The 70,753-nt window shown below is 41.4% G+C and overlaps 3 protein-coding genes across 7 annotated transcripts; all 3 read left to right on the forward strand.

The window, feature by feature from the left end:
* Positions 1-8,944: 8,944 nt before the first annotated feature.
* TLCD4 (TLC domain containing 4) lies at positions 8,945-30,488 on the forward strand. 4 transcript variants are annotated; one of them, XM_062606123.1, is made up of 7 exons: positions 8,945-9,071; positions 14,307-14,472; positions 18,350-18,439; positions 22,431-22,489; positions 24,292-24,386; positions 26,442-26,515; positions 29,799-30,488. In XM_062606123.1, exons 2-7 carry the CDS (start codon positions 14,318-14,320, stop codon positions 30,112-30,114), a joined length of 789 nt encoding a protein of 262 aa, XP_062462107.1. In that variant the 5' UTR covers positions 8,945-9,071; positions 14,307-14,317; the 3' UTR covers positions 30,115-30,488. The 4 variants fall into 4 exon arrangements, with proteins under 4 accessions (XP_062462107.1, XP_062462108.1, XP_062462109.1 ...); XM_062606124.1 differs by lacking the exon at positions 8,945-9,071 and adding an exon at positions 9,174-9,286; XM_062606125.1 differs by lacking the exon at positions 8,945-9,071 and adding an exon at positions 10,070-10,093.
* Positions 30,489-38,594: 8,106 nt separating this feature from the next.
* On the forward strand, positions 38,595-45,391 carry LOC134157307 (holocytochrome c-type synthase). Its single transcript, XM_062606122.1, has 7 exons — positions 38,595-38,674; positions 39,032-39,229; positions 40,232-40,374; positions 40,952-41,100; positions 42,159-42,278; positions 42,800-42,886; positions 43,128-45,391. Exons 2-7 carry the CDS (start codon positions 39,115-39,117, stop codon positions 43,324-43,326), a joined length of 813 nt encoding a protein of 270 aa, XP_062462106.1. The 5' UTR covers positions 38,595-38,674; positions 39,032-39,114; the 3' UTR covers positions 43,327-45,391.
* A 4,169-nt stretch (positions 45,392-49,560) lies between these two features.
* RWDD3 (RWD domain containing 3) lies at positions 49,561-59,445 on the forward strand. 2 transcript variants are annotated; one of them, XM_062606142.1, is made up of 4 exons: positions 49,561-50,093; positions 57,139-57,623; positions 58,340-58,455; positions 58,555-59,445. In XM_062606142.1, exons 1-4 carry the CDS (start codon positions 50,057-50,059, stop codon positions 58,667-58,669), a joined length of 753 nt encoding a protein of 250 aa, XP_062462126.1. In that variant the 5' UTR covers positions 49,561-50,056; the 3' UTR covers positions 58,670-59,445. The 2 variants fall into 2 exon arrangements, with proteins under 2 accessions (XP_062462126.1, XP_062462125.1); XM_062606141.1 differs by lacking the exon at positions 49,561-50,093 and adding an exon at positions 51,528-51,639.
* Positions 59,446-70,753: the final 11,308 nt, after the last annotated feature.

Below are 70,753 nucleotides of genomic sequence, written 5' to 3' on the forward strand. Positions count from 1 at the left end.
GATCACGAGAAGCCTTCCACAGTGGTGATGGGGGGGATGAAGCGCTGTATTTTCATCCAGATTCACTTTCTTATTGCTGCAGCATGCAGGAATTCTTTGGGAAAGACACTGTGCAAAAGTCAGATGAAAAGACTGTCCCTGTTTTAAGGAGATATATGTAGATTTTAAGGAAAGATAAATTATATGAGGTGCAGAGCATTACCTGCTCCAGCACCTGGCTTCATATATTTATCTGTGGGATAACTTGCACACACGAGTTTGTTTAGATGCCCTGTATAAATAAGCATGTAATTGTCTTAATTCTGAACATGATGGACTAGCTGCGTGGTATGTCTGGCACATCCAGTGAGTCTGAGATGTCTAACACTCCGTGCATATGCCTGGAGTACAGAACACATCTGACTTACGCACTGCAGAACACAGCACTAGGCTAGAACATCTTGCTCTGCAGAGGTGCAGGTACCATTGCCCAAGATATCTTGAATCTGGAAGTTCTCACTTTCAGTGGTGAGATTCCTGTTTCCACTGGGGCATAATATCCATATAGAAAAAGAAGACCTCACCAGAGGAACTCCAGATGTGTAAAAGCCATTATTCAGCAAATCAAATGCACAGCTGTTGAAACACTGGCTCTTTAAGCAGTCCCATTAGAATTATTACAGCAAATGTGTACAACATGTATAAATGTGCAATACTGGGGGGAAGAAAAGCAAACCAAAACACCACAACCAAGACATTGCAATTAGTGTCTGTTACAATGCAGTTTATTCACTTGGACAATATGTTTGGTACAATTCACAAAGAGACACTTCAAACCCTTTGTTAATGTTTGCATGATACATTTTTATGGTGAAACGTTGTATATATCACATATACTATTAGGATTATTTTTGTATTTTCCTTATTTTTAATTATCCTTGGGTCTTATATTCAATATTTTTCTAATATTTGTAGACACTTGCTTAAGTCAATCAGAGCAAGATTTGTTCATCAACAAAAATGTGTATGGTGTTGAATAGTGTCACTGGAAGTGGAAACCTAAATAAATCCCCCACTTGGTCTGAAAGGCAAACTTTATTTCCGTGGTTTAGCACTGATGTATTTAAATGTACTGTTTATTCTGGTTTTGTATCTTTCTTAGCAGGACTGCTGTCTTGAATCATAGGTTTGGAAGTTACAGTACAGAGCACAGTTTCCTTCATCTGGCTGGACTTGCACAGAGGGGCGAAGTCTGTATCAAATAACAAGCAGATCAAGGCTTTAGAGAGAGGGGGAATCACTACACATGCTGTTGTCAATGGAGACTAAAACTCTACGTAAGATTCTATAATAGTGGCAACTCAAAATGTGCAAAAAATGACAATATTAACAAGTATCACTGCTAAGAGCAGGGTCCTTGCTGGAAGACATTACTAGCAATAAAAGAAAATGAATAGTACATTCTGGGGCTACTAAAATGACAAAATTAGGACTTTGTAAGTTCCTAAGACTTACTTCATAATAGTATTCCTTTTAAAATAATGTATTACACCACATTACTATTTACTGCAAAATATGAAATAAAGAAGCTTTAAGGGACATGAATTTTAAAATCCTCTTGTTCTCTGAAGAAATATATAATTATGACAAGTATTATTGAGCACTGTATTTGAGAACTATGTGAAAAACAGTTCCTTGTTTTCTTAGTCAGGTTTTCTTGATGGATTTCAACAGCATTTGGAGATGCATGATGTGAGTGTGCACCAGGTTTCACTGTTTCCTTGTGCCGCTAAGTCATTTTCCTGCTTTGTTTAATCAGGGCTTTCACAGATCAACAGAAGATGGAAAAAGCACTAAAACTGATAGAGAAATTCTTGCAAAACCTGAAAAAAATGACAGAGGAAACTATATTTTCAAGAAACTCCTTCACCTTTTCAGGCCTGTATGGCTGTCATTAAAACATCTTCATAAACCATTCTTTCCACCCTGTGGTGCATGCTGAAAGAGGCAAAGTTAAATGCTGTGCAGCTGCTATGGCCTGTGCCAAGGTTTAGACAGATCTAAGCAAGGCTTAGAAGCTATCTTTAGCATACAGATGAGTTATACTACCCCAAGCATGTGCACTGTCTTTTTACCTGGTGTGCTGCTCCTTAAAATAAGATGCTATCACATAAAATGGATTAGCACAAAATAGCAAATATCAAGGAGCACTGTTTTGGTCTCTACTTGAATTATGGTGATTTTAATTAACAGTATGAACATTTAAAAAAAAACCATTGCTTTCTGACCCTTTGCTTGTTGAATTGTTGGGAAATACTTTGTTGTTAGCACTGCTTGGCACCAATTTCATGCTTTTCAATTGTATGCCATTACAAAGTACATCTTCTTCCATTTTCTGCTGTTCTGACATCATCAAATTCTAGTCACTGCCCTGCTCCACACTGATCTTGTTGCTAAGAGCCTTGACTCTGACAAAGCAAAAGGAAATGTGCGTGTGAAGAAAAGAATCTGGTATTATTTCATCAAGCTTCTTCCTGCTGTTTCTGGTACGCTCCATCTTGGAGATTAGGGAACTGAGAAGTCATGTTAACCTCAGAGCTCTCTGGTTTAAGCCTTTGGCAATGGAATGCTTTCTAGACCCTCAATTTGCTGGTCCCAAAGATACACCCAGGTGGAGCTTTGTTTACTAAAGAGCCAAGGACACATTTAACAAAGCTGCAGCCCTGCCTCTGTTATAGTCCTTTGTGAAAGCACTTCGACAGGAAAGAAAATGCATGGAGGAATGTCAGGTGGACAATGAAGGAAGTCACGGGAGGAAGAAAAGTGACAGGAAATGAAGAGGTGGTAAGAAAATAGACAATAAATGGGAAAGGGGTAAAACGGGAGACAGAATGACCTGGGAAAGAAAAACAGAGATGGAGTTCCTGCGAGTTCCATGGATCATATTCAGCACATCTGTCTTAATGCGGTTTGATGTCTTGTCATAACACTGACATAGTGCATCAGCATAGAAGTTTGTAATAAACTCACAGTGTGCTGTTTTACAGGTCCTCAATAGCTGCTGGACAATTACAATCAGGCCTATAAAACCAATAGAGGGTGATGATGCAGGTGAGATGTAACTAGATGAAAGAGACAGCGTGTGATAAGAGATAACTAGAGAAGACAGCAAAACTGGAAGGAAACTGAAGAAGGGAGACGGAGGTACAGGAAGGGTTAGTGACTAGATAGCTTCCCAGAAGCAAGCCTTTTTTCCATCAGTGAGAGTAGGTGCTGCTGGCAGAAATGCTATTTCAAATGGGGAGGTGACAGGAGCTAGGAAAACTAAACTCACTGACCTAAGATGACAAAAGGAGGGTGTGTTTAGAGGAAGTAAGCTACAGCAGGGCAAAGTGAAGGAATTGCTTAGTACACTGCTACCTAAAGATGGGACAGAATACATTACAGTGACCTATGCTGGAAAGGTAATGCTCACATTCTGCAGCTCTCAATCTGAGCCGGTTTTACACAATATGCATCAACACACAAAATGTGTCTGCTGTTTGGCAAATGAAGCTAGCACTTTTCATTCAGAGAAGCATACAGCTCAGCAGCTGTTGAACACCCTGCATGTACCCAGTTAAACAAAAAAGCAAGCAGAGTCACTCTGTTTTTTCTATAGATATTTTTGGGTGAGGGAGGATGTTATAGAAATTGATTCTTTTTTCCCCTTTTCCATTCACCATTTTCCTGCTATTTTTCAGCTTCCTTTTTTTGGCTAAGCCCAAATTTAGATCCTTTCTTTTCAGTCTCCTCTCTTCAGTCTTTGGCTTTCTGAATTAAAAGCATGATATTAGCTGCCCACAGTTACTGTGATTGGACTCCTTGTGTGGCCTGAGTAATTTCAGTCAATGGAGCTGGTTCTTTTCTCACTCACGCCAGTGTAACTCCTTGGCTTCAGTGGAGTTACTCTCGATTCTCGGTGCTGTGAAAGGACAATTGTGCTTGCTCTTTCATATGTTCTTTCTTTCTGTGATATTTTTGCTTACATGTATAATTGATTTTTCTGGGAATATCTCCTGATGCTGACAGGCAGAGCTCGGAACTTCTTGAGACAGAAATAAATCCAAGCATTTTTTAGGTCACTGAGTTCAATCTACTGCTGCTACACCACCACGTTATGTAATTTCTTTCATAAACTCATCAGGCTTTCACCATTCATTAAAACTCTACTCTTACTGCCGTTGGTAAATTCAGACAGACAGGTTAGTTGCATCCTGTGTAAGCTCAAAACCACAGCTGAAATAACTTTCAAATGCTCTAAAAGTATTTTAGTGTCTCACTTTTGAGCACAGCAGTCATGAGAAAGGCTTCATTCTTGGCAGAAGTAGGCTCAGCTCTGAGAAAGCATGGTTCTGAAATTACAGCTGTACTTAGGAAAGGGTGCTGTGTAGTTTTCTATTCATGGTCACATCCCTCTCACAGATTTTAGGGGGAGTTACAAGCAGTCATCTGACAACAAATTTCTACCATACCTAAAGTGCCACCCTGCAAGTAATTACAGAAGGAGAAGGGTATGGAGCAGGAGTGTACAGCTTGGCTGAGGGTGGATTACTACGGACTTCAAGTAATTTATGTTGAGCTACCTTCTCTTTTACACCCGTCTTAGCAGACCCCATCCATTTCAGCAGAGTTTGTCCTTCCTTTATGGAATTCCTGGGCCTAATTAGCAGGAAGCTGAAAATCATCAATAGAACCAAGATGTTTAATTGTAATTAAAGCATATATGAAGAGCAGAGCCCAGTTTTTCTTTTACATAATGTAAATAAGATGATTCAGCTGAAGTCAACAGAATTATGCTCTTACCTGTGAATGCTACTGTGACACTTCCATGTCTTCTCTACCTTCCCTATGGTCTTTCAGCACATAATCAGAGGGCTGGATCACCTCTCCCATGGAGACAGGCTGAGAAAGCCGGGCTTGTTCAGCCAGAAGACTCCAGGTAGACCTTAAAGTAGCTTCCAGCAAGAAACCTGGACAGGGACTTTTGACAAGGACATGTAGTGATAGGACAACAGGGGTGGCTTTAAACTGCAAGAGGGGAGACTGAGATGAGCTCTCAGGCAGAAGTTCTTCCCTGGCACAGGGTGCCCAGAGAAGCTGTGGCTGCCCATCCCTGGCAGTGTTCAAGGCCAGGCTGGACACAGGGGCTTGGAGCAACCTGCTCTAGTGGAAGGTGTCCCTGCCCCTGGCGGGGGTTGGAACTGGATGAGCTTTAAGGTCCCTTCCAACCCAAAACATTCTGTGGTTCTGTGATTCTATGATATGTGCCATCTGTCAACATGGAATATAATTTTATGTTTTGCCCTGTGTTCCTAAATCTCTGTTCCACACCTCACCTCAGCAAGCCCATTGCCTGTACTTCCCTGCCCTGATGAAGCTTGGCTTCAGAAATAGTGTTTGTTGTGAGGAAGTTCTTGACAGTTATCCTTTAGTGGTGGCAACTTTGTTTTGCAGCTGCTGGAAAAAAAGATGGCTGCAAATCGGAAGGGAGAGAGGAAAAGGTGTATTAGTTATGAAAGCCAAACTGTGGTCACTGTACAGCAACCAGCTGGCTGTGATAACTGCTCTGGTGACTGTTTATCCTCCCCTCTAGCTACTGTATTTCTGGTGCAGAAATACGTGCACAGCTTGCATCATGTAAGTACAGTAAGTCTTACACTTTCATGACTTACTGGAAATGCTCAAAGTAATGGTGTGATAAAGTTCAAACAACACTTTGTAGGAGTTGTTTATTGGAATTGCTTTGCACATGCAATACAGGCATGTATTTGCTCTGAATGTTTGCTCTGAGGATCTCATTGGGATTGCTGGACATGGGACATCCAAGGTGAGGTTGTTGCATATAAGCAGTAACAGCCAATCTAAGAAGATTATTAGATATCTGTGTATAGCAGATATACAAGCCATTCTCAAAATCTTTCTGGAGAGCATTTCTGATTGCAAAAGAGGACAGATAACCAGTCTAAAGCAACCTGGACTTATGGTAGCCATATCTAACCATGTCTACAGGCTTCCCTTCTACTGCAAGGCCTTCATACCCCCACAGGCAGCAAATTCCCCAAAATCTTGAGAAATATCCTGACATATGCTCACATGGAGAGCAGCTGCCAGGCAGGAGTCCTCAGTGCATCACCATTCTCAGCTCTACAGTCAACAGCGCTCAACCCATTGTGTGTGGTGGGGGCTGTTGAGAGATGGCATTGCCTCTGGTCAAGATCTGTTGCTGCGTGCTCAACAACATGCTGGGCATGGGCCAAGGAGAGAGCAGTGAGGCAGGTCAGACTGGTTTGTTTCACCCACGCAGCACACCAGGATGAAGGAATTCTTTGGTAGGATTGTGTGCTACACAGGCCTGTTAGGGAGGTTTGAAGGAAGTCTGTTTTGTCTTCTAGATGCTTCCTAACCAGAAAGTGCATAATGGTGATGGGTTATTTTGAGGCTTACGGCTCTGATAGGTGGTCTCTAGCAAAGTTATATGCTCAGTTTAAGACATTACTACTCTTAAGTGTCTGCTTTACCCTGCTGCTAGGTATTACCACACTCTTATGGTGGAGACTCCAAGTGACAGGCTGGCATATTAAAAATTACCTGCTTTCACTGTTGTGCTCTACTAGAGTGATCGTGACCTCAGGCAGTTGGAAGAAACAACATCTTAAAACACAGCAGCTAAATCTGCCAGAGCTTGTTGTTCAGAGCTTTTTGTTCTTAACCATGAGTGGAAAGAGTTCTTGCCTGTACCGGTGGGACTGAGAACAATCATTCCTGCCCTCATGGCCACTGCAGGTCCTCTGGCACCCTACAGGTCCACTGCTGGTCCATATGGAAGACCATTGTCATAGCTGTTACAGCTGAAGAGGGCAAGGAATATGCATAAGGAAACTGCAAAGTCAGTGATATTGGATTAAGCAAAAAGTGAGGACTGTTCTTTGGAAGGTGAATTACTAAAGAAAAAATTCTCATGGAATATTTAGTTTGTGTCATCCTGAAAGTGGTTTGTGATCCCCCCATGCAGTTCTCGGGTTTTAGTGGCTGTTTTGTTTCACTAAATCTGCAGACATAGAAAATAGGTTGAAATCTTCTTTTATATGAGGAATAAACTGATACGACAAAGATGAGGCTTTTATCCCAATTTCAGTAGCAAATTGTGTTGATATTTTTCCCTTTATTTGACCATCTGTTTCTGGAATGGAAGAAGACTGGAAGAAGAATGCGACCTCTTCCTTCACTCAGCTGAGAATGTCCTGTGGAATTTTGCTGATCAGTTTACAACCTGATCAGCTATAAGACACAAGCCTGTAGGAAATCAAACTTGAGTAGCTCAAATATTCACGTGAATGCCTACCCAGGAGTCAATTTGTGTTCAGTAATAGACTGAGCCAAGATGAAGCCAAGACTCAGTTACACGTGCTGGTGGTGTGCCCTGCCACCTCCCACAGGATCCTCTTCCTGCAGCAGGAATGGCTCAATGCTGCAGTAATCAGCACTGGAGTTTCTGCATTTCACAGGCGGGCACTTCGACACAAGCCAACATCAGTTTCTGTTCAGCCTTAAGCCACGGTGTTCCTGTCATGGGAGGCATCCTGCAAGAGGGATTGGTGTACATAGCTGGGGTAGGTGAGCTCTCTGTTGGCTGCAGCTTAATCCAGTGTGGGATATACATGAACACCTTCAACGTTATGTTGAGAGAGGAGAATTCCTAAATTATCAGAAAGATCAGGACACCTTAATGGAAAATTGAGGTGGTTTAGGACACGTATGGTAGTAGAAGCATGCCAAGAGGAATGGTGATCCAGAGCAGCCCTAAGGAGGACTTGGGGGTCTTGGTGGATGAGAAACTGAACATGAGCTGCTTCAGTGTGTGCTTGAACCCAGAATCCCCCCATGTGCTGGGCTGCATCAACAGGAGCATGAGCAGCAGGTTGGGAGAGGTGATCCTGCCCCTGTGCTCTGCTCTCATTAGACGCCACTTGCAGCACCATGTGCAGTTCTGGTGTCCTCAACATCAGAAGGACATGGAACTGTTGGAACAAGTCCAGAGGAGGCCATGAGGATGATCAGGGGCTGGAGCACCTCCTGTATGGAGACAGGCTGAGAACATTGGGGCTGTTGAGCCTGGAGAAGAGAAGCTGCGTGGAGACCTCAGAGCAGCTTCCAGTGTCTGAAGGGGGCTACAAGGATGCTGGAGAAGGACTCTTCATCAGGGACTATAGTGATAGGACAAGGGGTGATGGGTTAACACTGAAACAGGGGAAGTTCAGGTTAGATCTAAGGCAGAAGCTCTTCCCTGTGAGGGTGCTGAGGCTCTGGCACAGGGTGCCCAGAGAAGCTGTCGCTGCCCCATCCCTGGCAGTGTTCAAAGCCAGGTTGGACACAGGGGCTTGGAGGAACCTGCTCTAGTGGAAGGTGTCCTTGCCAATGGCAGGGGGTTGGAACTGGATGATCTTAAAGTCCTTTCCAACCCAAACCGTTACATGATTCTGTAATTATGCTTTCTAGTTAGAAAACTGTTTACCATGACCACATTTAATTTTGCCAACAGCTCAAAACCATAAAATGAGAAACAATCGGACGAAACTCACAGCACTTCATTTAGCACCAGCGAACATCCGCATTACCTGTTCTCCGCATGACCGGTGCTACCCTCTGCTCCGCAGCGCTGCCAGGGAGCGCACGCACGGCTCCCCGGGGCACGGCCGGCCGCCTCAGCGCCCTTCTCGTCACACACTGCAGACAATGGGCCCCCTGTACAGGAGAACGCTGCCGGATGGTGCCGTTCCGCGCCGCAAGCGCTTCGCCCCGGCCGTGGTGGACCCGCCGCGCTGAGGGGCGGCGGGAACTGCTGTGGAGAGAGCGCGGGCGGGGCAGCGGCAGCGAGCGGAGCCCGGCGGCAGGTGGCGGCGGCGGCGGCTCGGCCCCTTTAAGGCGACGCCCGCCGTAACCCGATCGCCGCAGTCGGAGCATCCTGCGCCCGGGGAAGGGCTGTACCGTGCCCGCCGCCGCGGGGAGGCATGGCGGAGGCGGCGCTGCGGAGCCGGTAGCCCCGCTCCCAGGTGAGGCGGGCGGCCAGGGGGCCGCTGAGGGGCCGGGGCGGTGCAGCCCCTTCACTGTCTCCTTCCCTCAGCGAGGGGCCGCCCCCGGCTCGGCGCCGCCCCCCGCGGTCCGCTGGCCACAGCCCGGTCTGAGCGCACGAAGTGCAGCGGCCGCGGTGGGTCCGAGCGCTGTCTGCTGCTGCCTGGCAGCCGCCGGGGCTGACGGGGGAAGCTCGGTAATGTCCGCTGCGGGGGAGCGCTGCGCTTCTCGGGAGCCGGCCTGGGGAGGGTACCCCCGCGGCTCGCTGCCCCCTCAGGGGTTGAGGGGGTGATTTCTCCTTCTCCCTGTTGCGTTCCGACTGCAAACTTCTTGCGGGGTTGAGGAGATGGATGTAGGTAAATGCCAGCGCAGCGCACAGCTCTGCCTGTTTACCCGGTCCGTGTTGAAAGCGTGCCTAACCCGCTGGTTGCTTTGGCGTTTTAAGAGCAGGAGAAGTGGAGTTTGGGGTGTGGGGAGCCTTGGCTAGAAACGGGAGCGGGTTAAGCTGTGAATAGCTTGGGTTTTGCTGCGTTTCTCCTTAACGCTGCTTACTGAGCTAAGCCATTGAATGCAGTATGTCTGATCTGTTCGGAGCAATAGAAGCGCAGCAAAACTCAGGCACTGCAGATGTTTTATTACTAGGCTTATTATAAACTGTGCAAACAGTCAGTGGTCCCACGCATTTCCCTGCAGATTAGTGTGGCGAGTTTCACAGGGTTTGGATTTGGCTCTCAGTTTTAAACCTATCAGGAGAGCATAGGGCTGGATGGGATGCCTTGGTATCACTGGCAGCTTTACAGTGTAATCTTGTTTGGACATTGATCCAACTCATCTTGAAATCCAGCCTTGAAAGGAGTAAAGGCTGCAGGCCTCATGCCATCTTCTGCACCTCCCTACTATGTTGTGTGGCTGTGCAGCTGCAGTTCTTGTTTTTGTGAAGATTGATGTGGAAGCAGTGGAATGAGGACATAACTGCTAAATGCCACTGATGGTACAATGCTAGGTAACTCTTCTGCTCCTTTGTCCTCTTTCAGTAAGTTCTGACTTGTTTCTGTTGGAATTTCATGATGGTTTCATATTGGGGGTGAATGAATGTTGGGACTTGATATTGTTGGGCTTTTTCTTCTAAATTTCAAGTAGAAATGGAATTGTAGGAAGACCACAGCATGTTGATAGCTGAATGTATTTCCAGCGCTTACTCTGATTGAAAGCTGTGTTAGTAGCTTGTTCAGAATTACTGGGGTCAATAGAATAACGTGGTACTGCACTAGACACGTGTAAGCAATACCTTGCTGAAAATTGTTAAAGTATTCACTGGTACTTATTTACCTAAAGGCTACATTGAAAAGCTGCAGGAGTGAAGTTCCCATCACTTGTAATCACAGTTCAGCTGCATGGTTGAGACAGTGATTTAGGGTAAGTCAGGAAAAGGCCACTGCTAACAAACTAATGGTGAAGAACCAACCTGGGCATAGTACTTTCTTCCCTGATTACAATGTACTTATGCTACACCTCCCTCCCCACCCAGCCTTCCACTAGCTCAAAAACCGTATCAGCAGACTGAATGGTAATCAATGATCATACAGTTTGGGCAATAGAGTATCTGCTCATATCTAATCCATGAAGTTCTCTATCTTGATCAGACTTTGCAGGACAGCCGTAAGAAGATGGAGGGGTAGAAAAACAGCGTAGTTGAAGCTGCTTTTGGCATGCTAACTTCGGCCGTTGTTCCCAGGGCAAAGAAATCATGTAATCAGAAATTTATTATGTTTCTTTTAAGTGATAAGCTTTTGTTCACCAACAGGAATGATTTTTCTTTGAAATAAAATCTGGTAAACAACAGTTAATTTTCATGTTAAATGTGATATAGTTGAAAATGAGATAATGAGAAAGCATTTACAGCTGAGCTGTTCTTCCATCTCACTTGAAGTAGTGTGTTTACACCTGGTCCTTGTATTGAATGAAAACACAGCACTCTAAATTTGCCTAGGTAAAGCATGACATTCTTGGACTTGGTATGTAATGTATTTAAGCGTCATCCTGATAAACATGTATGAAATCACCTTCTGAAATCAGTCTTGCAAAAGTGCTTATGAGTATCTGTGAGACCAGCCACAGAGGCCACGTGACTAGTTTCTTCTCTGCTACCATCATACCTTTCTCCTCTGTGGGCATCACAGTTCTGTACTTGCTGCTGAGACTTCTGAGAGGTACAGGAGTATGATACTTCTGGAAGACAGATCGAGCAATGTCCACACAAGTGCTTTTCCTTAAAATGAATTCCCTGTACACGCTCCCGAGTAAAAAGATGAGGTTTTCTAATGCATTTCTTGCAAGGGGTGATTGGGTGGTTTTCTGTTTAATTCCATAATCTGCTGTACTAAAATGAAAACCTGTCACACCCTGACACATTACTTATCTAATAAAATCTTCAGGTACTAAGGAGACAAAACAAAACATAGGGCTCTTTTGTTCAAGAGATTAAGTCAGTGGCTTTGAAGCTCAGAGGTACCAGTATAGTCACTGCAGGTGAATAGAATGGGTAGCATCATGAGAATTGCTGTGTTCTAGTCAAAAGGATGAAGCAGGTGTGGTTGATGTTTTGCTGTGTTTCTGAAGAGAATTGTCTTCCACATTTGTTTTGGTTTCCTCCTTTAGGAATGAAACCAGCTGGGTTTTTTTTTAACTTGCACAGTCCAAGAGAGGACTTGCTTACTACAGATGAGATGATGTAACAATGAAGTGTTGTCCCTAGGAGCAGATTCTGGAATGGACACCCCACAGTGTTTTATCAGTAGGTTTAAACTGGGAGATTAAGAGTTTTAATTAATTGTTTTATTCCTTCAGATAGAAAAGTTGTAGAAAATCAACTTTAACACCCATTGTCTCCAGTACTTTAGACTGTGTCAAAAAGGGCATCAAATTTGAGTTGTATTTTGTATCTTCTTGATCAGTGGAGGCAAATGGAAAAGTATGCAGAGAAAAGTAAAAAGTACTTGAGAGAACAGTGGATGTATAGTATACATTCAGTATGGTGTTTGAAATTGTCTTGGTTTTGGCTGGGGTAGAGTTGGCTGGGCTTAAACCATGACGGACTGGAAGTTTTAATAGGCTAGCATTAAAGAGTGTGCTATAGGATGTATGCTGCTGAACTAGAACAGGCCATCAGATAAACAACTGGAATGAGCGCAAGTTTGTTGCAATGCATTGCAGCATGTATACATTAAACTTTGAGTTTGGAGTAAGTAAAATGCACTTGGGAACTGAATCTTGTGATCCCACCCTGCTTACGGCCCTTCAGTCTATGATGCATAGCTGTCCCAGATCATGCCAGCTGGGTGCCTTTTGGGTTATACTGAGCAGGAATAGCACATTAAATACAGTCTAACCACTGCAGAGTCCTTAGAACAGGATTAAAGCTGGTCTGAAGCAAACACTTGAAATCCCTGATCTGGATGCAGGTTTCACTCAGCAAATCTGCTCTTATTTGCCCTGCATTCTGCTTATGTAGCTGTAGCTTTTACTGTGGGTACCAGTCAGAGTCAGGTAATTCACTTTCTGGTTTTACTCTTCAGTTTTGGGGGGAGAAAAGAAAGAGGAGGAGGGGAAGAAAAGTTTGAGATCAATGAACCTTCTGCTTCTAGATCTTTGAAGACAAAACTACGTTGTTCCCTGGCCTGTGTGTAATACACATTTCATTAAAGTTCTAAGTTTAAATGGAACCTGTGTTTCAATATACTCACCATTTACACCAACAAGTGAGAATACCGTAATTAATGCTTTGAAAAGTTATTATTCCAAGTGGTGGGCTTCTCTTTCTGCTCTGCCCTCCCCAACCTAAAGTTTCTTTCTATCTGCAATGCAGATATAACTTCAAAACTCTAAGGCGTGTTCCCTCAGTCTCTAATGCATGGGAACTGTAAGTGCATTGTGTAATTGTATCAGTTTTTGCTGACCATTAGGTTGTTGTAGTACCATCAAATTATGCCAGCATAAGTCTTCATGTTATTTTTAGGTATTTTCTTTGGTATAACTACTACAAGTGACAGCATAAGAGCTATTAAAATCATTATTTAAGTATTTTAAATGAAGCCATTTGCCTTTTTCCCCCTTTTCTGTTCAGCTTCATACAAATTGACTTTTTATGAGTTTGTAATCTTTGTCAGTCTGGGAATATAAAACACTCCACGACACCATCCAACTACATATATATGTCAAGGCTAGGCTGGGCAGAGCCTTGGGTGATGTGGTCAAGGGTGAGGCATCCCTGCCCATGGCAGGGGGGTGGAACTGGATGATCTTAAGGTCCTTTCCAGCCCAAGCCAGCCTGGGATTTTATGATTTTTATGGCAGAAATTTGTGGCTTATGTGTTGCAAAATGTTGGTGACTTGGGAGGAATGACTGAAGTATTTAGAGGCTTGACATTTACCTTTGGAGTTGATTCGCTATTGTTTTAGACCTCATGGAAGGTCTAAACACCCACCACCTGAGAAGTGTGTTACCTCTGATCATAGGAAACTTCTTGGTGTGCTCTGAAATAGTGTGAAGTTCAGACTTTCACATGAAGAAAAAAGAAGTTCAAATGCAATAGCCTATGTGCTGATCTGTGAACAGAGTGCAAATTGAGAACTGCTGTCTCCCTAAAGTGTACAAACATAAAGCTGCAGTAAGGCTGTTGCTTCCTGAGGCTGACCTGAGAATCTCTCTACTACAGCAGTTACCCAATTTCATTGTTGCCTTTAACACCCTATTGGCAGCAGTCAGTCTGGTTAAGAACAAGATTAGTTTTAACTCTGGAGCATCTTGGGACAGGAGTGGAAGCTTTTGAGCTAGTGGCTGCACTGGTCAGTGGTTCTCCTGCCCTTTCTGTGTAGATAAAATGCACACAACCATAAGCAATGAAAATGTGTAGTACGTGTAAGTTTGGGGATACCTTAAACTACTAAGGCTTAAGTGGAAATGTTGAGCAAGATGAAACTTTTAGTGAGCAGTATTTCTGTTGAGAAGTTAGCTGTCAAAACCACTTTCTGTGGCTGCTTAAAATAGTTCAATGCAGAATGCACTTAAATGGCTAGGTTGGACACGGCTTTGGGCAACATGGCCTAGGGTGAGGTGTCCCTGCCTGTGGTAGGGGGGTTGGAACTGGATGATCTTAAGGTCCTTTCCAACCCAAACCAGTCTGTGGTTCTAAATTGCCACCTTCTTCTCTTCACAGGCTGAAGAAAAATGGCTTCCTTCAGCAACCTGATTATTGGCATTATTGTTGCCAGTTTTACTGTATTTCAGTTCCTGTTCCATGTTTTAAGTTCTTGGGTGTCAACACGAATAACACCTGGTTTTAACAATCTCAGCCAGAAAAGGAAGATCGAATGGAATTCAAGGTAAGAGTGTTCAAAACAAAATCCAGCTAATGACCTGCCTGGAATTGTCAACATCTGAATCCCCTATGTATGTTTAACCCTGTGATTCGGGGTGCTTTCCTGCCTTTTTGAGCCATAAAGGAAATATAGTAAAATGAGTTTTATTTGTAATATATTTGAAAGGGTATGTAGTGGTGGTTGGAAAGAACCTTATGATCATCTAGTTCCAACCCTAACCATTCTGTGATTCTGTATAGTATACAAGCTTCATTGGATGAAATGAATTGATAGAGTATAACTTTATGCTTGAGTAGCCTATTGTAACTCTAAAATATTTTGCAGGTTTTTCTCCAGTTTGAAGCTCAAAACTGTGCTATGTGATTGTTGCTGCACTCAAAATGCATTTGTTGCAGCACTGTTCCTCCTCAGCGCTATTTAAAGGCAGCATCAGGTGGATGCTTCTAAAGTTGTTTCCATTGTGCTAGGCAGCATTAGCAACTCAAATAGTCTTGCCTTTCCATTTGGCAAATGTCCACCTGCAGTGTTCTTAAAGGCACCACCTTAATTTCAGTTTGATCTATGACTACCTATCTGCCAGAACAACGCTGTAGGATGCCAGTTCATATCAGTGCAGGTTAGGTTTATCTCTATGTTACAACTGACAATGGAGGCAGACAGGGAAGCTAAACTAAACTGTTATCATGCTGGAGCTGAACTTTTGTCTCTAAGCCACATCAAGTGACCATAGAATTACATAATAGGCTTTCTGAGAACTTATTCCATGCCTCGTAGCTGTTGTAACAGCTTTGCATAATAACATGTGAATTGTCTCACATATAGCAGGTTTGCTGGAAATAACCTGCTCTGTAATCTCTGGGCTATTTTGTAGTGAGCTGTTCAAGTTGATACAGCACCTTTTTTTACTTCTTTCCAAGTTTTTTCTTAGGGTTGATAGCAGGATGTAGATGTTAGCACATAAATGAGTTGCGGTCCAGTGCTGCATCCAGTTCTGGAGTTAGAAGGCATGACACACAACGTATCATTCATCAGCAGCTTGTGGATGTTACACCTGAGGAAAGTGAAAGAAAGGCTAACTGTGCTTGCCTTTCTACGTAAGACTGACTCTTAACTCTGCTAACCAATGTTCTGTCAAACTGCCTCAACGCTGCAGTGTTTCACCAAAACAAAGGGGCATCCCAAGGGGTATCTTACAAATTCAGCGGATGTAGATGGCCGTATATGCATTCTGCAGACAGCTGTGCAGGTAGAGAAAGTTACTATCTCCCAGTAAAGTGAGTTGGGTTAGCTTAAATGATTTAAAAGCAGATGGTTGTTATTTTGTCCTATATTGAACTGGTGTAGGGAGCACTCACACAAATGGTTCTGTTGGCAGGCCTGAAGGAAACTGCCAACAGAACTGACACAGAGGATGGTTATGCATTTTTATCAGCTCAGCTGCCTGAAATGAGCCGCAGCATTGAAAATGCATTGTTACAGTTTGGAGGGTTTTGTAATCAAACATTGGAACTGCAGCTCTGGACTGTGTTTTCCATGCTGCCAATTTGTTCATTCTGACCTTCCAAGAATTAAGAACCAATAATGTAATTGCTTCTGGAATATTAAGTATGCAGATGCTCAAATTGAGTAAAAAAATGGACTTTGACACAAATGTAATAGAACTCTTTATTTTATTGTGCATAAATTCCTGTCACTTATTCTGCTAATACATGATTGTACTGCTATTAAGCAGTTGGTAAGTATGTGTAGCTTCAGTAACAAAGGAATAAGTATGCAACTTACCAGTGCAATTTGTTTCTTTGCAGTTTAATGAGGAGTTAAAGGATACAAGCTTTGGCAGATTCTCAAAGAACTGTGTGGAGCTTGACAGACTGACCTAGATTCCATATTAAAATGAAGTGTTGCACTATTTCCCTCCTTCTGCCCCTTCTTCTATAGCAATTTCGAAGTCCAGAGTTGGAGGCAATCTGCTTCTTTCTTCCTTTTGATTTTTTTTTTTTTTTTTTTAATCCTCTCCCCCTCCGTGTGCTGTGCTTGTGTATAGCTTGCATTCCAAACACTAAGGTTTGGACAAAGAGCCACTCCTGAGACAAATTGCAACTGATCTATATATTCTAAGACAAATTTTACTTCTTTCACCATTATCTTCTCCTCAGGTTCAAAACAACCAGGCATTTCTCAAATGCTAATACTATGTGCCATGCTTTGTTTTAAAGACAAAGCAAAGTTCCTAGCTCTCTGCTAACTCTGTGTTGTAAGAGCAGATGTCTTAATCCTGATAACTTAAATTTTCTCTGTTTATTAAATAGATAAAAAGATTTAACCCAAAAGCAGCCTGTGGCTAGTGGTTAGTAAATGTTCTCCTCCAGCTTGTTACATTTGACTATTCAGCTTGCATAAATCTGCATTAATTTTTTTGGAACACTGTTGAAAAAGTGCTGAGAATAACATGATGATACTCTTTAAACAAATCATAAATAGAGACTTCTCTTATGAACGCACAGCATTCACAACTAACTAAACTTCATGTTAAGCACATTAAGGAGAACATCACCCTTATTTGCAACCTACTTTGTCTTTGCAAAGTCTTCCAGAGGGAGTAAGATGGTTTTCTCAAATCTTGCATGGTGGAGTTGAAACTCCTGAGAGTGATCTATGCACATTTAAAATATGAATGACTTCCAAATACATGTATTTAATATGTACAAAGACAAAACTAATAACTAACAGCATCTCTGTATTTGTGTGCCTATTTTTCGTGCTGTGAATACGGTGCAAAGATGTTTCTGATGACACAGCATCAAACTTGGAGTTCTCATCTTTAAAGGCTATCCATGATTCAGTAGAGCTATTTTAGCACATTTTTTTTTCCTTCCTAGTCACACTTGAGAACTGGGAGAGCAAACAGCAGCTACACAGGATTAAATGCAGTTTCTAGCAGTGTTAAACCCATGGCTAGAGGAACAAGGTGACATGTTTTGAACCCATGCCCATTGCATTGTTCTGCCTTCCAAGAATACATGTGGACTCCAAAGGGCAGGAATGACCGTGTCCTGTGTGCTGGCAGAAACCCTGTCAGGGCCTCTGTAAATAGGTAGCTCTTTTTAAGTGCTTGTTAACATTCAGAGTTTATCTACAGTGTGCATGCACCCTGTATACTTGAGACTGGTGTCATTTGGATGGGGAGGGGGAAGTGTGTAGTACCCAAGGCAACTCTGATTATTGTGACTTTATATAGGACAAGAGGAGTGTAAATAAAGCAAAGCTTTAAGAGGAGTGTAAATAAAGCAAAGTGAGCTGCTCCTTCATATGAACTTGTAGCTGTTACACCTCAGATACTCAGCTACAACCTTTTGTTATGCAAGTTTTCTCTTTGACAGCCAGAATCTACTCAAAATGCACTTGAAATTCCGATGCTTACCTTGATAAGTTTTTCATTGAATGCCCCTCTTTTCAAAACCTTCACTTGGCAGATTTGTTGTGGGTCATCTTATTAATTTGGTGCCTGAAAGGAGAAATTTGCTGCAGGACTCGTGGGCCAGTGTCAGTGTGGATTGCATACAGATTTGCCAGCAAAATGGGACAACACAGCAAGTATTTGTTAGAGAACTGGATGTCTTTAAGGATTCATTCGTATAGGGGAAAATGAAGATCTGTTACTTTAAGACCTTGTGTTTTGTTTAAGAGGCCCCTTGCTCCAGTCTAATAGGTTCCTTCTTTTTGACTGTTTTTCCCACCTCTCATTGTATTGCAGTTGGATGTACCGTAAAGAAGAGGTGATTGACTTTCACAGAGGTATATGGATGCAGCTGAGAGCTTAAGCACAGTATAGACAGTTGTGAGTGGCAGTACCTTCTTGTGACTGTAATCTCTTTTTTAGGACAGTGTCCACATTCCATGCCTTGGTGGTTGGTGGCTTTTGCCTCTATATTTTGGTATACGATGACGCCGTTAATGCTGACCGTCTCTGGTAAGGAGTGTTACATATATCTTGTGTTTATACAATGAAGTAACATAACTGAGTATGTTCATTACTGAAATAATTAAGATCCCATTAAAATATGCAGTAATTGTAACACTGGCCTTTTCTATATGTAGTAATAGATGATTAAATGGTTGCCTGTTTTGGATTTTTTGTCACTGCATTCTGGTGTCTTTAGTGAGACAAAGTACAGTCTGGATATCTTATGAGATCTGTTAATCATGTTGGAAAGCAGCATGTTATTATGACATCTCTCGTGTGTCTCATGTGGTAAGGTTTATTAGATAGAAGCTTTTATTCTGCTTTCTTTGAGTAGAACTTGTTCTAAATAGTGCAAAGGAAGTCATGAAAGCCGAAATAAAAGCCTCTTAGTGATGATAAATAAGTTGAATCTTTGCATTTACTAAATCATCCTGGTGTATTTCCAGGAAAAAATCAAATTAATCAGAAATCAATCCCCTTTATTTCAATATTGCTTCTGAATAGTTTCTTCTGTTTGGATCTGTTTACAGTGATTGCTGTCAGTGGTGTTATTTGCATTTGGTAGAGTAAGGAAAACTTTATATATTAAAATCCAGTGGAAGTGTATCAAATCTGTGTGTTTTAAATGAGAGCTTTGGGTTCATTTCATGGCAGTATTTCTGTACACTGTTGCCTGGTCAAAATTATCTTAGTGGTGTCAGGGTCTTGTCAACTGAAAGTGCACAGAACATACTCCAGATGTGGGAATCAGTGGTCTCAGTTATTAAGCTAGTAATTCTAAACTGTGTGAAGTATCAGTGTACTTAAAACAGTTGCAATGATTTGAATTCATGTTCGTGCAAGTGATTAAGTGTAAAGGAAGACCAAAGAGAATACTGCCCATGGCTTGACAAATACTTACATGCAGTCTGTGAGTGAAATACACCTTTGCATTAGGCTTTCTCCTACCAGTGAAGTCAGAATTTGCAGATGTGCATCTTCTTCTAAGGCTGACTTTTTATATTACTCTTAGTCTTGATTTTAATTGAATAAGACTGAAGAGGAAAACCACCAAGTTATATGGGAAGTGCCAGATGGCCTCTTGCAGGGCTGCTCAGTCTGGAAAACTAATGTCCTTTTGCAGTGCAAGCATAAGCTATAGGACTTAGTCATTTACAGATATGAAGGATGCATAAGGCTTTCTGTAGGAGTCTCTTATTAACAATACAAGACATATTTTTGCATCTGGTTTTAGCAGTTTCTAAGTAAATGTCCAGGAATCCTTCATGTAGCTTTCTTGCACTGTTCTGGCTCAGGAAGCCTGAAAATATTACGCAGATGCTCTGATTTTAGACTACTGGGAAGGTTTTGATACAGACACTCTTTCTCTCTCACAATTGCCACCATCCTTGTGTAGTCATTGACTGAACAGTATCCAGTCAGCTCTTTTCTGTGGGATTTAAAGATACCTCTGTCTATAATGGCAAATGACAAGTTCTGAGCCTCTATGTATGTCAACCTAAATTCTGGCTTCGTGTGAAGCTTAAACGCATGATGCCTATGATACCTGTATGTCCTGAAAGGGATCAGGACTCCTGCTGAGCGTTTGGGTTCAGCGGAGACATGCGGTATTACTGTCAGGTAATGCCTGAATCTAGGTCTGATAGATGCTAACAAAGGATAATAGAGACTGGAGCACTGATAAATTGGAGGGAAGCATCAGCATAGTGTATGTGTATCTTTTTTGATGCTCTAGGACTTTGTAGAACACTTTGCTTTTTCTCTCTATGTAATACAGACTACCTAACAAAGATGACATAGAAATTCTTTTTGAGGTGGTGAGAATAACAGAGTAGAAAGTGAGTGATCTCTGTTAGAGATCAGATAGGGAAAAGGAGAATTTGTAAATAAGTGAGAGCTAATTGGAGCTTCACAGAACAGGTTTCTTCATACAGCTGTCCACTTGATAGTCATTACTCTTTGATTAGTGTTTTATATGACTCTATCTGCAAAGAAGTTTGAAGATAGTCATGTGGGCTTCTGTTTGTTCTATCTGCCTGTGCATGTTCATGTGTAGTTCATTTGCCACACGTACCTCCTTAGCAATGACAAAAGAGAGAGCTCTTCCCTTTCACTTATTCAGATAACTCCCTGTTTGCCATTCCTCATTCTTGCTTGCTTCAAAACTAGGCTGCAAACACCAGGGCTTGTAAGCTCCATTGCACTTCCCATTCAAGGAAACAGGTTAGGAAATCTAGAAGACTGTAGGCTAAATTCTGAGTTTCCCATTAATTAATCTTAATCTGGAATTCTAACATGAACTCTTCTTGAAGGGATATGACAGATGGGCAGTGCAGCCTTATATGTTGCTGAAGTGCTGGTTTAGAAAGTCCATAGAAGGTTTGTTGCAAGGTGACCATTCTCAAGGAAAGAACGGAGGGAAGTGAATGTCTCATCCAGTTAAGTCACATTTACCAATACCATGGAACAAGCATACATTCAATCCTTTGCATCTGTTCCAGAGAATAATATGAAGGTTCTTCAGAGCAGGCTCAATCTTGGTGATGATTTACCGAAGTGTGTTGGGAGCACTTACAAGTTTGGGTGTGATGATAGAGCTCTAATGGGAGGGCTGTAACTTTCTCAAGAGCCTCAGCGTGTGAGAAAACATCTGTTTATGCTCTGTGTCTAGCTGTGACTTTCAGAAGATGTACACCAAAAGAAGCACTCGGCCTTCAACCTACATAGGCCACAAAACCAGGTTTTGAAGCCGTGGAAAAATGTCCCCGTTTCAAGTTGTAGTTAAGAGAGCTTCTATGGCTCCATTCTTAAGGGCTTGAGTGAGCTCCAGGCTCTCCTAGTCATGTTTTTTTTTCGCATCTAATAGCAGAAATGAGGTTTTGCAAATCCTGTTTTCCTGTAAGCTTCCCTCTCCCTCAGGGAAGCAGTTAGTGTTAGATGCTGAGAAGGCCTTAAAATTTAGTGAACAGATTGTAGTAATACAGGAAATCTCTTCCACTGCTTCATTCCAATAGGATTAAAAAATAAAGGCTAAGTAATAGCGTTTTACTGTTTTCTAGCTGAGGGAGACTTTGTGTTGGAGGTGCTATAAGCAGAGTTGTGTTCCTTTTATCTCAAAAGGTTTACAGCAAAACTTTCTTTCACAGCTTGTCTTGTGCAGTCAATGTTGGGTAAATCTCTAGAGCTGTCACTTGAACCTCAATTCATACTTACACAAACAAGCTTACTTAGTTAAAAACATGTTATGATCTTTATGCTAAGGAAAAGAGATTTGCTTACCAAACTCAAAATGTGGCCATACAAAGGATGGTGGAGGAAAGGATAAGTGCTGTAATGTGGATGATTCCCTTTCTTGAGGTGTATTCACAAGTTTGGGTTTGTTGAACATCCTTGAGGACCTGAAGTTGTCTGTATGCTACTGAATGCCTGCTGAATGTTTGGCATCAGAAGGGAAGGGACAGAAGGTGTGAAACTGCTCTGGAAAGCCTTTCTTCTCAAAGGTTCCTTGGTTTCAGAGAACTGGCAAATAATTCCTTTCATGTCTCCTCCTACTCTGTTTATCCCTGTAAGTATCCATCCTCTTATGAATATGAAAAGTACCAGCTGAGCAAGATATTTTTGTCATCCTTAACAAAGTTTTAACACTGGCAGAAGAACAAAAATGGAGATGCAGTGTTCTCTTTTATCCTCTTTTCAGAGAAGCCAGCTAAGGGTATGTGCTCTGTTCCAGTTCTAGACTCTAGCAAGGCTCTTGGGGCATTCTCTGCCCCAAGGCAGGGGGTATTCCTGGTGAAGGTAGTTAGTAGATGACTTATAGGTGGGTGAAAAAGGAATCCATTTACATAACTAGGACCTTTCTTAACCAAATCTTGAAACATCTTGCTGATGGGCTAAGAATAAGGTGACCTGATAGACATTATGTGTTTGGTATATGTATATCCTTTGCAAATTGCCTTGTTACAAAGGGTATAACTATGTATTTTTGGTATGTTTGCAGGGGTGACCCTTCAATTGTGAAACTGAATATTGCTATTACCACAGGCTACCTCATTTCTGGTAATTATGCAATGTGTATATAACACACAGAACCTGCATATTTACATTGAGTCACTATGCCTATATATTTATACTGAGTCACTGTGCCAGGGATGTGACATGTGTATACAATGCAGTTTCTCCTGTGCCTTTTAGAATTCCTAATGGAGTTGTGGGTTGTGGTGGAATGACAGGATCTTGCCAGTGGATGTGGAAGATGAAATATCATCTCCCCAAGTACGGAGGAAGTGCCACTGTGTGGCTTCATGATGGTTTGCTACACAACCACCAACTCCAGCTCAGATTTGTCCTTCAGCCAGCTGAGAAGGTGTTAAAGCAGTGCCCTTCGCTCCCTTGGGGCGGCTACAGCTTGTGGCTCTATTGTCATATGTTTCTTCCTATGAGCTCAGAATGCTGGCAGAAGGATTTTAATAGCCTTCAGTACAAGCTGAGGCAAATGATGCCATAGGATCCTGCCTGCCTACCTCTTAGTCTCCCTTTAAGCCAAAATTTAGTCATATACAATGGGGCAATTTTCATTATTTTCTTGAAATGGCATTTTATCCCATATATGTGTCCTTAATTATTTACTGTCAACTAAAACTGCTATGGAAATTTTGCTGCAAATTGCTTGGGAGCTTTCTTTTATGGTGTGTGGAGATAATACTGACTTATCAGAGCAAGAACTTGGTGTGGCTTGGGCTATTTTCAGGGAAAGGTACTCATGTTAGGACAGAGTCTGGTCAGAGATTGGACTTCACTATCTCCCAGACTAGTTTTCTCACCCCACTGGAGATAGTCTGGTGATTGGCACCCTCTGTTAATCTGTGGGTTAGTTTAAGTCTCTGTTTTTTTCCATAAGAACTTCAGCTTTCATGTTTAAATTCATTGGTATCTATTTCTGAATAATTATGCATTAGAATTTCATGATGAATTAATGAATGCCTTTGAACAGAGACCTGAGCCTGGCCACTCATTCTCTCTCACTTCCTTGTATAGTTAATGTTTAATTATTAATAGGAAGTGGAGCAGCCATGTCAGGTGATATATATAGTCCTGCCTGAAGGTAGCTAATACAAAAGAGATCAAGACTCTAGTTGGACATACAAAAGGCACAAGAGTAAAGTCTTTGACTGGAAACCTTGGTCACTAATATTCCAGTTTAAAGTACTCATTTGGAGCAAGGGGGGGGGGGTGTCAGAAATTGCTTATTCCAGTACAAAAATCTTCTGAAATCTTAGACCATCATGGGAGAAGAAAGAATGCTTCTGTCAAAGCATTAACTCAGGCCCACTGCATCACTGCTGCAGTAAATGGAAAGTTCTGATTAAAGAAAGCAAACATGCTTCTCATTCCAAGTGTCCCTGGCAAAATATTTTTAGTAAATGGTTCACTGTTAGCTAATATAACTCCTTTTTGATTCACAAGTGCCCTGTAATAGATCCCTGCATGTATTTGTATATGGCTATGCCTGCTGTAGCCCCCATCCCCTCTGGTTTTGGTTGTTTTTTCACTTCTTCCAAATCTTTGGGTTCAGAAGTGTGAGGTCTTGCTCCAAGAGTCTGAATGCACTTTTTTCTTCCAAGATATTTCAGCCTCTGCACTTCTAATTGAAGTGGAAAGTTGTAATTTATAGCAACTGTTGGAAGAAAACTGTTGCTTAATGCTTTGACTAAAGTTGAGCCTCAGAATAAAGGTTTTTCTCTTCTGAGATAGAGAGTTTCTACTGATAACCTCTGTTGGCCTTTACACCTCTAAAGCTATTGCGAGGTAAAAGGTAATATAATAAATTGTTCTTTATCGTTATTTCTTTTCTCTTATAGATTTGTTGCTTATTCTTTACTACTGGAAGGCAATTGGTGACAAGTATTTTGTAATACATCACTTGGCAGCTCTGTATGCTTACTATTTTGTACTGGTGAGTGCTGTATTTTTCCAGTCACATAACAAGCAGGTGGCATTGAAGACAATTTAGAGATCTCATTTGCTTAATGTTTATGAAGTTCTTCATTGGTTGGTGCTTTAGCTTTGTGAAAGGTGTATTTCTGTTTACAGTCACTGTTACTTTCTAAATGGTTTTATCAGTCATTTGTGGTACATGTGTAATATTTCACTATTAGAGTCCTTCAGTGCAAATGTGTAACTTATTTGACAGCTGAGCTTAAAACTCTACTCGGTTTTTGCTGTAGAGGGACTTTTGACAGAGGGCCTTTTCAAATGGTTGTAGAAAAGGCTTTCAGACAAACCCCCAAGTATGAAGTTAGTTGAAGAATTGGAAGGAAATGATTCCAAGGGGTTATGTTCTGCTTGTGATTGTATTGCAAGGCCATTGGTCAGTGATCCATAATCCTGGTGCAGGATGTGCTACAATCAGCTGCATGGGCTTTTTTCTTTACGGTTACTTTGGTGGTGAAACAGTGGATGATTAACTGTGTCTATCTATAAATATCTGTCACATACATACACTGAAGGGAAAACGGGAAGAGAAGGATACTGTCCTAGGATAAAACCTCACTTCGTTATTCCCTGCTGCTGCTGGAAGTTCTCAAAGCTGCCCATGTGACTTCATAGAAGTCCCATTGACCTCTAGAATAATGCTCCTGAATTCCTTCTGTAAAGCTTATGCAGTAAAAAAGAAATCTTACAAAATGCATTTTACTTCATTTACCACATTTCTTTGCCTGCCTACTGTGTGAATCCCAGCCTTACAGTGCTGAAAGTGTTGAGGTACCAGATTACTGTCAGATTGCCCACATAATGGGGATGAAGTATACTGAGAAGTAAATGCTCTGTTTCGGGCTGAAGATAATTGGATCTTCTAATGTTATCATGGATGAAAGTGAATTAGAACTGAAGATTAGAGAAATGAAAATACCAGTAGCAAGGCTAATCCCTGATGCAGGAAAATCATTAGTTGTTTCTGGACTAAACAAAGTCTACTTTGTGGGAGCTTCATTTAAATCAGTTCTTATTATTTGGCTGTAGCTCTGCCCTTGGATGTCTGTGTATTACTCTCATTCTCTTATCTTCAGAGAAAGTTACTCCTAAGTATCTTATTTAAAATACAGCTCTTAAAGATAGGAAAGAATTTGATGAAGAGCAGAGATTCTCTGTTTGGTGTAGTGTGAACTGCCGTGAAATCACTGAAGTAGCGGGTACAAATGTGTTTGATGGGGAAAAGGGGAATCCTGACACGCACTACATAGATTGTTCATGAAGCCTATGAAAATGTTTTAAAAGTCTTTTTATCTCTACATCTGCTGCTGGCCTAGCCATTGTGTAATGGAACACAACCAAACGATAAGGCAGAGAATATGCTGTACTTTGTCACTTGGAGGAAAGTGCTCAGTTGCAACATGTATCAATGTGAATGTGCCACGCAGTCGTATGGATGCTGCCACGGAGGAGATGTGATCATCTTCCAACTCACAGGGCATGGCTGGGGCTGTGACACAACTGCTGGAAAGGGTTTCCCCTGCAGCGTGTCAGAGGCAAGAAAAGGCTTTATGTGCCCTTTCTGCTGCCAAATAAGAGCTGGGAATTCATCTTCACTGGGTGAATTATGTTCTTAAACCAATGCAGAGACACCTTTCTTTAGCTTACGGTGTTTATTTTTGGGCTTGTTTAAACATTGAGAAACCCCAAATCTTCATAATTCTCTTAGTAATAGCATTATTATAATTCTAACCTAACTTGTGCCAGTCTTGTGTTGCTACTTTCCATGGCCACTTAACTGTAAGCTTCTTAATTTAAACAGTACTGATTTGAGCTACCTGAAGGGACGATTGCAGCTTTGGAGGTAAACCTTACTTTGAAGCTGGGAGGAAGTAGCCTAGAGCTGGTGAACTTGTTTGCTATTGTTTTAATAAAGAAGTTGAGACGCTGTGTCAGTCTGTGTGTACTTGAAGGCTGTAATCAAGGTTTCACATCTCCGCTGTTGATGTTTCAATGTCTGCTTTGTTTTGCTAACCAGAGCAAAGGTCTGCTGGCTTACTTTGGAAACTTCCGTCTGCTCGCAGAGTTCTCCACTCCTTTTGTCAATCAGCGGTAAGTGCTCAGGGAATGTTTGCATCATTACTTTACAACTTAATTTGTATCATGATTTCTGTCACTTGGGAAGTCTTTTCTGTTGTCAAACGGGAATTTATATATATTGTATTTGTAAATATATATATAAACTAAGGATTACTATGTGAAAACCTTTTTTGCTGCTATAGCTGCAGCAATGCAACTAATGTATTCATCCGAGGTCCTTTTTAGAGTAGACCAATCTTCATATCTAATGCCATTTTAAAATGAAGCTACTGAACAGAAAACCTGATAAACATAATATTGTTCATTATCCCTTTTATGTTCATTTAATTATTCTAATAAAGCCATCATTTTCAATAGGGATTTTTTTAGTATTGTGGATTAGGAAAAGATAACACCATCAGGATCCTAGAATGGATTTGCATTGTCCTACATAACTGGAAGTTTATTTTGCAGTGCTGCACACGTATAGATCGGTATTAATATATGAATACATAGAATAATATAAGTGCATATTCTTTATTTGCTTTCAAAAATAGATCTGGATATTAATTTGAGGACTTAAACTAGAAAAATAATAAAGCACCTAAATATACCTGGTTAATCTTCATACTTGTGTTCAAAGAAGGAAGTGGCAGAAGCCATTTTGCAGAGCTCAATGAGTTGAAGCCTGCCATGGCTTCTGAACATAGTGTTGCTACTAGAATTGTTGCTGTGGGTATCAGAAAGGGAGCACAATGATGCCCTGTACCACAGGCAAAGGAAGCAGGAGAGTTTTGCAATGCTCCGGGGAAGGTGACCTCTCTCCTGTGCCACAGCTGCTGTGATCCAGCTTCGTACAGGGATTGCCCCAGGAAAACCTCACCTCAGGAGAGGGGCTTTGGTATAGGGCAGTGCTGTCCTTCTCTCCCATAACTTCTGTACGTGTGTGCCATCTGTTTTCTTTTCCAGGCATCTGGTAGAGAAAGGATAATGTAAGGCAAAGAGGGACTGTAGTCCTCCTGCAGACAGGGTATTTTGAGTATTACCCATCACTGCATTATGACTGTAAGCCCCAAAATATTTGATGAGACTGCATCATTCCTTGGATTTCTAAGAATAAAAAAGATTATGCTGAGACCCCTTTCAAACATAAGCTTGGCAAATTGAAGTTGCAGGAGGGAAAGTTGGGATAACGGAGGTCTCCAGAAGTTGCTTCCGTTTGCCCAAGCAGAGTGGAGTCAGAGATTAGAGTCTAATGTAGTCTGTGCTCCGTGTGCACAGAAGAACTGAGGAATAAGTAAACTTCTTTAAACTTATTTTTAGTAATACAAGGAAGAGGAGAGTAAGAAGATGAAAAAGGGTGTGTTATATTCTAGGTTTCTATATTGACATTCATATCTGAGTGAATGGCTGTTGTCCCAGCTGACTTCCCCTGAGACAGAAGTACATCCTGGGTTGAAGTGGTACCTGTACTAATGCTTATCTTTCAGGCTGTGTTAGGAAGCACTGTGGTATGTCTGGCTATTAAAAGTAATAGGCATTATACTTTTTTAATGCCTGGGAGGAGATCATGTGTCTTTGAATGTGGGCTCTTACTGCTTTCTCAGAACACCAGAAATCACTGCAGGTGATAATAGTTTCTTGCGCTAAGGGACATAATCTCCTTAGTGCAGGAATGTTTTTTGGGGTTATTTTGGGTGGGGTTTTGTGTGACTATTTCAGTTTTTTTTTAATTAAATTTGAAGAGAACCAGACCCTCAAGGCAGAAAGTAGTGAATAATGATAATGGCTTCCATTATGTTTCATGTTTGCATTCTTAGGATTACCAGAAGAGCTATTATTAAAGTATAAAAAGATACTCTAATCTCAGAACTGTCTATGTATTTCCTGTCTGTGTTGTTAGGGAGTTCTAATTGGAGGTTGTCTCCATGCCAAGCATTTAAATCTTGTAATGTTAGTATCAGCATCTATGTAATTAAGTATTAACTGTTGTGGGTAAACTTGTAGTGATACACGTGATTTATTGACTTGTATTTAGCTGAATTTGCTGGGAGAAGGAAGTTGCTAAGCAGATGTCCAGTCTTCTACACTGTCCCATTGCAGTGTATTTTAAACCCTGGTTTTATATTGCTTTTGGAATCTGCATTGTAGATATCAATGAAAGTACAGGCTCTAATTGGCAGTCTGACCAAAGATATCAGCTCTCTCTACTCGTCATCCCAGTGAGTGTTTCTGTGGTGAGGTATCCTGCTTCTAGGCTGGGCTGCCACCTCGAGTACCTGGATTCTAACTGTTTCAGGTTACTTCTGTTAGAGCTGGATGTCTGGCAATTCTCTTTAGTATATCTCTAATTACCTAACATATATATTACCTAGTATATCTCTAATTAATACTAAGCATTAATCTGTAGGTAATTAAATTGAAAATTACTTTCAAAATCCATTTTAGAACTGGTATTGTGTTAAATAGTTTTACCCTCATATCTCCTTGGAAATAAACAGATTATTCCACTTTTCCTCCCCATCTCCCATCACGAATACAGTGATTTAAGGAATTTTCTTCTGTTTTGATCTTTAACCTGCCACTGCTGCACAGATTTTCCTTGTGTTTATTTTGGTGTAAGCATTCCTCTTCCTAATAGAGTTCAACGCAGGGGTTCTGTGTGTGAAGCAGTACATAAATCATGCCTGTCTACTAATGAATTTATATGCAGTAATTACTTTTTAAAGACCATTTACAGTAGTAGTAGCAGGAGAGGGGCTTTTTAGTTTTATCTTTTCATAACATACCTGGCTGTGACATGGTTTAGTGCCATTTACACTGGTGGGGAGGAACAGAAGCAATCCCAACTCTGAGAAACTGGAAACTAGAGCACTGTCTAAATTACTGTATCCAAATACAATGCTAGAATTGCTTTCGGGGGAGGAAATTAGACTTTTAGTTGCCCGTTGGTGCAAAATGTAGTATCAAGTAATCTGTATCATTTACCCTAAACGTCTCATACGAAATTTATCATTTTGAATTAAAATTATAAAGTGTATTACACAACGGCACTGAAAGGATGCTGGTTGTCAACTGGTTTCCGGTTCCAGTTGGGATTTTATGTTATTCTGCAGTATACCAGTTATCACTTACCGCTTAAGTGGGCTTCAGCCAAGCGGAAGAATTTACAATTAAGCCAAGACACAGTGTAAGAATTTAGAAATTATAAGGGTGGAAGCATTTAATAACTTACTGCTTAAAAAAACGAAATAAAATCCTTCTTTAATGAGATGGCTTCAAGTCTGCCTCATCTCTGTGAATGCTGCTTTTGCAGGTGGTTCTTTGAAATACTGGGATATCCCAAATCTTCCAAGGCCAACATCATCAATGGTTTGCTGATGACAGTTGTGTTCTTCGTGGTGAGGATTGCCGTCATGCCTGTGTATTACAGCCATGTCATTTCCTCCTTTGGAACAGAGGCTTTCCACAGATTAGGATTTGCAGCCCAAAGCGCCTGGATTATCTCAAGCGTTGTCTTGGATATTATGAACGTGATGTGGATGGTCAAAATTGCAAAAGGTTGCTACAGAGTCATCTGTCTTATCGGACGGGAGGAAGTCAAAACTCACAGAAATGGCAAATCTGACTAGAAATCACACACATAAAATGCAATTCCTGCTGTGAAAGTAATCTGGGTTCACTGAAACAGTGCACATTTCTGCCATGGAATGATCCTCTTAAGAAAACAAGGTATTACCTCTGTACTGACCTTACTCTTTCCCTAACCACACTGCCTGCACACCCAGGGCCACGCTTTATGGATCGTGTCCGGTGAGGAATAAAAGCAAAAGCTCCCACAAATGAGTTCCATGTGTGTGTTCTAAGCAGTTACAGGCTGCTGAAGTTAGAAAGGAGCAGACTGGTGACTTGCTTGTTGTCCACCAGTGTGTTTGAAGTGTTTCACTCAGGTTTCTCAGATTAATGTGTTTTATAAACCCAGTGAATATCAAGATCTCTCTCTCTTTTTTTTAGGAAACAGAAACTTCCAAAACTCCTGATATGGTGCAATTTTCCTGGCACGTTTCTATGTTTTCTTCTGGGAATAACAATCAAGATTTCAGTCTTGACAACTTTTTAAGTTTTGCAGAAAAACCTAAAACTGTAGCTTTGGTTCTGTGAAGTCTTTTACTGCTTTTTGTTCTGCCTTATATGAATGCAACCCATTTTGGGCAATGTATGAGATACAGTGATCTAAAATGCTGTATTATAAGACTAGAGAATAGCTGAAGAAGCGTTAATGCTCTGATTCTGATGGGAAGGGTTCGCTTTTGCTCTGTTACATTACATGCAATTCTAACTCTTCTAAATTGCCCATGGAATTGGTTTTGGCAGTCAATATGGTAAATGAGGTGTGGAAATAGCATCATTCTGACACATTTCTTCTTTGCTGCTGCTACTACCTTGGAGAAGTGTTGCAACTCTCCATAGAGTATTTGTAACCACTGGCTATTTGGAAGCGAAGTTTAATTGTAAAGAGGTAAAATTCTTCTGTTGATGTGATGTGTAATTTGCAGCAGTCCTTGGATTCTGATCCACGATGACCCATTTGATCTGAAGTACTGAGGTTTTTGTCACATTTTCCTTGTTAATCATAGCCTGAGGTGTTGACTAAACGCGTTCTTGAGTTAACTGTGCCAGACTTGTGTAAAGCAGATCTGTCAGTAGGTACTCTGTTCCTTCTTCTGCAAACTGAAAGGTTTGGAGCCTATGAAAGAGGAATCTTACCATCTGGGACTAGTCTTGAATCTATTTTCTAATACACTTTGAGGAAATTCTGGGGTTTGTTTGAGTTTTAAAGGGTTTTGAGAGCTGCACTGCTGTGTAGTTCGGTTTTGGTTTGCTTGCTTTTATACCATAGCTGAACTGGGACTGATTTAACTCCTGGTTTTTAACTTGCTGTGGTGCTTGGTTGGGTACTGTGTTTGTTGGGGTTTTTTTACATGTTGCTTGTTACACCTTCTGGTAAGGTGTGCTGAAAGCCTACATTTTCACTCGGTGCACAACCCAGTTACTTTAGCAGACTGCTTCAGCAATTCCTTTTCAAACAGAAAGGTAAAGCATTTACCCTGTGTAGGATCATTGGTTTTCCTCTTGTCCTGTTCCCTGTAACAAAGCTGGGTGATGTGAACTCTCCCCTCTGTAGTCAGAGGTGTGATTGCCCCAGTCCTGTGCTCTCAGTGTTTCCATCCTTCAGGAACTGGATGGCTGTAAGGCCCCAAGAGGACTATGTAGGCTGAAATGCCTTCTAACCGAGGCAGCTGTGGTAAGTGTGGTTCCCCAGTTAAATGATGCTAGGGAGTACTGTTTGGGCTAAATAATACACACTTTTATAAGCCCAGTTCCACTCTTTAATTGGGCAGGCTTTCTTCCAAAACCATTTCCAGTGTTAAGGGAGATATCGAGGGTTGTTACTACCCTTGGTTGTTTGGATTCTGGGCTTATGAATACTTCGCAACCTGCAGACAATAGAGCTGTTTATGCCTTGGAAAAGTTAGCAATTAATGTGTTCAGCCGGATGATCCGAGTGAGCGCTGAATGGGTTTGGGTACCAGTAAATCCATAGTCTGAGATTCTGTGACCTGCTGTGCTGAAAGAAAGACTCCATTCTACACTGATTTGCAGAACCTGGTATCTTTTAAACTAGTGACTTCAGTGTATGAGATGCACAATCTGGGCTCTGTGCTCCTGTCACCTTTAGGATTTAAAGGTGTATGTGAAATACTTCATTTTCTCGTGCTTTTTAAGTCACTAGATGAAGGAATCGTTTTGTATTAGCTTGTTCCTTCTGCTTCCATTATTCAGGAAGCAGGATGAAAAACATGGGTAAGGTGATTTGGGGCAACTCTTAAGGTGGTAACTCATGAAAAAAATTAATTCATCCCTTCTTAGCATAATCTTTAATATTTCAGTATCTTTGTTTTCAATGGAGAACATTCATTGAAATGCTCCATTTCCGTCACTTTTAGATACTTCTTTTCCCTTATAAGACACTAATGTAAATTAAGCTGTAATAAGATTATGTTAAAACCAGACTGAAAAAACCCAACCAACCCAAACCCCAATATAATATACTTTGGGCAACAATCCAGAATGGAAGGGCAAGGGATAACATGTTATAGAACATGTAGTATTTTGGATTGCTGGACAAAATTGGTGTAATGAAAGCAGTATTTTGCAACTTGTTAGGTCTAAAGCTCCTCCATTTGATTAAATTTCCTTTAAAATGTATTGCAGTTCTGTCCTGATGCATCTACTGTGTGTCAGGAGACAACTTCCTATTGAAGGAAGTTCTTAACACTTGTGTATTGGCAAGGAATGTAGTAAACAGGCTACAAAGTTGTGTACTGAATACATGAGTACAGAGCGCTTTTTACCTGCTGTTCAAAGCTTATAATACAGCAAATTAGAGAGGTGCAGCACCCATTTTTTAATTGCACTTTATTAGTTTAAAAGCTGTGGTGAAATACTGCTGAAACTTAATGTTGCAAGTGTGCGTCTTTGCTTTTTTTTTAATGCAAGAAAGTAAATGCATGATAAGTAGCATCACAATAAATGCTACCTTTAGAATGTAATGTTATTAATGGCTTAAAACTTCTCTGTTTTAATAGCTGCATTGTCTACAAGCAGCTTGTGGTGTGTCACCAGGTGTCTTTGCGATGGACATATCAAAAGGAAGGAGTTCCTCTTGTAAAAGATGCTTGGATACCTTGGTTTTCTTTTCTTTTACACTCTTGGGTACCAGGTGACGTAAAATCAGCATGACGATCATGACAGAGTCTGTACTGGTAAGGCTGCATGTAGGACTGCAAGTTCCCCTTTTTTATGGCTTTATTTTATCATCAAAAGCTGAGTAAATGCCACTTCCAGAATTACTACCGTGGAGTTGTAGGTCAAGTTTTGCTTTCATAATTGATTCGTGGATACTTGTAGAGAGGAAATGTACATCAAATACTAATTTCCTTGGCGAGTGTTCTAGTTGATGTCCATGAAGTTAAGGGCCTTACACTACAGGGGTTATCTGTGTGCATTCTTCAGTGGAAGAGTTACATCTCTGGAGCCTATCCTACCTCTATAAATAAATGCTGTCTTGAGTGAGCTCAATAATTTAACAGCTTAATTGCCTAACAAATAGACTCTGACTAATGAAAGATATCCTATGCACAGGAAAATGAGGGGAGCTGATTTTATATAGGAATTCTTAACAGTTCCAAATTTTGTATTAAGGTTTATTACAAATGAAGTGAATTCCACTGGCTGGAAGATGATGGCTTCCAGCTTTACTTTGCATATCCTGGGAGAAGATTACTCAGGCTGCAGAACTAATGTTAAGTGAAGAGTAGAAGCTCACACCAGGGAGCAAATGGGTTCAAGCAGGTTTACAGAGGAGAAATGGAGGAGACTTTGTGAGCACAAATATAGAGATCCAGGTGTCTTCCTACTGCTGTGGTTGGCACAACAGCAGACCGATGCGCAGCAGGAAGGTTTGGGTATTTCCATCTCTCTGCTCACAGTGGGAAATGAACCGTTGTCCTTTAATGTTTTCAGACTGTGTAAAATAGACCATGAGTTGCTGTACGAAGAGGGCTTTTCTTGTGGGTTTGTGTTGTTTTATGTACATAAGAGTTCCCTAAAAGATCATTTAATAGAGAAGTTTGTCAAAATGTTTTGTGTTGCTTCTGCTGAGCCATTCAGATGAAAATCAAGGGCTGCTTGACCATTACTCCAGCTTAGGACCTGTTGCTGTGTTGGCTGCTGGTGAAAGCCATCGATAAAGCGAATAGAAAGGGGCTAGAGTTGTCAGATGGAAAAGTGCAAGTGTAGAAGACCTTGAAAAGCACAAGCAGCCCTTTCAGTTTGTTAATAGCCTATTGTACAACATCGTATCTGGCTACAAGGAACTTGATGAGGGAGGATTTGCTCCTGGTGGAGTTACTTTGTCTGTGGAATATATCTGACGCCTGGAAAAAGAACACTACTTCATTGCCGAGATCCTGACAGCAGGCAAATGGAATTAGCCATCAATATTTCTGAAAATCCAAACTTGGATAAAATCTCTTTTTTTTTTTTTTTTGGACAGGTGAAGGTCTTAGGATTTTTTGCAAGCAACCTGAAAGTTCTCTTTATGGTAGAGAAGATGGAAGATGTGCTGCTTGGGATGTTTATTGCTCTGGGATTAAGCATCAAATCATACTTTGAGTTGATAACACTTCGTAAGGTTACCCATTACAAATCTCTACTAGCTACCTCCTTTGATGTTCTTGCTCTGTTTGTAGTAACCAAGCACTTTATAGCTCAGTAAAGAATGGAAGGTAGCTCTGAAGAATCAATTGTGTCATTTGGTGTCAGAAGTATTTTGGCAAAATCTCTTCTGTGATCAGTTTCATTTGGTGATGTCCTGCAGTGAACGGGCATCTGATGATACCCAAGTATTTCCATTTTTAATCTAGTTGTAAGGGAAATGTCTCTAAGAGAGCGAACTATGAAGAGTTCAGCATGGCTTGGTGTCAAACACATCACGATTCAGTGTGCTATTTATGACTTCCTTCTTATTGAAACTGAAAATAGAAAAGCAAATAAGATATTCCAGAGTGTATCTTACTTTTTGATCTGTGTGTGGGATGTCAAACATTGTACTTGTCTTGTGGACAGGATGTGCTTGTATGAGCCTATAAATATGTAAGTATTTGAGAACCTGCACCCAAGTGGCACATGTTGCATGTGACTTGTCTTCTAAGTTTTAAAATGTTGGTGTTTTAACGACTTTGCTAGGTTTGATAGCACCATTTAAATATCAGCACTAATGTAATGCAGAACACAGCATTTTGAACGCAGTGCAGAATCAATCGGGTTGTTTTTTTGTAACCCTATTCACTGTCACAAGAGAAATCCAGCATATGTTGGGGGGAGAGGAGCAAAAGGGCTAACTGTGAGCTCGGCTGTATAATTTGCACACTCAATATGCACACATCCAAATATCCTGGATTTGTTTTGAGCATGCATATACCAAACAGTGTTTTCTTTAATACTGGCTATATATTTAGTATAATTTAACAGGTAAGCACAGCTAACATGATACAAACCCAACGTACAAAGAGCGAATGAGTTACAAGTTAGGCATGAGTAATTGAGCCTGCAAGTCAAAAGCATTTATTTAATCTTCTAAGAAGCAATTTGATAGATACATCTAACTCATATGCAGAGCAAGGATGAAAACTGTATGAATTCTGGTTAAGTCTGGACAATCTGGTTTGCAGTAAATACTAACACCGTCACAAAATCAGGGTCACATTATTATTGTCAGATAGGAATGTGGCCTGATTGTAGTAGCAGTCCTTACCACAGCACAAGAAGTTCAAAATGCAGTATAACACTTGTGCAGATTGGTGATACATCAGTCATAGTACGGCAAATGGTTAATTGTTATGGGTTTCAATTTCCTTTTAGTAACCCCCCTGAATTGTTTGCATTTCAGTGATACTGTAAAGCATTTCTCTCTTTTGTTTGAACACTTTAGGAGCTTGCCTCAAATGATACTGGCTTATGGTTTTTTTCCCTTTTGATATATGCAATAATGTCAATGAGCAATAAATTGCATGTTGTATGCAAGATATTGGTACTTCATAATAAAGGAAAGGAACACATCTTATTCTGTGAATTTGTCTGTCTTAATACATTGATGGCTTACGTACCTGTAGTGAATGCATTGTGAGAGAACATCTTCCTTTGGGTTGAGTTCAGGAACAACTGGCTTATATGGTAACCTGAAATCTCATGCTCCATTCTTTCTGATTTAAAAGAAGATGGAGAGGGAACATGAGGCCTGAAGTCTTTTAAAGGCTGAAATGGACCAGCAATGTACCTTAAACTACAAGTTTTGTTGTGTTTTGAGGAAAACCTCTTATATTGGATAGTATAATTACATTGCACTGTATTGCAAAGCCACGTGTTTCAGGACATAAACCGGACACTTGTCTGAAGGCTTTGGGGATAAAGAGCTACTGTTGCAGCACATTATAACGTGATGCACTACACAATCCCTTGCTGAATTCTAAGATGGGTAATTCAGTTCCTTAATATGGCCGTTCCCAGATTCTGGATGTGCCATGGACGTATGCTTGGGAAGTGTGAATTGCGTGGTGAAACTCCTCTGAGCATCCTCAGATGAAATTGGTGCTGGTTTGTAACTTAATTGGCTTCCAAGCACAGGAATTGCTCAAGTTTCTTGGAGTTTTCTTTTGTATTATGGAGTGGTTCAATCCGTAGAAGAAAACACAAAACGTTGCAGTTCTTTTTACTGTTTTCCTCTCATCTTTCAGGGACATTTAGTTCCATTTACAGGGTACTAATTTTACACTTTTAGCATAGAAAACTACTCACTAACCACCCCCTCTATTTGGAAGTGACTGGGAATGTCTGGAAATGGTATCTGGGGGCAGATTTCTGACTGGTTGAGGAAGGACAATGGGTGCTCATGGGAGGCTTTTGTATTGGGCCTGGGCAGCCTTCAACACTCAATAGTGGGAAGGAAGCCCTGAGCATGGCTGGGAACAAGGGATGCCTTTCACTGAGCCGTTCTTAACCCAGCAGCTCTTGCTTCAGGTGTGAGAGACGCCTCTCCCTCGACTGTAGGATACGGAAAGCATGTTGTATATCCAGTTCTGTGTAATGTTTGGTGCAAAGGTGCTCTTCATTTTCTCCCAAATTCAGCTTTTTTTTGTGTGTGTGTTCTTGCTGAAAACTTGTGGCTTCTGTACTTGTATTGCTGTGATGACTCTGCAGTTTTTCATTGTTTTTAATCTTCACTGTGCAGACCTCCTTTCTTTGGAGGTGGTGGACTGCTGGTCTGAGCATCTTATTTTGCTCTGCTTTATGCTCAGGAAAAGGTATTTGTTACTTGGCTTGGCCTACACAGGGCAAAAACTCTGATCTAGCCAAGGATTAATCAAGTCAACGGTTGGAACAAGCAGTGGTCGCTTCTGATGTAGTGTGGTGGTGGAAAGCAGGGAGACGGCACCTGTACAGCTTTATACTTGTGCTCTTATCTCCTGTTCACCCTGAATGGCAATGTCCTTGTTGATGAGAAAGATCTGATTGTGAAAGGTGGGATGTGAATATGGGCTTCAAAGCACTCGAGGAATGTCCGAAAGCAGCTTTTTAATGGAGGTGGTTGTGTAACTTGAAATAGTGCTGGGTAGAGCTGCCTCAGTGGGGTTTAGAGTTCATCTCCATTAATCTTCATGGCCTTTCTCAGGGGAAATTGGAAAGAATCACTCCGGTTTTCCTTTGCAGCCTCTGTATCCAGTCTGGTGTAAGAGATGCCTCTCCCAGATTTAAACATGGATTTTCTGCATCCCAAGTTCAGGTACTCACTGAAGCCTCAGCTCCTTCCTACTGTAATGTCATTTGTAATCCCTCCAGTGACACGGGATGGATCAGTTCTAATTGTTACATACCTATAACGAATGTCTGTGTTGTGCCTTCTGCACTTGACAGCTCCAGAGGCCGCGGGGTCTGCGCGCACTGTTACTGCGGAGCTGGCTCTTTACCCCATTAGTCGAGGTGGATGGATGGAGCATGCACTCCTCGCTCTGATGCAGAATGAGCTCCATCCTCTGCCTCGCCAAGCATTACACAGCATTTCACATGGTCAAACTGCACCTTCTGGCACTGAGGTGAGGCACTATTAGTGAATCCTGCAGCTGAGACGCTCCTCTTGCCTAGCCGATGTTTAAAGAACATCTTAAGCTTACAGACGTTAACTCCTCGTTACGAATTACTCGCATGTGGATAACGATTTCGCAGTCACACCCCAGCGTGCCTGCCCTGCCGCCGTAAGGACTGAAGGTGACCCTCGGTCCGGAACATCAGTTCTGACCCGAGGGTTCTGCTCCTGAGGGTGCCGGAAGCAGACCCGCGCTGCGCTCCCTCCGCCGCCCGCACCGCACAGCGAGGTACCGACCGCTCCTACAGGCCTCCGGCGCCCCCGGCCTTACCGCAGCGGGGCCGCCCCGCTCCCGGCTCGGCTCAGCCCCTTCCCGCAGGCGCAGGCGCGGAGCGGGCGCCCGGCTGTCGCGAGGTGTCGTGCAGCGAGCGGGGCCGGCCAGGGGGGACCGGGCCGGACCGGAGCGGAGCGGACCGGGGTGACCTGAGGTGAGGTGGAGCGGAGCGGCCTCCTGGGGAGGCGGGCGCTGAAGGAGGGCGCTGGGCAGGGCGCGCCGAGACAGGGGGCGGGCCTGACCTTGCCGGCGGCCGCCGGGTGGATCGGTGCGGCGGCCTCGGCCGCGGCCTTACCTGAGGCGCTTCCCGCGGGCGGGTGCGGTGCGTGCTAGCCCCTTGGGCCTGGCGGGGTTGGGGTTCAGGTGTGGGCAGGGCCGTGAGGGGAGGCCGCAGCCGTGGGTGTCCCCTGCAGGGGCCCGGTGCCGTTCGCTGTCAGCCCTGGTAGGTGGTATGGGGCTTAATTAACGCTGGGTGTTCGTTACTGAAGGCGCTGTGTAATTGGTGATGCAGAGCCGCACCGGTGCAGTTTGTAACGTGGATGTGTTTTCTGTCCTTGAGAGAACCGGTCTGAGAAGACCCAGTGTGCAGAAGCCATGGGTTTGTCTGCATCCTCCCCGGCTGCGGTGGCTCAGGCACCAAGTGCATCCAAGCAACATCACACGGCATCGCTGCCTTCAGAATGTCCGATGCATCAGGAAAAGATGACTGGTAATTACTGTTGAGACTTAAGTAAACTCTTAGCGGGGAGCACTGTGCCCAGTGCTGCGCTCCTCCTTACGAGAGACAAGGAGCTACTGGAGAGGGTCCAGCAGAGCCAACAAGGATGCTCAGGGATCTGGAGCATCTCTCTCGTGAGCAGGGATTGCTGGGACTGGTTAGCCTGGAGAAGAGCAGCCTGAGAGGGGATCTCATCAATGCAGATCAATAGCTCAAAGGCAGGTGCCAGGAGGATGGGGCCAGACTCTTTCCAGTGGTGCCCAGCAACAGGGTGAGGAGCAAATGGCCAAAAACTAACACAGGACAAGTTTCATCTCAACATGAGGAAGAGCTGCTTTACGTGAGGATGTCAGAGCCCTGGCACAGGCTGCCCAGGGGGTTGTGGAGTCTCCCTCTCTGGAGACATCCCAAACCCACTATGGACACGTTCCTGTGTGCCCTGCACACAGTGTCCTGTGGCAGGGGTTGGACTGGGTGATCTCCAGAGGTGCTTGCTGTATAACCTCTGGGTTTCACAGCAACTGTCTCGTTTCACAGGGGTCCTACAGTCTGTTCCCATGTAGCCACATACCCAGAAAGGGCCAGGGTTGTGCGGAGATGGTAACTGGCAGCAGGCAGTTGTCACTACCTGGGAAGGGGCAGCAGAAGGGTGCAGTGAGGTGGATGGAGAAGGAGCACATCAGCTCTTTTACTGGCACATTCAGCACATGTTGGATTCCACTGCTGTGGAGATGTTAGCTACAAACAGTTCAGTATAGGGGCCACCATGGGGTGGGGATCGAGTATTCAAGGACTGCAGAAGAAGCCTAGATCTTACCATGGTGATAGGTCCTAAAACACAGGAAAGAACAGTTTAAACTGTTGCAAAGCTCATAAGAAAAGTGAAATACCGGTTTGCATTAACATGAGCGTTCAATGAACTGTTTTCCACTTCCTTGTCATGTCTTAGTTTCCTTTGTAGCAAAATACATCCTGTTTTTTCCTGTATTTCAGGGTGTCCAATGCACATGAAGACTCCTGATCATAGAACTGAGAACGCAGATGTTCCTGCACATCAAGAAAGAGCATATGAATACGTAGCATGTCCAGTGACTGGTGCATCTCAGATGAACAATGACATAGATCCTAGCAATATGGTAACTTCTGATTGCTTCAACTCTTTTCTTTGGTCTTGTTTGTTCTGAAATACCCTCCCCAAAATGTTAATGGTGATACTGTCCAAGGTAAATAATGTTACTTTTTAAACACTGCTTTTTTCTCATTTTGTATGCAAATACTTCAGTCAGACCACGTTAGACCTTCTTTAACATCCTCTTCTTCAAATTAACATCTTTTTCCAGTTTGTGAATACCTTTTGCTGTCTGTTTTCTATCTGCTAGTTATATGCATGGTTGTTGTGCTGCATCAGTGAGTTCTGTGTGCTAGCAGTATGGGTAAGCTCTCATTCAGGTCTCTCCAAGATTTTCTGTGATTTATAGAAAGCACTACTCTTTTGGAACTTGAAGGGTTCCTTTAGGTTTTCAGGTGATGAAATCATCCAAAGAGTTCTCCTGCAGAAGAGAAAGGTAATTCTGGTAGACTTAAATAAAGGCTGAACTTAATCTTTTTAGCAGCTGATGAATTGTGCTTTTAATTCTGTTTTTAATTTTCAAACACTGTAACATAAGAACATGTTCACACTGAAGTTTGTTGTTGATTCTCTTTGTTTTCTAGATGCCTCCTCCTAATCAGCAGCCATCCCCAGGTCAACCCTTTCCATTGTCAACTGTTAGAGAAGAATCTTCCATTCCTAGAGCACATTCTGACAAGAAATGGGTCTACCCTTCAGAGCAAATGTTCTGGAATGCTATGCTAAGAAAAGGGTAAATACACTCTGAGTTACCAGATGGAATGTGAGAGTCTGAAATTCATGAAGGAATATCATTAGTTATTATTAATCAGTATTATTGAAGAGTTTGTGAACTCTTAAATGACTGCTTTTATACACAGCTTTATTTTAAAGGGTGAGCTGGTCTCAAAGGCCATGTCTCCTCCAGTGAGCAGCAAGATGATGGAGCATTCCAGGCAACTGCCACAACTCAGTGCACAGGTGTAGAGAATCTGTGTGATTGCCAGCTTTCAGACTCAGTTGGCTTCATGCTAATCCTTTGGACCCATAGTAAAGGCTGTGATTGTGAGAACATCTAATCTGACTTTGCAGAGATGCTAAATGTGTGGAAATGGTTTGACAAGTAGAGGTTTTCAGTCAGTAAACAAACCTCAGTGTAGGCAAGATCTGAATGATAAATGTCTCCTGTGGTTTGGAAAGCCGCCTGTGCTGCTGTTTTCTTACTCTTTTGTAATTGTTTGTCATTCTCAAACAGATCAACTTTAAAGATGGTTATGGTTAAAACAGTAGTAATTTGTTCTGCGTATCGGTGGTGTTCTTAAGACAGTATAGCAGTCTGTATGGAACACCCAAGTTTCAATTCTGTAAACACTTAAATGTCTTTAGTGTTACGCCTGTTGAAAAGCAAATGCGTGTGTAGTTAATAGTGCAGGGTTAGAGAGATGAAAGGCATTTCTAAGTGTATGCAAAATGTATTGATACAGGATTTGTGTGCATTAGGAATGCAAGTGGGATTTTTCCAACTCATTTTTACAAATACCACGGATGTGCTGATGTTTGCACACTCTGATAAGTTTCTGATCCCGTTAAGATGTTAATTTATTTCACTAGAATCTGTGGATCTTGATGGGGGTTACTTTGATAGTGATTCTCAAGATGCTTAAGCAGATGAACCAGAAGTTCCCCTACTTGCTTTGTGTCTTTGCATAAAACCTTAAACCTCTTGATTCAAAAGCCCTCTAGATAAAGGGAGGAAGGTGGAGTAGTTACACTGTAATGTTTGTAAGCTGTTCTCAAATGCTTCTCTCTCAGATGGAGGTGGAAAGATGATGACATAACAGGTGAAGACATGACCAACATTATTAAGATTCACAACCAAAATAATGAGCAAGCCTGGAAGGAGATTCTGAAATGGGAAGCTCTCCATGCTATGTATGTACATAGGGGATGAAAAGCAAATCCTTTGGTTTAGCTCTTGCTCTTGTAAGTCTTGGAGAATAGACTATATGTTATGAAAAAGGTATGAGATGTAAATTTGGATTAAAAGTTTGTAAACCAGTCACTTCTTAGGTCAGGACAGGCCTTGTTCCTAGAAGAGACAGACTAGTTAAGCATTCCGTATGTAGAAATTCTTCTTTGGAATTCCATGATCTGTGTTACACTGTTTTGGATTATGGTTTTCCATTCTTTCATCTACTGAATCTGTGGATTAGATTTGTTGAGAAGTGCTTTGTAGATAAATCAGAATGATGGTGTGGAGCATGTTAAAGGTTCTGTATCATACCAGCAGTAAGTGCTGTCAGAAATTGGGGAGCTTTTCCAATGTTAAGATGGTGGTTTAGATCACTTGTAATTAATTTTTTACTGTTGCTTTTTCTCCTGTATGGTTTTTCTGTTACTAAACCAAACTGCCATAGTGGTTTAAACACTTTCTTTATGAACTGTCTACACAGGGAATGTCCATGTGGACCATCACTGGTGCGGTTTGGAGGCAAAGCAAAGGAGTATTCACCAAGAGCCAGAATACGTTCATGGATGGGGTACGTGGGCAGGAGGCAGGTCTTCTGTGAGGTGGGAGTGCTGGGAGATGTGTCTGAAAACATGGTGTAGAATTAAGCTGTTTCAGAACTGGAATTGCAAGTTATAATTACCAGAAGTACTAGTGGGGATCTTATGCCAGTATCTGGATAAGTAAAACTTCTCAAACAGGATTTCCACTCTGTCTCCCTGCTTCATAATATCCATTAAAATATCTGCATGGTCCATTCTCTGTCTTTCCAGATACGAACTTCCCTTCGACAGGCATGATTGGATTGTTGACCGATGTGGAAAGGAAGTGCGATACGTTATTGATTACTATGATGGTGGAGCAGTAGACAAGAACTACCAGTTCACTATCCTGGATGTTCGCCCTGCCTTTGACTCCCTCTCAGCTGTATGGGACAGAATGAAGGTAGCTTGGTGGCGGTGGACTTCCTAACTACTCCTGTGGTGTGTAATCAAAATGTGAACCACTCTCCTAGAGTAAGGATGAGTGAATATTAGGACTTGATATAGAAGTTCAATGCAACTGTTGATGTTTTTGTCATCACCACTGTTCTTTGGGTGGTGGGAAGGGAGGGTGGGGAAATGCGTTGTTTTGAAAGAATAAAGTGATAGTAGCAAAAACTTGTATCTTAATTTTCTTAAGAGCTGGGGAAGGTATTCTTACTTTGTCACAGGTGCTCAGAAAGCTTGCCTTCATTTCCTGACTCCAGTGCTGCACCACATCCATTAACTACCTGAGCCTGACTGGAGTTCTGAGTATTACATAGTGAAAACTGGAAATGTCAAAACCAATTTAACATAGTTCAGTACTTGGATACTGAGATGATGAATAAAGGGACTGTTCCAAACTGCATGTTTTATTACCTGTATAAAACCATTTATTTGTTTCACATGGGCACTTTACCTATTCAAATATGTGCTTCCTCAGAAAACTTTAGTCCAGTTTATTGTGTTAAAAGAAGTATAGTAGGAGTATTTTTGAAGGTATGCTAAATTGATAAGGAGGGTATATTCATGCCTTAATCTGCAATCTGTCTTTGAACAAGAGAACATTTGTTAGAAGCAGAAAGTGTCAGTTATTCTAAAAGGAGATAAAATTAATATTTAATGGCTATTTATTCTGAGTATTTAAAAGATTTGGTTTCTGATGTAAGAAAAGAGTATTCTTAGTATTTTCATGTCTTTAATGTGTGTCTCATGTAATAAGTTCAGGGCAGAATTAAGCCTTATTTAAATAACCTGTTGTGTGATGCATCTTTATTTTGCATCTTGCCTTCATCAACTGAACCATAGTGTGGGGTTTTTCTATACTACAGAATTGCACAAAGGTGTACGACTACACAGTCGTACATATTTCTGCATAATGGTTGCAGTGAGGGATTTTACAGATGTGTGTATAACTTGGCTAAAAGGGTATTGAGAATGCCAAGGAATAAGGTTGATTTGAGGGTTTCCTAAGAGTGATCCGTGTTAATGCTGTGTGGCTTAAAGATTTGATTAATGTTCATGCTTAATAAGGGAAACTTAACTTTTTATAAGACTTCCACTGTAATAGCTTTAAATTTGCATGGCTTGCTAAATTTCAGGTGCCACATGCCGCTAAATTTAAATGATTCCTTCCTTTCAGCATAGATTGCTCCTGAGAATGAGTCTTCCACACAAAACACTTGGGAATGGAAGATGGAAGAGAGTTTCACATTGTAGCCTCTCAAATGGGAGAAGCTATGTGAAACTTCCCAACCTTAACAGGGAACCAGCTGTACTTTCATATTTGGAAAGTGGCTATTTTTAACTGAGGGGAAAGCTCCTCAATGTTCCAGTCAAGTAACTTGCCGTTTAGGAAAAAATTGTGCAGGAAAGCTTCTATAGTTTAAGGGTACTGGTTGAGATGAATGGCTCCCACTTCAGAACCAGCTGTCCTGCATGGTAAGAATAAATACTACCCAGAAGTCCAAATCCTAAGAGAAAAACACACTTTTACCCTTATCCACTCCTTGTTTTTCAGTGATTCATACATACATACATACATACATATATAAAAATGAGAAATAGTTTTGGGGAAATAAAAATCATCTGAGTAAGCAATGCATGCATGAGATTTGAGAAGTGTGTGAGCTTGGATGAAGCGTATCTGATAGTGAAAGAGCTGCTTCTTTCTCTTGTAACAGTGAAGACTGAGGCTCATTCTTTTTGAGGTGCGTTGTTTTTGTTGTAGGATTATGCATCAGTAACTTGGCACACACAGAACTGTGTATTTCTCACAACCAAAGAGGGGAAAAAGCACACCAGTGGAGGGAGTGCTTCAGGAGCTTCCAGAGAATGAGTTTGGATGATCTGGGAAGTGTGATGCTGAAATTGTGATAGCTGCTAACTCTGGTGAAAGATGTCTCATGCCACATGCCTGGATTGAAAATGGCTCTTTTCTGTGCTGCTCTTAATGAAATGTACCACTTGGAGTCTCCTTTTTGTTTGATGACAAATAAATATACTTTTCTTAACTTTGGTATTTGGTGACTGTATTTTTATGTGTAAGAATCATTGAGATGAGCTCTTGCATGTGTCATATGAGATTGTATTCTGTTAGAACTAATCATATCTTTATATATACTACTCATCTATTTAGGTCAATACAGAAGAGCCAAGGACTAAATTCATGTGCAGCAGCACTCAACAGAAGAGCATATGATAGCAAATATATTCATCCTGATCCTGGGTAGCTTCTGAAGAGAGGAATGCAAGGAATTACAAGTTTTTTTAACAGTCCTTGAAGTAGAAATTAATGTAATATCTACAAGCAGTAAGACCGAAGGAAGCAAACATGGAGTTTTCCCTTTTTGGTTTGAGTTACTTTATGCCTGATGTTGGCAGTTCACTGTTTCTCAGAAGATGGGTGTTGGAGTGATCAGAATTCTAATGTCAACTTGAAAAACTGATATAAGTTGATGTGGTTTTACCCTTTGGGGGATGTTTGAGCAGTAAAACTATTGTCTAGGCTACATTCAAGTTAATGTAACTTACATCCTTTCTTTGTAAGTATGGAAAGGTGTGGGGAGTTCATGAAGCTCAAACAAGTGAAGATATATCCTTATCAGGCCCTTTCAGGGAATTTTGCAGCAGCAGCAGGTTCCCAGTCAGGCTGAAACAGAAGTTTAGAACCCAGGATCTCAAACCAGGTTAACCTTGTGCATGTTCAAAAGGGAAAATATGGTCACTGTCACTAAATCAGTTGTGCATTTACACAGTTCACCTAAGCTCTGCTATAATGCGCCAAAGCCCCACTTGACCTATTGTGTTTGACTCTTGCAGTTGAAACAAGTTATTGCTCTCCAGGCCTGCAGCTGAAGATGCGTCCTTCAAGGATATTTTGGTGCTCAGGAACTGCAAATCTGTTGCTGATTGATGGAGAAGGACTCCTGCATTAACACTCCAACCATAATCAGGTCTTGGGTCATACATACATAGACAAGAGTAGTACTGATCTTTACTCCCTGGAGCAGGAGGCTCCTCTGCATTCAAATACCTGGGTTTGACCTCTTGCTGTTGCATTGCTGCAGGCAGATAGTGACGACCCTGCAGTTAGGGTGATGCCAGTCTAGAGAGGCACCCAACACAGCATGGCTGTGCTCACAACACCCTCCCTACTCAGTAACATTGACCCAACTCTGCTCTTCCACAGTATGCCTCTGGCCAACGCACGTGCCTTGTAATTACAGAGTAGTTCACAGGTTTGTCATGCTGGAATGCCTGGAGTTCCTGCTTACGTTTAGTCATCCTATGATATTTTCCCCTTGCATTGCACTAGCAGGCAGTTTGAAAAGGGGGGCTCTTCTGTCTCTATCTATCTGTCTATCTGTCTATCTGTCTGTCTATCTGTCTGTCTGTCTGTCTGTCTGTCTATCTATCTATCTAATCTCCCTCTCCCCTAGAAACAGCTTTACTCCTTCCTTTCATACTATGCCAATAGTGCTAGCTTCAATCTTGGCTAACTTTTCAGTTAAGCTCTACAGTTTCTGCCTTGCTCTGCTACAGAAGAAACTGTCTTGCTGAGAAGAAGGTATTTGTGCCCCTTGTTGATTATTACTGTTTTTTACTGCCAAAGCAAAGTGTTCTAGACTAACGTTTTTGGATTCTGGTGTGAAAGAGGGATGCTAGTTTAGTGTGAAATGGGGTAATAATGCTGTCTGGTGCTTACATAATGTATTCATTATAAGGACTTTAATGTGTTCTGTAAATAATTAGTTAAAGTCTAAAATATGATGATGAATATTGTTCTGCTTCCAAAAGGTGTGAGAGTGGTAAAGGATCTCTGGGTGCTCTGAAAACCACCATGAATAGTCTGTCATCTTACGCACTCCCATTTTGTTTGTTCACTCTAGTGTCAAAGTGTGGGGAATAATACCTAATGTGCCCAGGTTCAAAAGATGGAGGTGCAGATCCTAAGGTTACTGACGCTCAGCAGCTAAACTTGCAGGAACTGGAAAACTAAGGAGCACTGCTCTTCCTAGTGCTGTGTTTCTTCCTAGAGGGCAGAAATGCCCCTGTCAGAAACACCATTCCTTTACTTTTTAAAGAGTCCCCAACATTTACTAAGTTAAATTACACTTTAATTCTTTGTCTCTCTTTGCTTACACCTGGAGGCAAATCCATGTAGTGATGTTCCACAAGCAGATGTACTTGATGTGGAAGCTGAACTTACTGTGAGGGTAGAATATACTGTTCGTAAGCTGTGCTTATGTGTTCAGTATCATACCTTTCCCTACCCACAAGTATCTTTACGTATGTCCTCTTTAAAAATCGATAGCATTGTTAGTTTTCTACATAGTTTTAGTAGGCAACTTCATGTTTTTTTACTCTTGCTGAAAAAAGAAGTGTGTTCTGTTTGTTATTCTGTCTTACTTTGTACAAGGTAAATTGTAGGCAAAGCTCTACATGCAGTGAATCAAGTAAGTATTGACTCTTTTGGCAGTGTTAGTAATAACAGGTACATATGGGCATACCAGCTATGTCCATTTTGTAAGAAGGATCATTTTTCGTTTGCATTAGATGGTTAATGACTTCTATCTGCATCTCCTTCAAGAAAAACAAATGGCTTGCCAAACTCTTAGAGAAAGAATCTTAAATTCTTTTATGAATGTGACAGATGCATCGATTTGGACTTACTACTTGTACATTGAATTCTATAGAAGCTTGTGGGCAGAGTACTAGCCTTGACTCCAAACCTAAACGAGTGGCCTTGAGCGTGTGTGAAAAGATGCATTATTTACATGGAATCATAGAATGGTTTGGGTTGGAAAGGATCTTAAGATCATCCAGTTCCAACCCTGGCCATGGGCAGGGACACCTCACACTAGAGCAGGTTGCTCCAAGCCCCTGTGTCCAACCTGGCCTTGAACACTGCCAGGGATGGGGCAGCCACAGCTTCTCTGGGCACCCTGTGCCAGCGCCTCAGCACCCTCACAGGGAAGAGCTTCTGCCTTAGATCTAACCTGAACTTCCCCTGGTTCAGTGTGAACCCATCACCCCTTGTCTTGTCACTGCAGTCCCTGATGGAGAGTCCCTCTCTAGCATCCTTGTAGCCCCCTTCAGACACTGGAAGCTGCTCTGAGGTCTCCACGCAGCTTCTCTTCTCCAGGCTGAACAGCCCCAATGTTCTCAGCCTGTCTCCATATGGGAGGTGCTTACGAGTGAACCACTCATCCCAAACGACTCGCAAGACGTGGCTGCATATTTGCAGCTTGGGTACATGTTTTTATGACTGGAGTCTGAGCGAACCCAATTTTCAAAGGATAATGGAAATTCATTGGAAGTATTGGGATTATTAGGCCTCATTAAAAAAGAAAAATAATTAAAAGAACAGTTTCCTTTGCTGATGCTTAGTTTGAACCATGGCCTCTCTTATGAAATAGAAAGCATCACATTTGTTTTCAACATATGATGACCAAAAAAAACAAGTGATGTTTTTTTGTTTTCTGATGTTTTGCCAGTTTTGAGGTAACTGTAGAAAGTTTTAGCTGTTTTTATACCATGCTGCTGCTCTTGCCTCCAGCTTCTGAAGCCTGTGACTCCATAAACCTCCTGTCTATAGAGACAGCTAATGCTTTAATTGATCATTAGTAGACTTTCAAAATGAGTTTCCATCTGCCAAAAGATTAAATGTCTTGGGGAACTGACTTAGAGCAGTTTGATGCTTGGAGGATAAATGCAAGTGCCTTTAAAAAGCATTGCCACAGCACAAATCCTTGAAAAGCTTGCTTCTAAAATACTTAAAAGGAAAAGCAATAGAAAAGATTTTTCCTCCAATTTGTATTTTTTTCCCTCAAATTAGAGAAGGGTTTTTTATGTAAAAAACATATATTTTTATGTATATATTCTATCGAGATATACTTTTGTGAATTCGTTAGCTTGCTTTCAAGAGCCAAAGAGCAGAACTTCATGCAAATGGTGAATTTAACCTCAGAACAAGCCATACAAACATTGGCAGCTTTTAATTTGCAGCATCATTTCTTTGCTAAATGTATTTATTCCAACTTTAAAAAAAAACATGCTTTGGGGCAAAAGAAAAAGATGCTGCAAACTTTTTTACTACCTGTGCTTGAGAATACTGAGGAGAATCATCTCTGTTTTACCGCAATCTCTCACAATTACAGGGGTTGCTTCTCCTCCTGTTGCCTTTAAACTTTTGCCCTTTAGCTTATTTGGAGTGATTTTTAGAGGTTTTCTCTTTGCCATTTTAGGTACAAGCCACTTTTGGGAAAACTTCTGCTATTGCGGCAACACTCGAGAGCTGTTATTGCAGAAATAATAGCTTCTTTCTTTGGTATCTGAAAAATATCAGTGCTGTTTAGCTCTGTTTAAAACAGGTTTAGATGGCAAGAATACCCTTATGGCTGCATTAGAGCTGTCAGCATTGTTGGAGCAGAAAACACAGGACCTGCAATAGTGCCAAAAGGAGGATGTGACTTGTGTTGCAGAGGTGAGGTTATGGGTTCCTTATTAGTCTTTGTCTTGTGACCCCAAAATGGGCAACTGCAGTGGTTTTTAGACTCTTCCTAGTTCTTTAACGCCTTCTAGAGTAATGGTTGCTGAGATGGGAGAGTGGCTGGCATGGAAATGATGGTTAAAAAATGTAGATAGACGTTCCAAATTTACATTTTGTCCCCAAAATGTCTGCCTCCTCTTATTTACCACTCAGGAAAACAGGTACAAACAGATAGTTTTCTCTAAAATCATCAGTGGTTGTCGGCACAGCACCTAATTTATTTGGGCCATAGCTATAGTGAGTGGAAAGCAAAGGATACTACTTTTGCAAATAACACTGGGAAGATGAATCTTATCTGTGATGAAAGGTTGCTTTCTGTTTGTCTTATCAGGCAAAGTGGAAAATGGTGGTATCAGTGGCGTACTGATTTATGACGGGACGCTGGAGCTGCTTTAATACAGGCTGACTCTAAAAAGCATGATGTTCTTCTTAACTTGTATTTGCCACGTTGATAGGAAAGCATCCTTTTAGAGCACTGAATACGGCTGATGTTATTCTATCAAACACTGCAATGTTTGAACAAACCATAGGAAAAAGAAAGAGGGGGAGAATAAGATCTTGAACTCCAATTTAATAATGGTGGAATATGAAGGCCAGGCTGTAACTGTAGAAGTTCATTTCCAATTTAAATATTTAGCATTTTCACCAGTCTGCGAATACAAGGAAATTTATTACATTAAGATGGAATTTAGATCTTTGACATGAAGCTGATATTTTCCTAGCGTGAAAAATATCAGGCTGACATTATACTGTCTCCTTTGATGACTTCCAAATGTCAGAGTGCAGTAACTTATTCATGGGGACCTCAATGTCTTGGGAGAGTGTCAATTTAAAAGACATTTACATCGACTTCTTTTATTTAAACGTGTAAAATGGAATATGCAAAGTGGGTGGGGTTGGGGGTGGAAGACCAGGGCCAAGGAAGTTCTTAATAATAGAATGAGGCACTTTTAAGGCTAATTTCCAGCAGAGCCTCCTCTGACAGTCGGCAGCATGGACTCCTACCTGGCAGTGCTGCTGGTAGCTCCCGTCTTCCCCTCTGTTACGTCCTTCATTCCCCAGCTCAGCACTTCGATGTTTCTTGTTATTTGAACAGAATTTAGGGGATTAAAACTAGCACGATGTATTGTCTAATAAAGGTAAACCACCCTCCCTACCTTTTAAAAGCTATCCGTAATACGGAGATGCCGACTATTGCTTTGGAGGTGATTGTACCTGAGTTGAGGACACCTGTCAGCTAACAGAACTATGGAGCCACAACAGCTGACTATAACCAACGTAAACCTATGTTTTGGTAAAGCTGTATGTACGCGCGTTGACTTCCACACGCCGAGGACGGGCGGGTTATTCCCTTCGGTGTGTTAGAGCAGCCATGAGGAGCCGTACACCCGGAGCGGGGAGCGCGGCGCCGCCTCACACGGCCGCCATGTTTCTGTTCGGCGCTGAGGGAAAGAGCCTCTCCCCGCCGCCGCCTCTGCTGCTGCCCGTTGCCGCTCGGTGCCCCGGAGGCTGCCGGAGCCGAGCGGCACCGTGCGACGAGGCCGCCGCAGGACTCGAAGGGCCCGGCTGCCAGCTGCAGCGTCCCCGACGCCCGGCCCGGCAGGAGGCTCCGCCCCGCCGCCATGTCGGAGCTGGCGCTGGAGGAGCTCTCGGCTCTCGCCGCCATCTACTGCGAGCCGGACGCCTGCGAGGTGCTGGCGGTCTCAGGTGAAGGCGGCCGCGGGTCGTCCTGCTTGGCAGGGTCTCAGCCGGGGGTGATCCGCCCGCTGCCCCACACCGGCCCCGAGGGGAAGCGGCTCACGGGGAGCTGCCCAGCGGGGCAGCGCCGGCTTAGGCGCCTGCTGTTAATGGCAGCGCCAAGGATGGGTCCCTTCCCTCCCGTCCCTGCGTCCTCACTCTTTGTAGGGGACAAATCCCATTGGATCCTGCTCGTTTGTAATTAGCGAGCTTCTTAATCGCAGCTGTTTGTGGTGCACGCTGGAACTTGCAGTAGGTGAAGGGCAGCGGTGGGAATGGGCTGGAGCCTATTGAGGTGAATCATAGAATGGTTTAAATTGGAAAGGACCTTAAAAATCATCCGGTTCCAACCCCCCTGCCATGGTCAGAGAACAAGCATCTCCTGCATGTAACAAGAGTGGGTATTTATCCTGTAGTGTATCGTAGGGGTGCAGCTGCTGCAGTGTGTGAGAAGGTTTGGGTGATCTCTACTTTTCTGGGGGTAAGGTGGTAATCTGGCTCTTACCATGTACCAGATTCTCCAGCTTCAGTGGTGTGGTATGGCTATGGGTTTACAGGGTACTGAGGCTCATCCGTCATGTTTGCTGAGGGTGGGAGCCTGAGGTGTGCAGTGTTTGCTCCCATCCGCTGCTGCCTGCTGGTCACATAGGGTGAAAGAGATGACTTTCAACAATGCTGCAAAGATGGTCCTCCATCGAGGGACAGTAAATCTCAATAGTTCCAACAGCAGTTACTTAAGGAAGCATCAGGTGGGATATGTGAGTGTTGCGGGTCTGTTCAGATAAAGAGCATAAGTAGATGGGAACTCTCATCTGTATTTGTTGTAGATACACACAGATAATGTGCATATGCTATTGTAGAGAACATGCTATGACCATATATTTTCTATGATAGATGTGATTCTCTGTGATACTGCATTAACATTTAGCTTACAGTCATATACCATATATAGCCGTAAACTAACACACAAGAAGTGTCACCTCAACATGAGGAAGGGCTGCTTTACGTGAGGGTGTCAGGGCCCTGGCACAGGCTGCCCAGGGGGTTGTGGAGTCTGCCGCTCTGGAGCCATCCCAAAAACACTGGGACATGTTTCTGTGTGCCCCACTCTGGGTGGCCCTGCTTGAGCAGGGGGGTTGGACTGGATGATCTCCAGAGATCCCTGCCAACCTCAACCATTCTGTGATGCTGTAAAAGTCACTGTGGTATAAAATAACGTGGCTGCTTTTGACTCACTTGAACAAAAAAATCACTAGGACATTAACTGAATAAACCTCAAACTTGTGTTTAAAAACAGTTGAACTAGATTTGCACAGAACAAAGTGGTGATTTGAAAAGAGGACTTTGTGCACAGACAGCCTGAGAGGGATGAAGGCGTGAGTGTCTGCATGGAGCACAAGTAACTGGCATAATCTAAAAGCAGGATTGCTTTGTGTCTAGCTTTCCATGACACACCTCTTGCTCCAGTGTCGGCTTGTAATTCTGCCATTTTAGTTGGAGATTGGGGTTATTTTAGAGTTGTATTTTTAAAACCCAACTGATGAAATGTTTCAAGGGAGTTTTATTTTCTTAAAAGTCAAGAAGTTCAGGGCTGTTATTTCAGGCGTCATTTGAAAATACAACATCCAGGCCTAACAGACGTTTTACTTTAAAACGTGAACATATCTGAGCATTGCATATGCACGTCTGTTCCTCCAAAGCTGTTACAGAAATATGTGTGCATCCTTCTCTCTGCTTCATATGCAGGAAAATGGGCTTGTGCTTAAGTTACTGGGATGTAAAAGGCTTAGAAACCTTCCTGGAACGTAAAGGGAAGTGCCACAAGGGCACAGCAGGAACAGGCTGTTGTATTTATATTGATAGTATGTGACCTTGCAAGGCCTTTAGCCAGGCTGTGCTCATGATATGTTAGGATCATGTATATTTGGTTGTTTTCCATTGTTTTCTGCTGGAATAGCAAAGATTATTTACAAGAATGATTATGGGTAGTTTTCTTACTTCGGGAATTTACTTCTTGTTTGCATTGGAGCTGCATGATCCTTTAGTTTGTATACTGCTAACTCACCTTTGCTTTATGTCTTCAAACCATACAAATTGTCATTGACAAACAGTACACAGAAGCAACTTCCAGTAAGGCTGTTACGTTATGCTGTCTCTAATACATTAAGAGTAATTTGTATGTAGACCCGCAGCATCAAAAACGAGGCTGTTGGGGACTTACAGGTTTGAGGAATGTAGGAAAATGCTTTTGTGTGTCTCTTGGTAAGCTAAAAACTTTGGTTTTCTGGAATTGAATAATTAAAGTATTCAGAATGTAAAATGTGTTTTTATCAAAAACAGTGTGTTGCTGCATTTAAATAAACTAATTACAGCATATCTTCTTTACCTTCCATATCTATTTACAAAGATCAGTGTTACAGATGGAAATCCGTAATGTACTTGTTAATCTGTTCTCTTCTGCTTTGCTCACCAAGCTTCCTATAAAAATATATATTCGAAGCGTGTACGTTAGAAGGTGCCATTTTCTGAATGTAAAAATAGACTGCATGTGTTGCATAAAATGCCTTTGGGCAGGAGAGGAGGGGGATATCTGTCTGCTTGACATGGAACATAAGAAAAAATCTCAAGGATGCTAGAGCTAAATATACTGATAAGCATGCAGCCATGGGGAAAATGAGTTAAAATTCATGGAGTTCAGTCTTACTAGCACATTAAATGCCAGCAGAATGGTCATACCCAAGCTTTTACTTCAGAAATCATCACTGTTTCGCTGGGAAGACAACTCAAACCTGGTAGCTTGTGCAAACAAAGGAGGTACTGCTCCAGAGCCTCATTATGCGGGGTGCTCTGCTCTTTGTTCTGCCAGGCGCCTGCAGTGCTGGTGCAGAAAATGGGATGGACGCTGGGGTGGTGACATAAACTTTAGATACTGTGGTGACATAAGCTTTAGGTGCTGTAGCCCCACAGACGTTTCAAACCAATTCTCCTTGTCAGAAGTAAGTCCGAAGCAGATGTAAATGAGCATGGCTCAGGGTGATACACACACCTTGGGATTCAAGGCCGCTCTGCTTCCTTCGGGTTAGTTCATCATCACAGGGAGAGAAAGGTGTGAGATTGTTGCAGGCTTAAAGATAAGATCGCTGCAACAGGAGGCCCTTGCCAAAGGGGCAAGGCTGGCCTGTCTGTTTATCCCTTAGTTACTTCAGAGTTGGTGAGATCTGGTAAGACAAACTAGTGAAAAAACCCGAGGAGGATTATCAGATTATCAGGTGTTTTTCTGTCACTGTAATTAAGCTGGCAGTAGTGTTCTTCAGCTCATTTATAGGCTGTGCAGTTTTACAATTCTTGGCAACATGGTTTAAAATGAAGTGATTCACAGGCAGGGATATAATCATATTGTTCAGCCAAAGGCAGCTTGGCTGTGTACCTGGTGTGGCTGCCCTATGCAAGGGGCAGCTCAAGGGGGTGGGTAACAGGCACTCTATGTGTTTAGAGACCCTCCGTGGTGGTCAGGAGGGTGCTGGGGGTCCCAGAAGGTGCAGTGCAGGCTTTTCTTGCGTGTGAGGTTATGTGTACCGAGCCTACCCTATTGACAGAGGAATTGCACTATTACAGAGCATTGCTGCTGCCCACTAAGAAACGTTTGTCAGGGCAACAGAAGACACAGACTGGAACAGGAAGGCTTAAGGTCCTCGTGCATAGTTACTCCCAGGGGAGCAAGGGCTGCTTGCTGCCAGATGCTGTGGAAACTGGAGTCTCTCCTAAGGCAGGTGCATTTTTGGGGAATAAACTTGCCTTAAAAATAATCTGGAACCTTTCATAGCATCTTAGAAGGCTGGAAACCACCTCCTCATGGCAGCGAATGAGGCTTTGATGTGTAGTGCCTGTAGGTATGGGTATGGTTGGGTGCAATTTCATTTAGTTCACTGGGTTCACATCTACTGCTTTCAGCACTGGATTTGACTCTGTTTAGGTAGCAATGGTTTGCAGGTGTTTGCTTCATGGTAACATTAGAGTTTGATTATTGGGTTTTGAGGGTTTGCTTATTTCATTTGGTGACTGCGCTGACCTAGAAAAAGTTCTTCCTAGGACCCTGGAAGGCGGTTTGGAAACAGGCCCTTGGCTAAGCTCTCTAAAGTGCTTCTGTCTGTTCAAGTCACTTTTAGCTTCTTTCACTTATTTAGTGGGGTTCAAATAGAAAATCAGAGAGAGCACCGAGGTTGGTTAACAGCATCAGCAATACTAAAACATAATTCAAATGACTGTCATGTAAAGGAAGGTAAGATAAGGTAGAGGGAGAAGAAGGCAACTCACTTCAAAAGAGCTCCTCTGAAACTCAGCTCTACTCTAATCTGCCTTTCAGATCTGGCTTCTCCTGCCCTCATAGAATGAAGCAACCAGACATTTTAGCTGTTTCTTTAAAGGAAAGGGGTGAAGCAGAGAACATCTGAAGAAGATCCTCTTTTATCTGATACCCTGTTTCTTCATGTCAGAGGACCAAAAGTAGGTTAGATCTTTGTGCCCACTTTTCACTTGATGAGGTTTTGTATTGTTTTTCTATGAATCGTGTTTTAGTCAAGAAGGTTTTATGGCAGGAATTACCATACATAACTTTCATATTCAGCATCTTTGATATGTGATTTGTCAGGAGAATGCCTTCTGCCCTTCCTGCTACATACTGTATGTATCTCTTTCACTCTGAAAATAATTCTAGTCTAAAGTAGACCAACAACAGGTTTTGAGTAGATATGTGGGTGTATACACATATGTGTATGTAAGTATATACATATATATGCATGTATGTAGCATCTCAGATCAGATGTACAACAGATGTTACTATGTCAGTTCAACTGTTGCACATGTAGAGAAGTTGGCAGAACAGAATTAAGTGGATTTTATCTGAAAGTTGTAGGCAACAAAGAATCTTCATTTTTTTATATTCCAAGTCTCTCTTTAGTGTGGAACTGCTTCTGAGCAGTTGTCTTAAAAAATACTCAGTGCAAGTCTATATGCTTTGCACTCATACTGGTGTTAGAAGTTTTACAGATTTCTCTAGGAGCAAAGCTAGGGCAGTGCTGAGTCCATCCAGAAGAGTCTCTATTTTCAGTTGTCCTCACTGCTGCTGTTGAGCTGTAGAAGCTGACTTACGTGTTTCTGAGAGAAGCAGTTCTTTATTACTGGCTTGCCTAGACTTTGAAAGAGCCAAAAGGTGTGAATGCTTTTCAGAATGTGTTAATAACTTTCCTTCTAGTATGATATGGAAGTGTTTCATTTCAGGATTCCCTGCAAGTCTAGCTTGAGCCATTGGCAGCAACCTCCCACCCTGCAAAATAACCCCCACACCCCTTATTTTATATAGACTGGCAGTCACTTGAGTTGAACTGTTAAAGAAAATGCCATGGATTAATAATACATATGTGTTTCAACTAAAAGCAGTCTGTTCATGTTGATTTTTCTTATTCTTTCTAGAGACGCATGGAATCACATTTCAGATTCAAATCAGTGTGAAAGAACTACTGGATACAGATGTACTCTTAAAGCTGTTATTTCATTTACCAGTCAGTTATCCATCGACTCTACCAGATATTTCTGTTAGCTCAGCCCAGCTTACAAGGGCCCAATGTATGGATGTGAAAGAGAAATTACTTGAACAAGCAAAGAAGCATCTTTCTGAACCCATGGTACATGATCTGATTCTTTGGATACAGCAGCATCTTAAATATGTCATTAAGCAATCAGCAACAGTTTGCCATGAAAAAACTACTTTGTCAAAAGAGAAGAGTACAGAGGACGGAATCTGGATGCTCCTTTTGCATTTAGATCACATGAGAGCCAAGGCAAAATACGTCAGAACTGTGGAAAAATGGGCTTTGGATCTAAGGCTGACTGGAAGACTGATGTTCATGGGCAAGATAATATTGATTCTTCTTCAGGGTGACAGGAGCAACATTAAGGTGCAGGAACAATGACTGTTGACTAGTTCTATTGATTTACCACTGAAACCTATGCATCTGAATATTTTGTGTGTGTTTTTCTAAGATTAACAATTTGGAAGCAAATTGATCATTAGGAGAATAGGAGGGCACAGCAACTTCATTCTGTATTTAAGGAAAAAAAGGTATTCTGTGAGAAAGAAACCAGTGATACCTGTAGACCTGTGACCTGTATCACTTTGCTTCCCACTGTAGTTAGACCTCTATATTCCCTGCGTATCCTGATTGTAATATGCCTAGGTTCAGTCTCCTGAATGTCCCAAATGCCTCAGAAAACAAAAAATTTGTGATTAGAAACAAATAGCAGATATATTTCTAGGTCATTACTGTTTCTTTTCTTGCCCTAGACCACATGGTGCTCCTGGTGCACACCTGGGCTTTGAACTTCTGTCTGTATTTAAGAACTCCCACTGCATTAGGCAGCTTTTTGTGGTGATATTAAAGGAGAATGTTTAGTCTTTTCAAACTCATGTTCTCTACATCACTGAAGACTGTATGTAACTTCAAGCTGATGACTAGGAATGGTCATGCACTTTATGGGATGGGCACTTTGAAAATTTGGTTGCTATGTGTTGAAAAAAAACCCTGTATGTTTTGTATAGATTTTTGCATTTTACTCAACCTCAGAGTTACTAAGGTGACATTTAATATTTTACTCTTTTTTTTTTTTCACTTAGGAGTACTTGGTTCTTCAGAAAACTTCTAAGGTAGATGTGGACTCAAGCGGAAAGAAATGCAAAGAGAAAATGATTAGTGTACTGTGTGAGAAAAAATTACAGGCACAGCAGAAAAGGTATAATGTAGTAGTGTTGTGGATAGAAAAGTAACGGAGTTGAGAATTACATTCTGACAAATCTGGGCATCTTCATGAGTTACCGTTTTACAATTTCAGGTTTCAGACGTTTGAAGTCAAAGAATATTCAACACTGGATGAGCTGCGAAAGGAATTTGAGAACTCAGGACTTACAACTCTTTTCTTGGAGTTTGTGCCTCCTCTCTTGAAATAGAATTAAAAGAAAGCACTGGACCGTTGAGCAAACCAGTAGTAAACTGCAGGTGCTGATGGAAGATAAAATGTCTAATTTGGCAAACAACATTAAAGCTTTTCTGCAAAAGATGCCGGAAGTAGCCATCCTCTTGCAAGAAGGAGAATTCATACATTAAGAACAGATAATTTCTTGACCTTTATGTACTGATAACTTATTCCAAGGAATGTGAAATTAATTGTGATAACTGCATGGTTAAGTGTGAGAGAATGGGGAAGAAATCATGTTAAAATAATAGTCTTTTAGTTAGAATCAGTTTGCAAGCCCTGTTTTTCAGTGTTTTGAGTTTTGTCTCACGGTGGTGGTTTTTCATAATGGCCTGCTAGAAAGCATGATTAGTTTTGCTTTGAAAACTTACATGAGGATATTTCTATAAAAAGAGAATCAAACACAGATTTTAATATGAGGACAACATATTCTTAATATCGCTTAGGAGTTCATCTGCTAACTTTCCCTTCTCCATTTATTTGATTATAAATGCTAGACGGTTGATGTAAAGGAAAAAGTCATGTCACTTGTGGCCTGAAAACACTTCAAGTGTCATTTTGAATGTTAGTTCTTGTTCTAAAATGCACAAAAACACCTAAGTGGAGAATTGAAATTGATTAAAAACCTAAGGTAAAGGCAATTGTAGTATTTTCTTTGATAGTTGACAGATTCCTTTTTGCGCTTGATCTGGTTTTACTGTCTGTGCATCTGTAGATAACTTGATGGAATTAAAATGTCAGAGCAGTCTATATACAGACTTCAGTCTTGTGCCTCTCAAGACTTCTGTCAAGTCTCTGTCATTTGAGAAGCTGGTAAGTGCTATAGCCTCTTACAATTTCCTCACCTTTAGCTTTTGTACAAATTAAGTCATGCAAGATCAAGTTTGCCATGGGAAAATTGGATACTTACTTCTAATTAATGTCCTTTGGTTTCTGTTTTACCTGATACCATTCTCTAGCAAGGCTAGATAAATTGTCCAGTAGTAGACACTTTGTCAGTAACTAGCAATGCCATTTCAATTTGTTTTAGCATGTAGCTGAACGTGTGCTTTACTGCTCTCTAAAACTCACTCCTAAAAACCAAATATCTCATGTATTCTTTGTTAACTGAATAGATTTGATCAATACAGTGTAAACCAGTTTCTCTCTGCTGTACAGGGGGAAGACTGGTACAATTTGGTTAGTTCCTCTAGTGTGGTCTGGCAAATCATTAGGTAAGACACTGTGATTTCCAGTTTCATACTCAGCCCATGCAGTCATATCTCTGTATGTACACTAGAAAAGCAGCTAAAGCGACCTATAAGAATTTGTAGGTTTTACTATTTGTGATATCAAATGCAAAACGAGTTGTAGGCTGTTTGAGGGTTTCTTAGTTTTTGAGGAGTTTGGTAATTTTCCTTATACAGAGTGTCTCAGATACTTACGTTGCATGTTATTTTTTGCACTGAGGTGTATTTAATGAGAGAGTAGGAAAAGGTCTTCTTAATGAGGCTTTTATGTGTAGCACATAGAGTACTTCAGGCACAGTAGAAACCAGACTGGGTTAAACAGGTTTTACAAATCTGTTCTATTTTGAGATGACTTCTGGAGACAAAGTGGAATTTCTATCACTTTAAATGAATGTGCAGATGAAATTTCACTTTTCTAAAGAAGAATAAAACTGAAGTATATTTCAAATATTAAAATAATATGTATTTTAAATTATAGTTTTCAGAATTGAGCTGTTCTCAGTTAAAATATCTGTGCTGAAAAACCGTGTGTCAGTGGAGTATAAGCCTTGAGAAGATGCAGAGGTGCTCTCCTTACTGTGTGTGATAGATCTGAAATGTACAGTGTAAGAAAGCGTCATCAGTGTCTCTCTGCAAATCATAATGTTGTAAGGTTTTGCCAGATGGATTTTTTTTCCTCAGCCAGATCTTTACTTTAAAATGCTCCACTCTTCTGGAAAGAGAATAGCAAGGTACTTCAGAACAAATCCTCTATCACAATCTTAGCCATTAAAGTCCAGCTGGGGCCTTATCCAGCATGCGTATCAATCAATTGCATATGCTTGCTGCTGATATGGGGTGAATAGCATACCTAACCATGTGATCCCAAACTGCATGTGACTGCAGAAATAGCTGAGGCACACAGTTGTTACGGTTACCTTTCTAGCAAGATCAGATGGAGATTGTCCAAACTGTTCCTTCCTACTGTCCAAGCTATTGCAATACTGCATAAGAAAAGGTGTTTGTAGGGTCAGTGGTTGCCAGTTCCACTTCGATATAAGCTCATGTATTTTCTTGAATATTGTTGCCTGATGGCTTCTTGGTGAATTGTTTGGTCAGAGCCAGCGTTCTACAACAGCCAAGTGAAAAAAGCAAATTACAATTAGGTAAGTTGTAGTTTCTTCTGTCTGCGCTCATCTTCTTACCAGATGAAGTTGTTCTAAGAAGCTGGATAATTTCTGTGTTTCAGGAGTTGTAAAAAGCAGTTTATACAATGGACTTTTATCATAGTTGAATGTGCTACTCACTAACATACATTGGACAAATCAAGTCCAGTGTAGGAAAGGACTGGAGGTTTTTTGCTTTGCTTTGATTTGCTGCAGGAGAATTACAACTCTGATCAGCTTGATACAGTTCAGACAGCAGAGAACGTGAAAACTGATGACAGTCTGATTCTGTCAAAGCAAATGCTTTTGCCTACCTGTCAATCAGTCACTTAGTTTGAAGGGTAGGGGGAAATCTTGTGTTCAGACAAGTTAACAAATACATTTAGAGGTTGTTCTTTTGGAATGATGTTGCAGCTGTCTGTTCATTGAGAGTTTGTTTGCATTTTTTGTAAGAAGAGATGGGCAAGCTTCTGAGCCCGTGAGGCACAAAAGTCATCAAGATGCATGCTGTGGTGCATGTTCCTGCCCTCCAAGGGAACTGAAGCAGACGCAGGGGAACAATACCCATGGAAACAAAGTCCTGAGAATCCTTTAAAGAATGCCTATCAGTGTCTAAAAAGTTAGTGAAGTGTATACAGCTGTTGGAATCAGACAACTCAATTGCAAGGAAAAAGCAACCCATGAAGACAAAGAAGTGGTTTAGCACATAAAAAGCTAGCTTTCTTGTGGATATTGTATTACAAATAGTTCCTTTAACAGCATAGTTAGTAAAGCCTTGCTTCCTGTGGACTTTCTTGCCGAAGACACACGCATGATGGTGCTCTCCCAGGTGAGTTCATATTGATTGTGTTCTCTGCAGAAATCATTACAGTCTCAGTAGCATTTTTCTTCACTGCTACCTGTTTTCATCAAAGCTGTAGGTACTTGTTTTTTTTTCAGGCTGTTAACCTCTCAGTTCAATTGAAAGGAGTTAAAAAGTTGAAGAATTGTGTAGTGTAAGTGTAGTTTCCTTTGAAAATCAGGCAGAAATGAAAGCAGTTGCAATAGGACTGACAACTTGAAGAACCAAGGTTTTAGGACAAAACTGAGGTTTGCTTGGTCCTTTTCAATCCCTTGGCTTATTAAGTGTGAAGAAAACTCTAAACCCAACATCATCCCTATTTGCCCAGGTTTTTTTTTGCACAAATACATCACAACCAAAGCATCCATTCTGACCCTGGAGAGACGTGCTGCTTTTGTGGGAGGGTGTGCTAAACAGCAGTTGAATGAATGCCTTGGGTAAGCATCTGCAAGTCTCTAGAAGAGGTAGCCCTGGCTGTGTCGGGCAGGTTTGTTGGAGAACTGTTCACTTTTTCTCCTCCTTTCTTATGATCATGAGTGGTTCATGTATGTCTGTATTTTTTCCATAGTGTGAGAATAAGGATGCTCTGGTCATCTCTGGTCATCTGAGGAGCATGTCTGTTATTACCCTTTATGTGGCAAGTGTAAACTGGAGTGACTGAAAGGACAACATGAAGTTCAGGTAATTTTTACTATTACGTGTAACATCAAGTCTTGGAGCTACTACACCAGGAGAATGATGTCTGTGGAAACAAGGACATTGGAGTGCTAACAGATTAAATTACTCGATTCTGCAAGAAATCAAAATTTCTCCTTATTATTGCTTTTATTATCATCTCTTGGGAAGAAACTTTTATGAGCAGCCCATACAGTGAAGTAGCCTACCATTCAGGAGAATGGCATAACAGTTGGACTTGATCTTCAGGGTTTTTTCCAGTCTAGCTGATTCTGTGATAACTTCAGTGGAAGTAATGCAAAGTTCCAGAGAAGGGGAACACTTTTAATGGGGGGGTGTCATCACTGTTGGGAATTCACCAACTTCTTTTACTTACTCAGTCTCATTAAGATTATAATTCTTGCACCCTGCCCCTAACCCCCCTCAATATTTGTTAGTTGCTATTACAGGGAGGATGAGACCCTGAAAGAACTCATAGATGAAAATCCTTGATATAATCTATTAAAAAAATGGAGAGCAGATTGGATTGTTTTGTGAATAAGGCTGATTTTGGGGGTTTGTAGTTCTATCTCACTTTCCTATAAGATGATTATTTGCTGCTTATTTATAGTTTAATAAGTTTAATGGATGATTTAAAACCAAGTGTCCCTGGATCTGTTCAGCTTTATCTATGAAAATACGAACCTAATCATGTTATAGTTCATTTGAAATCAGATGATGAAATGGTGCATTCACTGTATTTCTGCCAGAGTTTGAGACTAAAATTGCTTATATTATGAAATAGTGCCATTTCTGGAATCAACTTTCATATATTTTATAGTAATATTAAGCATTATCATGCTGTCTCTGTGTGGAACACATGCAACACTGGCAGCACTCTGTTCTGGTTTTCTATTTTAAATGTATGCTTAATTTTATGTTATGCAAGAGTTATTGTTTATCTGCTTAATTATAGACATAAATGGAACTTGAAAAGTAAATGTGCTAATAGCATTTTGCAGTTACTGTTCTGTGCTATTTTCATATATTGGCTTTTATATTAGTTTGTGTTTTCTAACCTCCAAGCATTAACCTGCAGTGAAGAGAACTCTTCAGTGACAGAAAAATTTATGTAAAAGACATTAATTTAAGGGATTCTTTAGACTCTAAAAATTAATCCATTCATATTTTTCAGTCAATTATGCATTCAGGTGCTTTAATTTTATGCTAATCAGGTAAGAATAATTGCTCTTTTGATTTTCTTTGTGCTTATTAATATAATACAAATAATCTGTTTGTATCCTGCATTAGAACATAGCTGATCATGGAAATGGGGTCACTATTTTATTAGTATTTCCCATTATAAATACCTATGACTCATGATATGTATGCATTGTTATCTACTGCAACGTGAATGCAAAGTGTCACTTTAGGATGAAGCTTGATAGAAAAGATCTCTGCATGAGAACAACTCTACTTTGGGCTGCTTCTCCTACTGTCACCTTTTACATTCCTGCAAACGAGATAAGGAGACTGATTTCTATAGGAAGTAGTCAACTGATCCCAGTTCTTTTGAGCTGAACTTAACAGGCCAACTCACTGTGTTACATACACTAGATCTTGATACCTGCTGGTTGGTGGTGGAGTACTCTCCAGGCCTTTTGCTTTTGGCAACATCTAATTACTCTTAGCAATTAGTTGGCTAATTCTTGATGTAGAGAATTGAGGGAGCTAATCTCACCTATGCAGAAAGCATTTGACTGCTGCTTGATGGAGCTTTACATCAGGAGAGATGCCTGGGATTCATTTGGTGTTAGTGCCAGGGGCTGGTAGCCTAAAGTTTACCCTTGCTCTAGTCACAGAGCAAAATTAGGGTCATTTTTATGCCTGAAGGTGCTAAAATCAATGTACCTTTACTGTTCTTGGGATGCACTCAGGAAAAAAAATCAGTGCAACATGATTCTATTGGTCTCTGATCTATCACTAATCTGTAGTAGCATAGAGAAGCAAGGTACATCTTTATGGGTGTTGATGCTATGAGTACCTCTCAGTTAAGATAATATAAAAAACAGTTCTTTTTTAAAGTAAGATAACTGAGTTACTTGTGAGAACAGTGTCCACGTGAGATGCTGAACAGAAGCTGAGCTGTACAGATACAGCTATGCCAGAGGCTCATTTTTATTTGGTAGAAGTGGCAGTGTTAGAAAGGAACAGGCAGCAGTAAGGACACTGGTGATGTGGCTCTTGGAGAAAGCAAAATAGAAGTCTTTTTGGATTGAACTCTCTGAAAAGAGATTTGGGAATATGAGCAAAGAGATTGTTACGGGATCCAAGCTTCAAGTAGAAATGCCTGGAATAAATACACAGCTTCACTGTAATTTTCTCTTTTTAGCAGGAACTGTGTGTAGAACTGAGAACAAGTAATGGAGGTTTTCCTGGGTGTAGAGGTGACTAACTGCACTCGAGAGCTGTAGGCTGTCTGCAAAGGAATTAGAGCAATTCCTAGAAACTTTCCTCAAATGACCCAGGGATGACAGAGGCCGTGTTGAGGCAACAACCTCCAGAAATCTTCTAAAACTGGGAAACCAGGCTATGGGAGCTCCATGTGGTTGGGAAGATGGATGGAAGAAGTGACCAGCAGCTCCCAGGATCACATTATCTTCAAATATGGGCATTATGGAAAGTAAGGACTAAGAGGGTTGACAAATCACTTTCAGGGGAAAATGATGTCTGTTCATACATGGAACCAGAGAACACAGGTAAGTGTTTATGAGACTTCTTCTGCATTGGTATCATAGAGATACGGTGTGGTCCTTGCTCAAATAGTGCATAATGTCTTGGGATGTGGAGCTGAAATACAAGAATCAGTTTGGATTATAATAGTCAGTGGCATTACAAGCTTTAAGTGCTGCAGACCTGTTCTGGATCAAGGGTTTGCTATGGGATTAAGAACCACCATGTAAGTATGGGTTAGACAGGGCACATCTAGTAAGAGCAAAACTGGGAGGGAAAGAAAATACTCCACTGGAATGGCTACAAGAATTCCAGGAAATTGGGTTTCTGAGGCGCTGGTATAGCAAAGGAGAACTTCTTTTCTTACCTTTGCACAAACAAGGAGCTGAATGCTAGAAACTCAGCTGTTGTGAGGATGTCACTCAGAGTTTCTGAGCTGTGCGGTATCTGGAGCTTGGCACAGAGCGTGTGTCTTCCTTGCTGGCCATGCACCAGATTGATCTCGGCAGAGAGGGTTTCTGTTATTCCTACAATACTCATTATTAAAAGATGCTCCCGGTTTCATTCAGACTCTTTCTGAAGAATCAGGGGAATGCTTTTTAAAGCACGTAAAGGAACAGTAGTAAAACCTCAGGGGAGGCTGCTCATTTACCCACAGGAGCTCTGGTACTGTCTCAGAAATACTTATTTAACTGATCAAATCTATTGGAAAAGGTTAATTGAAACCATATAATAAGTTCCAAAGGGAGGTGGTGCCTGTAGGAGTTCAAGCTGTTCAGTACTGGGGGCACTGATTTTGAAAGCTGGACAGTTGGAATGTTCTTGGTAGCTAATCATTGGGATTTTTTGCATAGTTAATAGCTATGTAAAAGGGGAAGTAATTGATTCTCATGTACTTGATGGGTTTGGGGTTTTCATCAATTCATTGCCAGGTTGAAACAAATGAATTGTGGATACTTGTTTAGCAGCAACATAAAAAGTTCTCCTGCCTTTAGGTGCAAGTCCTAAGAGAAAGGTTATCTGTTAGGTTTCTTATGGATCTGAAGTAGGAATGGATTAATTTTTTATTAAATCATTAAAAGGAGAGCAACAAATGGTAGAAAATGTCAGCTGCTGTGGAATAAACTACCCCAGAGAAAAGTGTGAATATGTGTAACTGCTGTTACTCAGTATTCTGCAGGGACTTCTGGGAGTAGCAGAAAGGAGGTCTAAGATTTTTCTGGATAGAAATAGGCAAGAGTTTCTCTTTATGCCATTTTCCAATAGCAGAAAGAAAAGGGATGTACTTCTGGGAACATGTCATGAAGGGGTAACAGAACAGAAGTAAAAAGGGTGGACTTTCCACTGATGAACTGAAAACTTAGGCTCTGCAGAAATAGGAAGGTTTGGCAGTTCTAAAAAATCATTACACAGTGTGGTAAAGATCAGAACTATACAGTGAGTGGTTAGCAGGCTGCTCTTCCTTCGGTCCATGTTGTTTCACAGCCCCTTTTATACTGACCTTTTGTACTGGCAGCTGGAGATGGAGGAAATGGGAAGGTGAGGTGCTTTCTGTCCAAGCAAAGGGGGCTATTCCCAGCAGTGGCTGTCCGTGGCCAACCCTGTAACAGGCACAAAGAGTTAGGTGGGCATCAGAACTGGTTTTAGGTTGCATGAGAACTGGTACTGAGAGTGCCTCTAGGGACACCCAACTGTCACCCACGTACATTATATGCCACATTATCCCATTAACTGTGCAAATAGCTACACGGATTATTGTTACATGTGGGCTGTTCTAGCCCAATTCTAGCACTAGGTGCTCTCTTGCCATTGTGAGGATGGGAAGACCTTGATTCCAGAGCTCTGTGCTACAAAACATGAACCTTTCATGATTTTACATTGAAATATCTTTCCATTTGCAAAGTGTAAGAAAATGACAAGTAGAGAAAGTCAACTGCACAGCAAAATACAGATGGGATAGGATGCAGACTGTCAATCTGTGAGAATTCATCCACTGGCACTTACATAAATGGGACAATAATAGTTTGTTCCTCTTCAGAAACATAGTTTATGCAGTCTCTATAAAGGCAAATTATTTAGTGCAGTGCAAGGAAAATTCTTCTTTCTTTTTTTTTCCCCTATCTGGAACCAATTTAATATTAACTGATGAAACCATTAGAAGATACTGAGCCCAATATGAATCCCTTTGATGGAATACATGATATGGAGGAGTGGTTTATCTCACAAAAAACCTGCCTCCAGTTTGGAGGTAATGGGGTTTGTATTTTACTTTTCTTTTGCTTTCTTAATAATAGAGGAAGAGGGAGGGCTAGATCTGCTAGAATGCTCTCCTTATCATCTCCCAAGCCTATGCTCTCATGGAGAGGAGTAGCTGAGAGTTGAAAGGGGAAAAATCCTGACTATTGTGCTTTCCCTGAGATAAGGAATGTTTGAGAGTCCCTTGTCTCGTGCATGAAACCTAGTAAAAGGGAGTTATATTAACATATGGAAGAGCATTTTGGCAAAACAGATCTTGGGCTCAGGAGTCTGCTTGTGACTTTTGGTTTGTCTGGGTGTTTTATGTCTTTGAAAATGAATGCTAAAAGGGGGACTGTAAGCCACATGGGCTGAGATTGCTGCAGTGACCTGAAGAGGTGAAAGCACAATTGAAAAGGTCTTCTTTTAAATGTTTAAGGAATTACTAATTGCTGAAAAGTGCAGATTAATAGAAGAACAAGCATCTTATATGTTATGTTACAGACAGATCTGGCAGTCATAGGAGGCATTTGTGACAACAGTCTTTTAGTGGGTGACATTTATGTACATGATGAAGAGACAAGACCTCTGTATGTAAAATTTACAGTGAGCTTTCTAATGTCATCTGGTATTTTAGGCTTCAAAAATGCCTTCTCTCATAAAATTAACTCCTTGTGTTTGTTGATGAGCTTTTGGGGTTGTGCCAGTGGATGTACCAGGAGGCTGTGGGGATGGGGACCCAAGGTAGAATGGGGCAGGGTGCTGCTGCCACTGAAGTCTCCCAGTGTTTGTAAACCCCACTGCCTGCATGGATCCCTTCTTGGAGCAAGTGGCTTCTACGTGATGGAGATCAACAGAAAACAGTAGGTACTGACTGTAATTAAACTGGGAATTTGTGGTGAGAACCCTAGTAAGAGATTCATGCCAGTAGCCCCATGGGTGTTGTGTGGCTGTTTTCCCTCTTGACCCCCCTTATCCTGTTTAATATGGCAGTAGTAGGTACTACTACTTCTACAGGAGAAGCTGTACGGTGAGGACATGTGCTCCCCCTACTCTCCCCAAACTCTTCCTTTTCACGGAGCCTGCCGTGTCCCTGATTTAATCCAGAATAAGCTGCATTTTGCTAGGAAGTGCACTAACCCATTCAGATACTCTCTTAGATCTGGCAGGCTGCAGCGCATCAGAGTATTTTGATAAGCATCATGTCTCCTTGGAAACTACTACTTAGCAGTAACTTGACGCTACATTTGGAGTGCTATGATTAATTTAAGCCTTGCTTCTGCAAAGACACATGGTATAGGCCTCCTCCTGCAGAAGTGAGGAGTCTTGTTGAGCTTATCAGAACAGCTCGCATGTTCCGAAGTGGCCCTGTGGGGTTTAGGAGTTTTCTGAATCTCTTCAGGCTCTGCTTTAAGCTCGTTGGTTATAAATCTCACTTGCTATCCTTAGGTATATTTATAGGAGTCTGTTGTCTGATTTGATATTTTAAAAATATCCCTAAAAGATCTACCTCTACAGTTATGAATAAATACAGAGCTCCTTCTGAGGCTGTTAAATAGGATTTTAATTAGGCTGGCAAAATTGCTTTTGCCTTGTCTTTAAAGTCTTTAGTATCTTATTTCTATTAACAAAATGGTAATCAACGTTAAATTCTGAAATGTAACCAAAGTAGGTCATATTTTTATTAACTGGAGATGGGTAATGAATGTGCCCTACATAAAGATTTGGATTAAATCTTCTGAGATGCTGAGGATAGTGTTTTAATTAAGGTAATCCTTATTGCAGCTAACAAACACTATTGCTGCTTGGAAATTTAAGACCTCAGTGGTGCATATTAGTGCATTGCCTCAATGAATCTAATGGAGATTTAATACTTGTATTTGAAGTAGCAATCTGTCATAAATTAAGAATATTTGCATAATAAATTTAAGCCATGTTATTCTTTGCAGTGTTTTGTGTAATTAAGGAACACATTCAACATCAAAGTGTTGTCATTTTTATAGTGCTAGGAAGGTGTACTTTGTTGTTGCTATTAAACTACTCCTTGTTTTCACCTGCTTGTAATTCAGAGAAGCCCATATATTGGAACTGTATGTACTATCCCACTGAAAGCTAAAGTGGGAGTTAAAAATAATGCTTTAAAAACCTGGTAGAAGAGTTACTGATTTGAATTGTAAGATGTTGCAAGTCCATTGTCTAAAGTAGAGATTTGGCCTGGGATGCTGTCAAAAGGACTGTACTTGATACAGTACATTATAGTTTAGTGTAGATAGTATATTAATGTATATAATTGGTTTAGTATAAACAGTATATTTAGTATTACAGTATAGATGTGTATGCAAAGGTGGTACTCAGCTGATTTCAGAGAGAATTAACTCAGAAGAAAGTCATTTTTGTATATGAAACAACATAACCAGAGGGTTTGCATTCAATACATTCTGAGCATCCCTTGTCCATGGAGACCTTATCACTACTTTGATTTCTGGGTTACGTCACCTCATTTTTGAGCTCTGCCTATGTACTAATCTGCAGGAGTAAGAGCTGTAAAACAAAGTAGATGCCTTCTTGCACGCTGCTTTGTTCTCCATGTGCACTGAGACACCTGGGGTAGTTGGAGTTCGAGTACGAGTCCTTGTGATGCCTTTCACTGAGTTATGAGGAATGCTAATCTTTGAACTCAGCAAAAGCTTAGCCTGAGAAATACCATTTGGGGTATGTAGGGATCCTGTCTGCCTCAGCACTTGTTCTGCGAAAGTAGCTGATGGGATGCTTGTGGACTGAGAATAAGGAATGGATAATATCTGCAGAGGGGCTCTGCCCTTGTCCCCATCCTTTTGGCTCTTACTTGTGCTGGCTGCTCCTGAGGAGACCATATATCACTTAAAATAGGTGATGTACAGGGATTTTCTGGCCATGCTTGCTGAACTTCATCAACAGAGCCCCAGTCCCCACAGGGAGGGAAGGATGGGACATCAAATCTGCTGTATTCTTCCACGAGAAGCTCTATGCTGGTCTTACTCTCAGTGTATGCAGCACAACAGACCTGCCTTGCTCAGGCTCTTTGCTAGCTGTTAGTGTTCACTATTTGTTATAAATGCTATCCTTTAAATTGGTAACTGATGTATACGCTTTACACTCATTTACACTGTTTGCTTTTGGCATCATTAGTTGGCAAGTTACAGTCTTTCCTGTGTTTATTATGCTTTGGATGCTGGTTGCAG

Source organism: Pezoporus occidentalis, unplaced genomic scaffold (genome assembly GCF_034315485.1).
Source record: "Pezoporus occidentalis ecotype Australia unplaced genomic scaffold, CSIRO_AGI_Poc_V1 ctg94, whole genome shotgun sequence".
Lineage (NCBI taxonomy): Eukaryota > Metazoa > Chordata > Aves > Psittaciformes > Psittacidae > Pezoporus > Pezoporus occidentalis.

Coding starts and splice junctions, on each gene's coding strand:
- TLCD4 (XM_062606123.1), top strand. CDS start 14,318: ATGGCTTCCTTCAGCAACCTGATTATTGGCATTATTGTTGCCAGTTTT. Junction 14,473..18,349: donor AAGATCGAATGGAATTCAAG/GTAAGAGTGTTC, acceptor TCTCTTTTTTAG/GACAGTGTCCACATTCCATG. Junction 26,516..29,798: donor ACTCCTTTTGTCAATCAGCG/GTAAGTGCTCAG, acceptor CTGCTTTTGCAG/GTGGTTCTTTGAAATACTGG.
- LOC134157307 (XM_062606122.1), top strand. CDS start 39,115: ATGGGTTTGTCTGCATCCTCCCCGGCTGCGGTGGCTCAGGCACCAAGT. Junction 41,101..42,158: donor AATGCTATGCTAAGAAAAGG/GTAAATACACTC, acceptor CTTCTCTCTCAG/ATGGAGGTGGAAAGATGATG. Junction 42,279..42,799: donor TGGGAAGCTCTCCATGCTAT/GTATGTACATAG, acceptor CTGTCTACACAG/GGAATGTCCATGTGGACCAT.
- RWDD3 (XM_062606141.1), top strand. CDS start 51,555: ATGTCGGAGCTGGCGCTGGAGGAGCTCTCGGCTCTCGCCGCCATCTAC. Junction 57,624..58,339: donor GTGACAGGAGCAACATTAAG/GTGCAGGAACAA, acceptor TTTTTCACTTAG/GAGTACTTGGTTCTTCAGAA. Junction 58,456..58,554: donor TTACAGGCACAGCAGAAAAG/GTATAATGTAGT, acceptor TTACAATTTCAG/GTTTCAGACGTTTGAAGTCA.